The sequence below is a fragment of the Grampus griseus genome (genome assembly GCF_964374135.1).
Source record: "Grampus griseus genome assembly, chromosome: 13".
Classification (NCBI taxonomy): Eukaryota; Metazoa; Chordata; class Mammalia; order Artiodactyla; family Delphinidae; genus Grampus; species Grampus griseus.
Window position 1 is genome coordinate 75498657 of NC_139007.1, and position 72089 is coordinate 75570745.

At 37.2% G+C, this 72089-nt stretch overlaps 2 protein-coding genes across 4 annotated transcripts in view; both read right to left on the minus strand.

The window, feature by feature from the left end:
* MTRF1L (mitochondrial translation release factor 1 like) overlaps window positions 1-961 on the minus strand; it is a 13104-nt gene extending 12143 nt beyond the window's left edge. For 2 of the 3 annotated variants that reach the window (XM_082668755.1, XM_082668756.1), the window contains exon 1: window positions 679-961. In XM_082668755.1, coding sequence (XP_082524881.1) covers window positions 679-931 — 253 coding nt within the window. In that variant the 5' untranslated portion in view covers window positions 932-961. The remainder of the gene's footprint in view (window positions 1-678) is intronic. The other variant, XM_082668757.1, reaches the window with a different exon arrangement.
* An 8168-nt stretch (window positions 962-9129) lies between these two features.
* RGS17 (regulator of G protein signaling 17) lies at window positions 9130-37455 on the minus strand (the record flags this gene model as incomplete). The annotated part of the gene is made up of 4 exons (XM_082668600.1): window positions 37316-37455; window positions 19884-19973; window positions 18179-18413; window positions 9130-9318 (listed from the first exon to the last, which is right to left on the minus strand). The coding sequence occupies exons 1-4, from the start codon at window positions 37432-37434 to the stop codon at window positions 9130-9132; spliced, it is 633 nt and encodes a 210-aa protein (XP_082524726.1). The 5' UTR covers window positions 37435-37455.
* Window positions 37456-72089: the final 34634 nt, after the last annotated feature.

Below are 72089 nucleotides of genomic sequence, written 5' to 3' on the forward strand. Positions count from 1 at the left end.
AAGGGTGGGCCTTTATCCCTGTACAAGTCTTTCCCAACAAGTTCTCCTTGCTCTCCTAGGTCTTTATTGATAAATATTTTTACTTATAATCTGTATTATAATTAACTTTCTTGCCCCCAATAGATTGTGACCCTCTCTAGAGCCTTTCCAAAGTGTGGGCCACAGACCAGCAACTAAGCATCCCCAGAAGCTTGTGCAAATGCAGAAACATAGGCCCCATCCAGATTCGAATGGACATGAATCACTTGGGAAATCTGTTAAAACCGCATGTTTCTAGGTCTCAGATTCCGAGTCTGGGTTTACTTAGCACGAACCTTTCCTGTCACTTTTGCGGGTGGTCCCTGTACCACACTTAGAAACACTGCTCTCGAGCCCATAACAGGACTAGTGCCTTATTTTCTGGCGAGCTAATCTCCTGCTATTAAATACGCAACCAGTAAAGGTCAACTTAAGTTTTGTAAAAGGGCGCAGAGCACTGTCAAGGGAGCCCAAGGAGAGGATGGGACCAGAACTCACATACAGATGCCTTGACCTCTGATGCAATCAAAAAGGGTTGCAACCGAGCAAAGACTTCAGACTCGGAGAGAGTGTGGACATCTGAGCAGCGGCTTAGTGGCAAGGACAAATGAAGAGTCAAGAATCTGCTCTGAATTCCGCTCCCCTAGGCCCGGCCCTTACCATGTAGCAGGTGCCCGGTCTCCTGCAGTTCCTGTTCCTTCTCGTTCAGAAGCTTGGCCACCGCCACCAGCTCAGGCCGCCTGACCTGCAACTGGACTTCAGACCCTACCTGGCGCTCGAGGAAGGTCCGTAGGGGTCCGCCGCGGGCGAATAGCTCTTCCACTGGAAGGCTACCGCAGCTAACGTGTCGGCGGGCCGGGCCAGCAGCCTGCCGGGCCCACCGAAAAGCACTCCGAAGAAACCTTGACCGCATAGCTACAGCCGGACGTCCGAAGCGGACAAGAGCCGGAAGTTCCGGACGGAGCAAGTCTCGCGACACCGTGCAGCTTGGCAATAGGGGCGAGACCTAGCCAAGCCCCGTCTGGCGCACGCGCAGGTTTAAAAGGGCCTCCCGGAAGCCTGGTTGGGAACTTCCGGCCAATTATTATTAAACGCCGTATTATTTGCGGAGGCCGGAAGTTGAGGGGCAGAGCTGGAAGCGATAGGGGAGGGTCCGAGAGACCTCCTCTGAAGGCAAGGTCAGACACGCCTCCTTGAACGAGCTGGGGCGGAGTGTTAGACCGGAAGGAGAAAGCAATAGGTTGTCATTACGTTTTCTGACGTTGAATATTTGTCTGCCAGGCTCTCAATGAGGATTTAAAGTACAGCAACGGGGGGCAGCCTACTGTCCGCTACTGGGGCTGAGGTCACAGCACGGATGTCCGCTCTCTTGCCAGCCTGGACTGTCGTCTCCAAGAGCGAATTGTAGGATGGTTATCAGTGTGTACGTGTGTTTACTCTTCCAATTTTCCTGCTCATGTTTCTCTTTTCGACGGTGGTTAAGGTTCGTATTAACAAAGACGTGACAAGTAGACTCGTCGAAGGCAACCACGGAGTGATTTAGCAGTCTGCTTTCCTGCCCTTTATCTACCACTTAATTTACCTGCTTTAAAACGGCTTCCTTCCACACCGAGTCTCATGCCCATTCTCATTTATTCGTTGTTACCCAGCTACTTTTTAAGATGGTTGAGCCGTTCCGTGTTGCAACTAATCACAGCCCAGCAAAGCCTTCAGAGCCCCGCCTCCGCTAGCCCCGTCCCCACAAAACCACCAACCTCCACCCCCAAACTTGAGAGTGGATTAGTGCCAGGAATACTGAAGTTTACTGGTGTAATGCTTTTGCATTTTTCAAAAGACCTTTTCATAGCCCACCAGAGGAATGTATATGAGGGAATAATACAATCTAGACAGGCCTGAGAATGCAAGGGCTGAACATCCAATCTGGGAACTCCCACTACCTAACTGGTTTGAGCAGGATTTACTAAGTGGTGGTGTAACTGTACAGAGACCTAATATACCCTAAGTCTTCTTACTTATTCTTGTAAAAAAAATGGTAAAATACGGGAGCCCTTGACAAGGTTAAGTCATTCTTAAGTCATCTAATCAGAATTGTTGAGGTTAAGTATAAATTCTTATAAAATGAGCTTGCATCGTTTCTTTGCTCTCTATATACAAATGCAAAGTAGAATGAGCCGACTCTCCAAATAATATAGAACAAAAATAGGTTTTGCTACTTAGAAGCTTCAACTAACTCAAATCTTTTTTCACTTTGAATGTGTATTAAGCCACACTACTTTATAAAATTGTTTTGCTTTAAAAGTGATCCAAACCCAATTTAAAAAATGCTAATCCGAGTATAGAACAGGACTGATTAGGTTGTCTGCATCTCTTTTAGGAATAGTTTTTTTCCAAGTCTAAACTCAACTTTGAATATTAGTTTAAGCATAGAAATTGTGGGAGCTACTTGAACTCAACATAAATCTCTCAGCTGAATTCTCAAAACGAGTTATTTCAAGAGTATACTTTATTATTTATAAAAGGTGCAAAAATGTAACAAGTGATAACCTTATAGAACAATGTAAAGAATCCTGCCAGCAATTATTTCCCCTCAGATGTGTTAGCAATTTAAGCAACATAATTAAGTGCACCTTTACTCCTATAGTATTACACCAATGAGGAAACAGTAACTTTTCTAAGGATACATTGGTGAATTCTTTATTCAAAACATTTTTAAAAAGTCAGTGTAACGCATGTGCATTTTACAATAATATCCATAGGTTTCCACAATATAGTCAAATGAAAACAGATTTAGTTTTACTTTGTAAACTCAAAGAAATATACACTGTTCGAGATTTCTGCATTTTTTTCCATTATGGTCATGCTTAAATTCTATTACATGTTGAAAATTCTAGCATTTTCAGGAAGTCTGTTATTGTACATAGGTAAAATAATAAAATAGATTCAAGGAAGGGGGCATAAAAACCCAAAACAACTTAAGTTGGTGGAAAAATAATCTGGATTATCTATTCAATTTATAAGTACCTACAGTTATTCTGGCATTGCAAAATAACCAAACATGGCATCTCAAGTTATATTCATGCATTCAAAATTTCTTTATGGTCCACTAATAAATATTGGTGAAGTCCAAGATATGGATATAGATTATTAAGTACAATGAACATGGTAGAAAAAATTACACACGTTCAATATAAATTTTACAGAACCAAACACATTGAAATACTTTTTAATATTTAGCAAACACCCTAAAATCATATACAAGATACACTGTATTTATGACAAACAGTTTAAAGCAAGGGGGAAAAATCAAGCCTTTTACCTTATTCCAGTATTCAGTGTTCATTGTTCAGTGGAAGGCAATATAGAAAAGTACTCAGCAAAATCATCATCAATTTAGATTACCTTTTATGACAGTAAAACTAAAATCTTCACTATCCAAGGGATGCAGAGGATTAAGGTAATCATACAGGTAGTTCAAGGGAAAAAGTTAACTTTCACCTCCTTTAAGTGAATGTTCAAGCTAACACCATTTTGGAGTTTTACTTTCCCATATCAATTTCCAGTTCATTATATTTTCTTCATAGTATTGGTTAGCAGTCATTTAATGGAACCTAGTAGCAATGCTGAGGAATCTGCTCAGAATATTTTTATCTCAGTGTAAATGTCCAGTAAATTTACGTCCAGTATACCCTCTTAAAAAATGTATCACTTTACAGTGGAAAAACCTAACAGACACTACCTCAGCCAGGTGATGAAGTTCAGCATCGACAATAATAAGTCGTAATGATGGTATGTACCTTTGAATGGTGTGATATGAATGGCACTTCTGCCGTCTTTCTTCCAAAAACTGGTAACACCTGTCTAATCGTGGGAAAAAGATCAGACAAATTCCAGTTGAGGGCCATCTTACAAAATACTAGACCTGTACTCCTCAATACTACCAAGGTTACCAAAAACAAGAAGAGTTTGAGAAAATGTCACAGCTAAGAGGATACATGATGACTAAATGTAATGTGGCATCTTGAATCCTGGAACAGAAAAAAGACAGTTAAAAGCTAAGGGAATCTAAATAAAGTGTAGACTTAATAATGCATTGATATTGTTTCATTAATTGTGACAAATGTTTCATGGGTGTGTCATATATGGGTTCTATCTATACTATCCTTGGAATTTTTCTGTAAATCTAAAACTGTTCTAAAATAAAAGGTTTAATGAAAACTTTTATGAACATACAACTGCCTTTTATTCTTTTATTTTCATATTTTCATGATAAAATTATTTAAAAAATCATACTACCTTAATAGTAAAAAGAATGCTTTCTGTTCCGTGCCAGTCAATATTTTCTACAGGCCAATCTCTTTTAGTTTAGTTTTACGTCTAACCACCACATATTTATTTGGGAAATTAACTGATATTTATATTCTTCCTATCCTTGGGAATGTTTTATTTCCTGTGGAAATAAAATTTTCAAATGATTTCTCTTATTTAAACTTTGATTTAAACCTACAATATTATACACGCACTCACACATATGCATATGCACATCTAAATATATCTGTGTGTGTGTCATTGAAAGAAACATACTTCTTTGTAACTTCAGTGTGATATTGGTGAACTGAGAACAGTGATTTTTGAATCACATTATTGAACAAAGCAATAACATATTCATATATTCCTCTGTCTTAAAATAAGCTTGGTTGTATTTTTTAATGAATAATTAAATCAGATTTTTAAAGTATAGTTTGAAAAAAATCGGGGGAAAGTGCATTAAAATGGCATTTAATACATACATTCTTGAAAATGGGAATTATTATTGAGCTGGAGAACTTTGATAAAATAGTAATATTATATGTAACACTTCACTCTTTCCATGTTTATTTCATTCCCATGGCCATCCTGTAAATTATTATATTCCTCATTTGAAGATAAAGAAACAGGCTCAGAGAGGATAAGTGATTTGCCCAAAGTCACATGAGACAGAAACATAACTTGAAACCAAATTTATAATTAAAGGCTGGTATCTGGAAACAAAACTTATCACTCTGTGCACTGTTGTGTGTTGCAAGGATACTACTAAGAGTGTTGCAGAGAAGATCCGAAGCAAGTTTTTGGTATCAGTTTCATTGGTAAATATTTGAAGTTGCAGCAAGTAAGGAATAACTAAACTTTTTGCAGATTGAGTATTGTTTTCTCAGGAGAACAAACATATTGGTCAGAAATTTTTTAAAAACTGAAAAGGGCATGCAAATATAAGTGTCTGAAAACTATGAAAATTAAGGTCATAAACTGTCAACATAAATACACAGGCAAAAAAAAATTCTGGAAGTATCTTTACCACTTTTCAAAATAATTTGCCAATGTATCTAATGCAAAGTTTTCAAAACTCAAGTTTGACAGGGTTCTATCTATAGACATTTTGGACCTAAGAAATTGTAGGTGGCTTATTTTCCTATTTTCTGATTGTATGTTAAATTTCTTCCTTGTATATTTCTTCCTCAACACATCTGGTATATTACATTTTTTGCAAATGTAGTTTGTTACAATTACAATATGACATTTTTTTCAATGTAAGTTAAAAGTGTATAGAAAAAAATGGATAAATTCAAAAAATAAGAATCAGGTATTATTTTAAATCAGCTTAATGGGGTGAAAGTGTATTTTTTTGCCCCTAATAAATAAATACTATTTACTTATTTCTACAATCTTTTTGCAAAACCGAACTATCAGGTAAATATATGACACATTTCATTCCACAAGTAAGAATCTAGGCAGCATTAAAGGATACGAATAAACACCCCATGCACCATGACCAAATATCAGAACTGGTCATCCTATGTACATATTTTAAAATTGAAAAAAAATGACCACATTATATGGTCTTGATTTTTGCACTTCATAGTGTTGATATCAAAATTGTGTTTTGCTATTGTTCTCTTGCCAGTGCACCTGCTGTGCTTAGAGCTGCCCTATAACACTGTCGGGACATCTGTATTACCTTTAGGTAACATCATAAGAGTTATCCAGAGTAAAGAAGCATCATGCATTCATTATTAGTGTGATCTATGTTCAAGATCCATCTCTGAAGAAACCTCTCCAATTTATATAAATATATGTATACATATTCATATATAATCTATATCCTCTACTTTTCTTTCCATTATAGACACATCTGAAGTTAGGCATTATTTAAAGAGCATTAACCTCTTTCTGTGTGCATTAGGAGATCCTAACAGTATACAAAGATAACTTGGCAATGTAAAATATAAAGTGTACCTTCTAAAGTGCTAATTTTTCCCCAGGGAGGAATTTACTCACTAGGAAAAATCAAACTCTACCAAAACAAATATTGTGCTCTTGGAATGGTAGCATAGACACCAGTTGAGGGCTTTTTTTTGTTTATTATAGCTCTGTAATTAAAACTGAAGGAATTATACCATACTTTAAAAATTGGTAGAGTTGCAAGTACACAGACATACTCTTACATGGAAACTTTAAACATTTTGAAATTAAAAGAGAAACACTCCCCTCCCCTGAAAATAGGAATTTAGCAGGGAAATCTCACGTAACATCTGATGTGTAAATCTACTCTAGAATCATTCTCAACACAACTTCCTAATCAGATTTCAAAAGGATATACTAGCTTCAAAATCTGTATACTACAAATGCCCAGAGTTAGAGATTAGGACTCTTTATAAGGGCCCTTATCTTTTACATTTGGTAAAATATTAAAGGTATTGTCAAACAGACAATTCATCTAATAGTCCAAAGTATCTTATAAAGATAACTTATGACTAGCAAGTCACCATCATATATAGTAACAACAAGAATATAAAGTCTACATTTAAAAAGATTGATGCATGCAGTGTATCATAGCATATTACATATTTTCTAGTCATGTGCCTCAAACACAGCAACAAGTATGATATTACAACATATATGTGTATACAGCATAGTAGCATAACAATTCTAATCAAGAAAAAAATTAGATAATTTAGGAACAATAAACTTCACAATAGAAGTGATGATTATTCTTTTAGCTTTTTCTTCACTCGTTAGGAAAAAAATACGACATTTTGTAAACATCTTCATAGCTATCTTTTTCACCATATTACTGAAAACTATTGTTCAAATAGTAAATATCTAATTGACATGGATAAAGCATGTCTTAACACACTAACACTTTCAGACAGAAACACGCATTTGTTAAAAGAAATAATAATTATAAATATTTTCTATCTTGTATTTTAACTACATTTTCATAAATAATGTATTTAAAAGTGCTGAATATAGTAGGATAGTCAGCAACGCCAGTGTAAACAGAACGTTTTGTTTTCTACTCTGCAAACTTTTTTTTTTAAATCCCATTTTGTCAAACACTGCAACAGTTAAAATATTTGCATAGGGAATAGATAATAGCCCTTTTAATCATATCTCCTGAATTCTGTATAAGTTAGAAAATCAAATTCACTTAAAAAAGCAATTCTTGAAATGTTTTAAGTTTATGGCAAAAGAAAATTACGATGTCAACCTTTCAAGTAAAATAAATGTTAAAAAGAAAACCCCAAACTTGGTTTTTTTAAAAAAACTTTAATAAATTAAAAAAATGAGAGGTAGTTAAAAAAATGACAAAGGAAACTTATAATTTTAATATCCTTAATATAAGGCCAGTATTCTTAGTGGATATAAATATGTTTAAAACTTTCATTTTAGGTTACTCAATATTTATTAAGTTTAAGATTAAAAAAATAGCCTCCAGGGGATGTTAATATTCAAATGTAACACCTTGATATAAATATGACACTGACTTTTGTGTGTGTGTGCGAGATAGGATACTGTTTTCTTGAATGTCAAAAGTACGTGCCAATGTCAGGCAAGTATTTTTTGTCTTAAAGATTTAGTAGTACATATAAAAAATAATACGGCAGCTAAAAGATTTGAGCACTGTACTGCCTTTCAATTATGGATCAGAATGGTTTGGTTTTAACATTTTTTAAATAAGTCATTTTTAAGATACTATGTGAAAACAGTTAAGGTCTGAAGTAGAGAATTGTCTTCTAGAGAACCCCTGTAAAACTTTTCTTGCTTAAAAACTTAGCTTTTCTTGGATTTCACTTTCAAGGAAAATATGCCACAGCACAGATGCTATTCATCAAAAGTTTTATGATGCTACATATAGGCATTCCTTTATTAAATCCTTTCTTTATATTCCAAAACTAAGTTATCAAGCTTATTATTATTATTTTTTTGCTAAAGTACATACTTTACACAACCATTTTAGAACTGGAGAGCCAGTCTTTAATAAATTAATTACAGTATTGGACATCTGATACATAGATTCATTTTCCTCTATTACAGTTAAAAACAATATCACTCTTTGATTTGTCTTTGAGATAGAATATCTTCAAATTGTTTTGTGCTTTTTTTTCTCTTTTCTTCATATATATACATATATGAAGAAAACTCTTCCGTAATGAAAATGCCACAGTTTTGGCAGTGAACAACCAGAGGAATTCCCCATTAGGATTTTCCAACAAACAGAGATAAATAGCTCTTTTTTCATGTACAGAAATATTGGCTTCAAAATTAGTGTACTGAACACAGTATATAGCATGTTGAATATCATAGTTACAATTTAAAAATTGGCTTTTTCTGTCTTAGATTATATTTAAAAATGCAAACCACAGCCAACTTTTTGGCAATTATTTCTATAAGACCATATTGCACGAAAGTCCTTAAATACAGATATAAGTTATGCCATTGGCTTAAATATTAACAACAACTACATGGCAAATGAAGCAGTTTTACTTTGCACATGCAGTCTCTGGATACACTAGGAGACTGTTCATAGGACTACAAATACAGTTTGCTTGCAAGTAGAATGCGTGTTGAATGAAACAAACTTAATTTGGCAATTCATTGTTTCAGGTGGTATTTTCTCCAAACGTAACCATGGATAACCTTGATACAAAATGGAGACAAAGACCATATGGTTGTGTTTTCACAGTAGCCTGAGGAATGCTAAACTGTAGTTCTCCAGGAACTCAGTTTCAGGTGTTATTTAACTACTTTTATTTCTCATCCCAGCCCTCCAAAATGATTTTTTAAAAATAAAAATTAAGATTCAGAAGTAGAGCTGGCAGTACTTTCAACAAATGACTTATAAATCTGAGAGTTCAAAAACCTTGGGAAAGAATCTCTGTGCATTAAGGTATATATCTGAAGTTGGGCATCTTCATACATGTGAGCATTAGGATCCAACAGATTTCTGTTGATCACCTCTCTAACTCGAGAATCGAGGCTGACCTAAAAAGAAATAAGAGCAGATACATTAAATAATATTTTTTCAAAAGATCTCAAGTAAGTAAGTATAGATTCATGACATTTCAGAGGAACCTCACAGAATAACTCTAAAATCTTGAGGTTAGGGGCCTCCCTGGTGGCGCAGTGGTTGAGAGTCCGCCTGCCGATGCAGGGGACGCGGGTTCGTGCCCGGGTCCGGGAAGATCCCACATGCCGCGGAGCGGCTGGGCCCGTGAGCCATGGCCGCTGGGCCTGCGCGTCCGGCCTGCGCGTCCGGCCTCTCCCGTGCTCCGCCACGGGAGAGGCCACAACAGTGAGAGGCCCGCATACCGCAAAACAAAAAAAAAAACAAAAACAAAAAAACAACAAAAAACCGAAATCTTGAGGTTATGTTTTCAAAGGTTACATAATAACCCTGCATACTTTTCTCCTTCAAAAGTTGAATTAAACAAACAAAAACCAACTTTTAAACCAGAATTTTATTTCAGAGATCTTGGCTTACTTGGATGTATCTTTTCTACGCATTCACTCAGGAGTTTTTTTGACAATTTCTGTTCATTGTTGCGGTGCTAGAGAATTCCCTGGCCAGGATACAAATTGACGTCCTCCTATTATGAGACTGCTGGGGTAACTCTTGATGGAACAAGGTAGAAATCTGGCAGAGAGTAGTTCTCTGTCCAAACTTAACACATATATCAAGTGCTGATTCCCGATAGTTTCAAATCCCAGCAAGTCCTCCCGTGTCAGAAGGAGGACACCAGGAATGTGGAAGGGCTGAGTAGAGCAGAACGACAGCACACACTCTTCAGCTCTTCTATCTACCTGGCATGGCATAGGACACTCTGTAGCCCATACCTAGGAATACATCCAAAGGTCTCTGTACTAAAGATTAAGCAGAATATTTACTTGAAATTCAATCTCTGAAAGGAGAAATGTAAGTAGGAATTCAGAGTACCCATTAATCATACAGTGTTATTTGAAAAGTGTAAAGAAATTAAATTCTGCAAGTGATTCAGTTTTGTTTTTGTTTTGTTTTGGTTTTTTCCTCCCTAAATGCTAATCTGGTTGGAACTGGTAGAGCATGTTGAAATGGGAAGGGGGGGAAATTAAATACCAATAAATGCACACTCTGGGAAAAGAACTAAGGTCTGCTCTGAAATGACATGTTAGCAACACCCTCTAAGAGGCAAACCACCTCAGAGTCTTGATTGGTGTCCATAGTTCTCACTGTTGAACAAAGACTAGGGCATTGTGATCCACAGTTATTTGTCTCATGACGTACTCAAGTCTATACAAACCTTTCATATTTATAGCTGAACGTTTTGTCACAAGCATTTTGCAAAAGCCTTTTTGGTTTCGGCTTCTTTTCCCACCCACTGTTTGGACTAAGCCTGGGATCTGAAACAGTCCCAATGACGGAAGCCACTCATATTCCATTTGGTGTCCCCAGATGCCTGAGCTCAACAGCCCATGTGGTGTTGGGTTCCTTGATATACACCAGGGATGGCTGCTAGGGGAGGATGTGTCGGGAAATGGTGATCCAGATTCAATTTCTGTGGTTTAGCTAGACTAACTTATATAGAGAAAAAATTAAACGTTCCTTGGCTGAACTATATATTCTTCTCTCTAAATTCTAAAGAAAAAAGAAAAGATGTTCTGGAAATGGGTCGTTTACATTTTATTCTCTGTGTTGCTGCCATAAGAGGTCATCGTCAAGTGCCAAGTAATAAAAAGTACAGAATTTTTATCTAAGCTTTTTCTTTAAAAATATCATTTGTTTTTCTACTCAAAAGGAAAATATTGGCATTGGAGTTTAAACTGATAGATCTTATTCTGAAATGTGGTGTTATGGTCAAGCGAATCTTAACAAACATATTCTATTATTTTTGTAAATGGTGCTCTTACTTTCAAACTTGGGAAATTTTTCTTTCATTGGAGAGAGAAACATTAGATTAGTGATAAAGAGGTCATTTATTTCTTAAATAATAGCATAATGCAATATATGCTATTTAACATATATGTTCCCTAACACATATAATTAACATATTTAACATGTGATAAACTGATAACAGTTTATCAGTAGCTGGAATAATATTAGTTATCTGAAGACAGAGAAATAAAATAATTTGAATTAGTAAATGTGTTGAGTCTTCATTGAATAATTTAAAAATTTTTTTGGCTAATTAAGAACAGTAGTGAAATGCAGTACAGAAAGTAGTACCATTCAGCATTTAGTAATCTGTAACAAAAACACATTTGCTATTTCCTTTTGAAAAATAAAATATTTTCCTAAATATCTGGTTGTTTGTTTGAAAAGGTTGTCTGTCAAAAGAAGTGTAGAGAGGTCAAACAACAAGGATAAACCCCATGAGCATAACAGTCTATAGTTTCATCTTGTAGCATCTTTGTGCTTCGATTGTGGAACATCTATAATACAAGATAGTGTGGGTGGATCCCAGCATGGGCCTGAGCCATTGTCACCCTAGGATTCACCCATGATTGGATGGCTTGTGAGGCCAATGCGTAGGACTGAGGAGTTTCCTGTAAAGAACTCATGCTAGGCGAAGAGAAAGTTGAGTAGCACAAGACAAGAGCTATCCTTGGGCAATGGAAATTCTTTTCTTAGTCCTCACAGACTCCCATTTAGGTGGGGTGAAGGGAGGGACGCAGTGCAGCAATAACAGTTAAAAAACGATCTACTACTGTGGGACAGGGCACAAGAGGGCACTGAGAGACTTGGCAGCATTTAACTGGCAGTTTTAGCAGTGCTGGAAATGTTGGCAGTGTTGAGAGGTGGTAACTGAAGCTTTAAAAAGGCATAAGTGACTTTGTGACAGGACTCAATGAACTTGGAAGCATCCATTCCCACAGGGAGTAGGAGACAGAGAAGAAGAAAAGCACGTGGCTTGCAAACATAAAAATATGCACCAGCAACTCCACAAACTAACTGGGGGGAAAATGAAATGAAAGCTAAAGGTTCAACAACAGTATGGGGGGTAAAGTGGGGAGGATGAAAACAGAAATCTTTCTAGTGTGGTTGGGAAAACCTGGGTCAAATTGAATTAAATATTATGCTTGATAGATTTCCTAGCAATGGAGCCAATTCATGTAAAATAGGTCAGTATTGGCAAAAGGGAGCACACCAAGTTTTGACCCTGTCTTCCTCTTCTAGTCATCATGGAAATTTTGACTCTTTGGACATTTTTTCGGTGGAATTGTACTGAAGATGATGAATTACCACTAGAAGTCTTTTACTCTCATAAGGACCCTCCTAAGTCAATTAATTCCTTAAACAATTTTTTTACACATAATGATTTAATTTTTCTCCCATTTTTTCCACTTTATTTTTAATTTTACTGAAGCTGCTTTACTTAGGATTATTTTCTAAGTAAAATTCTGATTAATTTTTTTCTTTTTCCTTTATAAGTCCACGTTCAATTTTACCAATTATAGTCTTTGCCATTGGAAATGTTCTTTATAATTTTAACTAAATTCGGTCTTCTCATGTAAAATTTTACAGATCTGAAGGCTATCTGGTTTTCCTATCTGTTTTAATACACTTTTACCACGTGTGTTTTTAGTCATATTATTTTGTGTTGGTTATTTCTACTGAAAATAATTATAAATTACAAATAAGATTGATTATTGGAATGTGTTTCTTGGACCAAACATCACTGGTAGGATGAAGTGGAGTAACCGTATTTCTGATGGCGTACAAATGATGGGAAAGTTAATCTTGTTTCTGAAGGAGAGTTCAGACATGTGGTTAAGGTTACTAGTTCTTATCGTGTCTCAAGTTCAAGTTTGGGTTCATAGAAATCCATAGTAGTATCATGAATGGAATACAATGGAATAACTCATCAGCATATTGTAGCTGGAAGAGCATCACACTTGGAATCTGAAGATCTTAGGGTTGTGTTCTCTCTCTACCAGATATAATTCTAATATCCTTGTTTTACTTCTTTGAAAATCAATTTCCTTTCCTAGAAAATGGTGCCATGTGTCCTAGAGGCTAAAGGATTCTTGTGAGACTTATACTGTAATAATATACATAAGACCATTTTGTCAACAACAAAGTTTAAGCCCAGTGTAAAGTAATGATAGTAATGATAATAATAATTGAGCGTATGTATAATGACACCTCAAACCCAATGTCTTTAGACTTTGTATCAACTTGAATTTTACCTTCTCAGAGTGGCCTTACCTGACTAACCCTATTCTAACTACATCATTTGACCTCCACCCTCATCATAATGTTTATCACGATTTTTAGTTACTTGTTTTTGACATGATTTGTTTGTCTTCCTAAAATGAAAGCTCCATAAGGTATAGGCCAACGTTCACCATCATATCCCTAACATCTAGCCCAGTACCTGGCTCGTGGGAAGTACTCAATAAATATTTTTTGAATGATAATATGCGTGCACAAAGAAATGAATCTAGGAAAGTACAATCATGAGTCCTGTTTAGAAAAACTGATTTAAATTATTGAAAGTGCTAAATTCACATGATTTTGCACGAAGAAACATCTGTCTATGTGCACACATAGGACCCACATGTCTTTCACATATGCATTATGTTTAGATAATTCTGGTGTTTAAATAGGCTTTTTGCTTTTTTCTCCCTGATAGCAACTGGAAGTTTAGGGTGAAATCAGAAGAAGCAAACAGTTCCTACTACTATAAAAATTGTCATTCAGCAGAGCCTGAAAGTCATAGATTTAGTGGTTTTTTTAGCTTTTTCCATTCCCACATTCTACAGAACAAGGTATCTAAGGCTGCAGAGCACTGAAGTGAGTTTCTTAGTGTTAAACAGATGGTTAAGTGGTGGGGCTGGATTACAGCCCTGGTTAAGGACAGTGCTGTCACTGGATATCTGAACACACATAGTTTTCTTCAATTCCCATAAGTCTTACAGTTGTTTCAGCATTTATAGATATTTCTTTATTCAACAGCTCAATGCTGTTTAAGTTGGTCATAACTTTTAAGCAGACTTTTTATTAAAGTTCCTTATTTTGCTGGGTTTGTCTTTTCAATACTTAATATAAGTTGCCACTGGCATCTGTGATGTGCAAGCCTACTATTCATCTTAAATTCCTCTTTATTACGTCCATTTGTTTTCCCTTTGAGGACAAAAAAGAAAATTCACTTTTGAAAGAAATGTTATTTTTGTCTGTTTTTAGATTTTTTTTTTTTTAAATTTAAAATTTGGTCATTTCCCCTCTTGAAATGCATGCTATGCCGAGAGTGGAAGTTATATTGCCTCCTGGTTGTAAACATGTATTTTATAACATAACATCCAAATTATTAAAAATGCATATAACATGATCTTAAAACAACGAAATGTAACATTCAGCACTCTGGCTTCATGAAGGAAATATGCTATGTATATATAATTTTTTTTTTTTTTTTTTGTGGTACGCAGGCCGCTCACTGTTGTGGCCTCTCCTGTTGCGGAGCACAGGCTCCGGACGCGCAGGCTCAGCGGCCATGGCTCACGGGCCCAGCCGCTCCGCGGCATGTGGGATCCTCCCGGACCGGGGCAGGAACCCACGTCCCCTGCATCGGCAGGCAGACTCTCAACCACTGCGCCACCAGGGAAGCCCCAATGTATATATAATATTAAGAATGTAGACCTCCTTAACGTTTAACAAAGGGCAACATGATGACCCGATCTAATTAAAGTAAAATGAAAGTCTAGTGAAGAAAACTGAGGTTCTGGTTAAGAATACAGTCCTGACAATTTTCAGTTATTTAGTTATTACCATTTTACAAATGATTCAAATGTTCATATTCTTTAAAAATATTCTGAGTAGAAAAAGATTGTCTGGCTCCAAAGCGGGAAGTAGATTCCCAACTCCGATGGCCTTGCAGTGGTTGCTCAGAGCACCATGTTAAGACAGACTCTGAGGTTGAATCTGGGTACAGCAGTGAGGAAGACCGTGACTAATTGGCCATGACATTTGGAGGGGAGAATGCAGTAGCACCACAAGGGCCTTACAGCTGCCATTCTGGACTTGGTTTACTATCCTCTGTGCCCCTTTGAATTTTGATTTTTATAAACAAATCAACTGAATACCGAGGCCCAGAAAAAGTGAACTGATTTATCCCAGGCCACACAATTAAGTTGGAGCTAAGCATGGACTAGAATCTGTCCACCCGAGTGTTAGTTCAGTGTTCTTACTTCTATATAGTCAGGGCTCTCTGGATGGGACATGTGTTCTCTCCAGTGGTGGAAAACAAAACTTGAAGGGTGATAACACAGTATCACTAAACGGTTAGCAGTGTATTGTTGATTAGAAATGGACAAGTGTTTGCATAGAAGGTCAGTGAGATATAATATTTTGGAAAGGGCCCTGGGATAGCTAGAAAGTGAGTGCCATTTTGGGAGTATATAAGTGAGTCAAGTCACCTGACTGGGTTCAAAAGTAAATATATCTATACGTGGGCTTAAAATGTAACTTCTTAACAATTATCTTTTATAATTGCCTACTTTGGGTTTATTCAATTTTGCTGCTAAATAATAAGTGTAATTACTATGTTGACAGGAGAGCCATCAGTTGGCTAAACAGAGGTACTTCATACAGTCCAATCACTTAGATTCTATGTTGAGAATTATTTATATATCAGCAAACAAGTAGCCAGATGATAAAAATTGGAATTTTACCTCTGCCTCTGGTATTTAGAGAATATTAAAGGAGAGAGGCTATTACACTAAATATTAGTCTATTTAGTTTAGGAAAGGTCATGTTCTTATTCAAGAAATAATATTTTAATGACTTTTTGGTGAAACTCATGTTCAAAGTAAAGAAATTTGGTTAAAACAAAACTCCATTACTTTTGCAAAATAATGAAAATCCAATAATTTATATTTCAGTAATCAATAACTATGATATCTCTAAACTGTGGCCCAGAGAAGAAGTAATTTTGTGAAAACTAAGTATTTTTGAAAGCTCCATCAATGAGTGACATCTGAAACTCAAGAGCTGTGAGAACAGTGGGGAAGTGTTTCCCACAAAAACTTAAAATTAGAAAATGGAGACTGTAAAATAAAGGAATTGTATGTACTTAATATAGAGAGCACTTTTTCTACTAACATTGTTTTAAAATGGGACAGTCATTTTAAGAGGATACACAGTACAAAGGAATGGACTAGATAATTTAAACAATAATCATTTTCAAATGATACATGTTACATATTTGGGGGAGAGAGATGGGATAGATAATCTTCCCAAAGACTCTGTAATTATGTGTACTTATGGACAAGAGAAGCACATCTTGGGGCACATTTGGATTATTTGATATATTTGCCTTGTATTGCAATATTAAATAAAAATGAAGGTGAACTTAATATACTAATAAAATTCAAGTAGAACTGGTTAGATGCTGAGGTTCTAGAGAGACCAGAAACCTGAAGAATGTATTTTTAGGATGCAGAATTTTAATGGTGTTAGAAATACAAAGTGGCATCAGTAATAAATGTATTGAGGCTATAGAAAAATTTCTCCCCACCTTGTTTCTATGAATACTTTTTCTGTGTTAATGCAGGAAATAATAATTAAGACAATCTTTTGTGTATCCAATTCAAGGTTTCTCATTTTGCAGAGACAATGCTATTGGAGTACTCTGGAATACCAATGGCACGAACGGATACATCTTTAAAAAATTACTTAGGTATATCTGATTAGAAGTGAAATAGCTTATATAGCATCCCAAGCACAGAGCTGATAGACCAGACACAAACTCATGTTACAGATTTAAAGGTAAGGGCCGCACCAAACGCTAGAGGAGACAGATACCTGTCTCTAGGGGATGTAATAAACGTCCGCGTGCAGGAGAGGGGTGTGGAGGATAAAGTCCGGAGGCAGACAGCACCAGGTCAGAACACTTAAATGCACAGGTAAAGTCACAGTGGATTAAGAGAGACAGAAAAGAGAGCAAGAGGGTGGCGTGCAGAAGAGAAGGCATTCTAGGAAATTCTAAGTTCAAATTCTGAAAAGCCCTGCTGGAACTCAGTCACTCAGCACTTCAGAGGCCAGGCACGCTCTCAGCCCCTCCCTCACCAAATGCTTGTTAACTCTGGTAGCGGGACCGTTTCTCAGGAGCAAACTGATATTTAGAAAGCTAATGGAACGGTGTCAATCCGGTTGCTTGAAATGTTCCTTGTTTATCAGGTACATTCTGGCAATGGGAAAAATAGCTTGCACTTATAAATAACAGGAAAACCAGAACAAGTAAAATGATTGCCATTACACATCTCTCCCCCAAGAATATTAATGGGTCCTAAAGGGTCATACTTCAGTTCTGTAAAAATTCTATCATAAGCATCAACATGGCAGGGTTTCTTTTGTTTTCGTTTTTCTCCCCTATACCAGAGGTTTTCAAACTAGTACGTATGTGGAAAACTTGTTAAAGGTATGGACTCCTGGGCTCTATTTCCCAAAATTCAGATTCAGAAGTCCTGGGTCAGCCTCGAGAATTTGCTTTTCAAACAAATGCTCCAGGTGATTCCTATACAGGTGATCTGGGGATCACACTTTGAGAAACACTGCCCCAAAGTAAGTTCTTCTTTTCCACTTTAAGTCACGGCAACTTGTATTACCAGGCTTCCTAATGGTAGTTCTGAAAAGCAAGTAGACTATCACATGATTCAGCTAGAGATAAATGATCAAAGCATACTGGGGAGACCTAACCTTGAAACACGTGTTCAGGTAGATTCAGGTAGAATGGAATATAGATTATCTACCAAGACAAGCCTTCTAGCTTGTCCACACCCCGTGCATTCATTACTCAATTTGGACAGAAGTCCTTTTAGGTTCATCCTTGGTCTAAGAAGCTCACATCAATATTTTCCAGATTTTTACCTCTTTTGGTGAGAGTATAGAAATGTAATCTTCGTATATCATTCTGGCCTTTTCTTCAATTACTTTTTTATTCTGCTCTTTCTTTAAGTCTTCACAGGCAAGCCAGAAGAGTAGGTTCTCTTCACTGTATTCTGTTCGGAGGAACTCTCTGAAGAGGTTTCTTCCTGCCGGGGCCTTCATCATCTTGTCAAAATTTTGAGACCAGGACAAGACTTCATCTGAAGTGGGGTTTTGGCTGCAGAGACAGAATGGGGCCGTTATCAAAAGCAACTTTGGTGCGGGAATGGTGAGCTGCAGGTAGAAATGCCATGCAATTGCTGCCATCTAGTGGTCATTGAGACTCAGTCCAGCCTGACCTGGCAAACATCTGCCAGGACTGGGCTAGAGATTTCTGGATCTTGACAAAAATTCGTGTAGGTACAAGCTATGTGTTAGGGAGTCAAGCATTCAAGTAGCAAGGGGCTACACACACTCTGCACGTGGTCATCATAGATCCCTAATGAAGCCTGGGCATTTTTGAACCCAAACAATCGACTGCAAGCCTATGCATTACTTTGAAAGGCAAACTGAACTTTTTTGTTTGCATCTGATTTAGATTTTCATTTCCAAGCCATAAGATACAGTTTCTCTTTTCATCTCTGGTCGCTGTCTTTTCATTTTTCACTGAATCAAAATAAGAATACATTGTGTGCACTTGTCACATATTTTCCTAAACTTTAATAATTATTCTGGTAACTATTATGAGCGAATTGTTACCTATGAATGGAGTTATCACAGTTAAAAAGCACAGGACAATTATAATGACATCAGGGACTTTTTAGATACCTATATTCAGGTTTTCAGCGACTACTTTCCTGCAGAAACCACCAGTTATTACTTCCTTTGCTTATACATCAAAGAAGTAAAGGATAGAAGCTTGGAGATTCTTATGGTTAAATTGGTCCTGATTTTGCCTTGCCATTCATTCGTCTGTTTAATAATTTTCCAACCTAAAATACGCTTGGTCAAAAAATTCTTATATTTTATCTTACCTTTTTGACCAAATATTTTATATAGATTTGCTATTATTCCAAAATGTCTGAACTTCCTCATTTGTTTCAAAAAAAGTGTAAAAGACAGAAAAATTACTATGAAGCATCAAAATTAAAACCTTCTCATAAGAAGTAGAAAAAGAAAGCACATATCATTATACAAATAATCTGCTTGTATTTTAATTCTATTCTGTGGATACTGCATTTCAACTTCTCAGTTTGGCGAAAATACTTAATTAGAGTCCCTTCCAATGGAAATGGGACTGAGGAACAGCTGGGTGCCCTTTCTCACTGACTTAGGTAGTTCCATATCTTTTCTGTGTGTGTTTTAGACTCTTCTATAAAGATAACAACTTAAAAATATTCTCAGAAAAGGGAAGTAGAGAACTAGGGCAGTTTAGGGGGAGAGGTTAATTCATGTATCAATCATTGTTTTTTGAAAGGGAAGGATAAACTCAAGCAATGTTTTAGCTGATAGTTTAACAGAGCTAATAAAAAAAAAAGGGATAAAAAGCAGTTGCAATCACAAAATAAGATCTCCCAGACTAAGTATGCATTCATTTCACAAAACCATTTTGAGGAGTTACTGGGAAGCAAGAGATTATGTTTAAGCATTGGGTAGATGTACACAGCACGTACATGCAAGACACAATTACAACGTGAATCACACTCACCATTCCTCTAGGACCTGGATACTCTCCATTTTTGTGGTATGTGTGGGTCTTCCTGCGTTTTCCCCTCTTTCTTCATTCCTAACAGTGAGGCTGTAATGTAGTATAACACTTTATTTTGTCGAGGGAAAACCAATTATTTAAAGAAAAGAAAAAAATTCCAGGAAAATATTTCATGGAAGAATTTTATTTTCAACTATGTGAGAGTATTTAGAGTACAAAAAGAGCAATACCATTTTTAAATGTTGGGTAAGCCCATGTCAACTAAAGGAAAGAGAATCATTATTTAATAAAATAAAGTAAATCATAACCTCAGAAAATGGATACTGTTATACATTCGGACTTCATCCATGCATAGTTCAAATTACTTAAAATCTCCGAGATAACTTACATGATTATATGCTTTAATATTTGATATATATCATTACATTACTCCTTAGTGTAATGCCATTTCGATTTTTGGTTAGTTCTATTCATAGTTTGTTTTCCATTGATTTTTCCCCCTTGATTGCTAAAAAGATAAAGTGTATCAGAGTCTACAACAGAATTTGCTAAGTTCACATCACCCTTCTCTGCAGACCAGGTTTTCTGTCATCATTCCTCCATCCACTCAAGTTCGAGCGACAGGATTTATATTTGATTTTTTTCTTTGCCCTTTCATCCCTTTAAGTAAACCTCCAACATCTCAAGAGGGAAAAGCCAGTCACTCTGAGGCTTTGGGGTTTGGATATTAGAGCATTGAGTGGGAGGCGTCTCTGTGTCTCTGGGACATAAATTTGGGAATTCTACAGGACTACAGGAGCTAGGATAATCCTATGGGCTTTAGTAACCCAGAACAAGGATAAGAATTGTCTGATTCAGGTAAACGGTAGCTGAGCAGGGTTGTGGGGTTCTAGGTGCAGACAACGTGATGAGGGGGTTGAGGGCAGATATTAAGAAGCAGGGCGGGGAGGATAACTCAGTGGCCTTGGAAGAGCTAAGCTACTGAATTAGCAAATTGATCCCTCTGTCTAGAAGCCGAAAAGCTTCATGAGAGCCTGTCAGAGAGCAAAAGAAGTTAGATGATGTCTCTTTCAGTTGTTCATTCATTATCTGTTCAACAAAGGGAAATGGAAACTATTATTTCCTAGTACCTATTATGTGCCAGGCGCTGTTCTTTTACTTTAATTTACTTTAATTTTACTATCCCCATTTTACAGATGAGCAAAGTGAGGCACAGAGCTGTCTGGTAGGTTGGCCCAAAGGCAGGCACTAAATATGCGGTATGATTGGAATTTGAACCCAATTCTCTTGAGCCACCCTGTAATTGTTATTATGAACCATGCTGTCTGATAGGCACTGAGGCAATAGAGTACTTATGTGAATGCAGAAAAGCGGCACCAAACATGGCTGTGTCTTAGTGCGCGAAAGCTTCCAACAATTAGCTATTATTGACCTGGAACATCCGGTAAGGGAAGAGGAGAGATGTCTCATTCATTCATTCATTCTGAGGTGCAAGGGTGAGGATGGAGAGAATGTAGCAAAGACGGGAAGGCAAAGGGGTCAATCTACAGCTGAAAGTAGGACTAGATGGAAAACTTAGTTGCGAAATTGGACCACCTGGAGAAAAGAGAACTCAATAGGAAGTGGAAAGGATTCTTCAGTCAGAAACAGGACACGTCAATGAAAAAAAAAAATGTCAGAGGGAAGTAAATTAAGTCCTCCTCTACCAGTTTATAGGGAACGTGGCAGATCTACTGGTGTAGAAAAGGAGAAACCTCTCACAAAGGTGGTATGGCCCAAGGAATTCTGGGAAGCAGAAACTATAGTTTGATTGTTACTCAAATGTCCAGAAGACTGAGGATTGCTCTGCATGGTAGTCAGCAATTCCAGACCCCTCTCAGCCTTCAGCGTGGGGAGCCGCGAGGAAGCAGCGAGGGGGGATTCAGAGAGCGGCTGGTTGAGTCTCTGCCTGCCGAGCTGTGACTGTGTCTGCAGGTTAGGAATGTGTTGGAGGGCAGCATCATTAACTTCTCAAAGTGTCTTTGAGTAAGAGTGCCCCTCTGGAATTTGATGTATTTCCGGTAATTATGGGAAAGTGGGTGGGAGGAGATAGGAAGACACCATTGACAATATTCTGTGAAATTTCCTGGGAGAAACTAATGATGCCAAATGTATAAAATATGCAACTTGGGGGGTAAATCCTAGAAAGATCACATTTAAATAGGAAATTAGTACTCATTCTGCCAAGCTTCACCGAGCTCATATGTGTGTGTGCACACATACTGAGGGACTATATAAAGACTGGAAAATGAGCTTGCTTTGCTGATTAAATAATAAACTCCTTGAGAATTTGTTTCAGTTACGTTTCCACACAGTATCCTATGGAGCATGCCACACCAATGCAGGTATCCTTATTTGAAAAACTTTGAAACACAGCATCGTTGAAAAAATGTGTTCTCCATTGTGTCTTTGCTGTGGAGCAACAAATCTGGAATCTACATACATGACTCACAAGTTTCTGAAGATGAATTCTGGCTCTTGTATCTGTTTCTGTGATATTTACAAACATCCCAAATGCCACCATATTAGAGTGATCATTATGAAGTATTGGGTTGTGTTTATATCTTTGATTTCTACAGATGGTAAAATATGGACACACATCTGTACTAAAACTACTTAAAACAGACATTCAGTAAGTGCCTAACTGTTCACCGTTTCCTCCATTTCTTGATCTAATATTGGACACAACATTGCCCTGTAGAAAGAAACTGACCTTTAGCAATCGATGTGTCCTTTTTAATCAACTGTCCTTTAGGACTGTTCTTTAAAAATTGGTTTCAAAGTTTCCATTATCAAGAACCATTAAAATAATGCCATTTTAAGATGAAGAGAAATGGAGAAAATGATAGGAGACTTGGTGCTAGACTGTTTGCCATCTGTCTTAGGCATGACTAATGTCTGTCCCCAATTTTACTTGGTCCTGCTCTAAGTAATACAGTGGGTTCATTTAAGGTAATAAAATACAGGACATATTTGCTCTGGATCAACGTATATATATACATATGTGCTGGAGAAAAGCTCTAAAAGGAAAACATCAAGCTTAACGTGAGGGGTCATGTAGAGACGTGTTCTTTTTCACTTTTACAATGCTTGTAATATTTTGAACCAACAATTCCACTTTTTAAACAACTAAAGCCATGAAGAGAACAGAATGCATATACAATGCTCACTGTGGGAGTCTTGATCAAAGCTGAAATATTTTATGGGAGAAAATTCCAATAGCCTATGCTAAGAATACTAAAATAAGCATATAAAATCTTATTAGAGATTGTCTCAAATAGTGACGTTGAGAAGAGAGAAATACATTTGGTATACTTCAGAAAATAAGGAAATATGCCCTCTTTGTGTGCGGGTGGATTTTTTTGTTTGTTTACAGGGGAGTTTGGGCAGTGGGGTATGGAAAACATTACCTACTGCCCTTTAACGAGCTTACCTACTGGTTCATCATCATGGCTATGTGTGGGGACTCTTTTGGAAGACAGTCTACTTTCAGTAAACAATTGGTTCTTAGGGAGAATCCTTGAAATGGTTGCAAATAAGACGAAAACTTTGCAGTAGCTATGGTAACTCTGGGGCAGAGGCTGATCACAAAACCACATATCTTTACACAAACACTCAGCTGAGGAATTAATAAATTAATACATTTAATACATTTATGTTAAATTTATGCTTAAATTTAATACAGTGTAACTGTATTATACTGTATTAAAATATAGGCTCAAGAAAGAACCACTGTCATTGGTAAAGACAATTCATTATTCTAATATTCTCACATTGTACTATCAGCTTTTCCTTTATATTTAACAATTCTACCTCAAATTTCCCAGTGCAAAAATGGAATCAACTTCCTTCAGGTTCTGAAAAAAATTGGTAAGTTATTCTTTAAATGTGTCATTTTTCTCAGTCAAAATACCATGGTAAAATAATACTACAGCCTTACTTAGGCGTCAACAACGATTTACAAATATGTATGAGACACCTGATTTATGCAACGGTGTCTGGGTTGGAAAGTCAAGATGAACAAGACAGAGGCTCTGAAACTGAGGAGCTCTGACAGTTAAATAGGCCTCACAGAGCATTGCAATGAGAGTTGAAATAAATGTGTTTGCCAGATGGAGACGTAGACAAGGAGGATTCCAAGCAGAGGGGATAAAAGCGTGTAGAGTTGTGAAAATGCATGATATCAACGCAGAGCAAAATGGACGAATCAGACGTTTCAGGATGGAAGCAATAAATTAGAATAGTCAGTGAGGTGTGGTTATGTAATGGGCCAAGAAAACAATGAAGTGGACTCCAAATCTCAAAGATATCTCCTTGATGACGATTTTGGTTTTCCAAGCTTTATTTTCCCCATTCATAATGGGGACAAAGGTAGTGACCTACTACACAAGGTTGAAAGCAAAGACTAAACTAAACACTTGTGACAAAAAGGAAAATTATTACACATGCTTAATTCAGTGGAAGGGCAAATTGGTGGCATATTAAAATGACAATTCCAAGTTTACCGAAGAGTTTTTTATTTCAACTAGAGGGAATAAAAACTTACACCGTGCTGTTATTATAAAACACTTCCACATACAACACCTTACCATTTCTTCCTCACAACAGTCCTGTAACGTAAGCAGGGGCTTTGTTATTAATCATTCCCATCTGATTTAAGAAAAAGCAGTCACCGAGGTTGACTTACTTGATACCCACAACTAAAACATATCAGGCCTAGCAATGGAACTCACACCTTCCGACGTCTTATTTCATGCTCATTTTCGCTGTGCAATGCTTCTTCTCTTGATATAGAAGAATTAATTGTGGTATTTTACCTTTTCACGTATTTAGAGAAATGGATTGCTCTTAAATGTCTGGAAAGGGTAAACCTCTTATCACAAACCCATGTCTGGAGGGCACAGCCCCTTCTAACAACATTACCCCACAGCTGCCAGTCTGTAGGAGGTATTGCCCAGAGGACTGAATATACAGCAGATATTGGCAAGGAGCAACTTCTTGGTTGCCAGGAACTTGAGATTGCCAGGGAAAAAGGAGCTGTTACAGAAGGTTGACAACAAAACCTGACAAGGGGAAGAAGAGGTGGTGCCACTCATGACTCCAGAACAGATGTTGTTACTGCAAAGAGCATCCCTGGGACATACAACTCGCTCCCACTGGCAAAGACAACTTTGGGAAGAAGGGAAAGGAGAGGTGCACTGATGCATTGCTTAGAAAGGGCTATAAAAAGGAAGAAAAAAGGGAACAGAAGGGGGGACAGTAGCCATATACGATGTACAATTTCAGACATATAAAAACTCAGTTATAATCAAACCTATGTCTTGAACCTCATCTCTTTCATTTCTACATTTTGGTAGAACAGCTTGGTATGTAAGGATGGCAACGGTGGTTAGAAATGTGTGTCTGGAATGTTATACAACACTTGTCTCAAAAAACATTGCCCCTAGGGCTTCCGTGGTGGCGCAGTGGTTTAGAGTCCGCCTGCCGATGCAGGGGACACGGGTTCGTGCCCCGGTCCGGGAAGATCCCACATGCCACGGAGCGGCTGGGCCCCTGAGCCATGGCCGCTGAGCCTGCGCGTCCGGAGCCTGTGCTCCGCAACGGGAGAGGCCACAACAGTGAGAGGCCCGCGTACAGCAAAAAACCCCCAAAAATCATTGCCCCTAGAAGTACTCCTATTTTTCATAATCATGTATCATATATTATAAAACAAATGTTTCATTTCGTTTAAGCTTTTATTTCATAGATTTAAAGCCTATCAGAAGTAAAATAACCCGCTATTAAAAATCTGTCCACTAGAGGGCTATGTTGCCTTTATAAATATAATATTTTAATCAACTCAATAAAACTGAAAGTTTCTAAGTTTACCCTTATTTGGAAAAAAAAATCTATTCTTACATGTATGGGGTTTTGATAATTACATCTTTCTAAGGACTTTGAAAAGAGTCATCAAATTTTCTGTGAGTGAAATATACTCAAAAGGGATAAATTTAATCTTGACAGGTGTGCATAATTACACCCAGTTTTCCTTTTTGCTATTTAGGAAATGTTCTGGATACTTCCCGCCCTAGGTCATTTAATTTAGGGATACTTTAGTCTTAAAAAAGGGTCAGGCATAATCCTATTAACATCGTAGTTATCCTTTCCAATAATTAGCTGTTTGAACTCTAATTATGTCTCTTGCTGGGGTAATATAGATCTTGGGTGATACATTCTTAGAACAAATGAATTAGAAAAGGTTTTTAGCTACCAACAGGCAGGAAATTTTTTTGTTATTTAAAATGTTTTCAAAGAGCCACTGTGAAAGTGGATTCTCCAAACGATTTCAATCCCAGTTTGGGTTGTATGTAAATGCTAATTGCTTCTTTTGCTGCATGGAAACTGAAAACAAAATCACTTTGTCTTCTCATACTCACCCTCTGCGCTACCAATTTCCCTCTATACGTGCTTCAGTTGGAAAAGATGGGTTTCAAAAACTCCCTTTTTCTATTGGTATTAAATTTTTGTTTCAAACTCTAAGCCATGTATTTTAAGTTCATGGATATTCATTTGGTTTAAAATGCCAACTGCATTTAGCAAGTTATAACCTGGTTAAAATCTGGATCTACTATGTCAGCTGATGTTCAGTTAAATAACCAAAGCCTCCTATTTGGCATATGTAGAGTTTCTTTTTTTCCGCCTTAACATTAAGAGAATTATAGGATTGAATATTTAGATGTACTTCCTATAACATACACCAATCCATAGAATCCTCTACTTCAGTTCTCAGGTTGACTGAAATCCTATTTTAAGCTCTTCCTTCAACCCACTGTAATTTTCCCTGTAAGTCATAATTAAGTTAGTGGATGCTTTTGTGGGAAAGCAAATATCTTGGATGCGAAAAAGCCAAATGGACTTTTATTTAGTTAGTAGACACTGTTATTAAAATGGCATGTAATCATCCAGATCTTTAAATGCATCAGTTAAGTTGGAGCTCAAGCTTCTAGCTTTAGTTAACTTGTGTCTCTGTTATAAAAAGGACAATGAAAATGTTAAAACCCTAGCAGTTGACTCAGAAAAACATCTGCTTGCTGGCAGGGTCACTTACCCATCCACCCATTCATTCTTCCCGGGGGATTTTCCAGTTACTGTGTGTGTGAGTATGTTTGGGCTGAGGTGGGAGCATCCTTGAAAACAACTATGATTGAAGGCAACAGTCCTGATCTGTGGGGAGACTTTATCCCAGGATGTGATGAACTCACATCACTCTGTGTATCAATGAGCGTGTGGTCTGTGCTCCGGGAATGCCAAGTTATACCTGTGCTGGTTCATGTGAGAGCTGGGGAGAAAGGGCCAGGGATACCGAATGCAGAAAACAGGTTCTGTTACATTAACTGACAACATGGAAATAGAACATGCTAAGCATACAGTGGCCAAAGTCTGGTAATTTCCTTTCAGCCTGAGACTTGCAAATAATATCTATCAATAAAGGATGATTCAGGGGTTCCTGAAAGAAACTGCACCCTAAAGTAACTGTTGTGAATCCCATCTTACAGATGAAACTAAAGCTTGCCAGACATTTCACAGTTATATGTTATGAGACTGAGATGCATCCAGGTCTAATTCCAGTGTGGTTTTCTTCCCTCCCCAGTGCTGCCTCTTGAAAGTAGGCTTTATATGAGGAAGGCATGTTATTAGAATTTGTGTGTAATCTTTAAATATGGCAAGACCACATCTATTTACAATGAAACATATGAAGTTATTATTCAACTGTTATGTAATTGGTCAATTAAAAGGGTTTTGTGCTTTTAAATAATCTATGTTTCTGTTACAGAAAAGTAGCAATGGCAGAAATTTGCTTTCTACTTAGAAGCACATGCTCCCAGGCATGAAATGTACATTAATATATACATTATATATATAATGTTATTATATATATAATATATATTAATATATAGTATATCGATATCTGAAACAAAGATATGAATTTTATAGCATCGAAAATTATAATATTTATAAAACCCAATGAAGCAGAATTATTATACAATCAACTTCATATTTGCTAGAAGTGGATTTTATTGTCTTATCTGACAAGTAATTAGTAATTCTTGAGTGATGTCCTAAAACATCAGGCAGATTTTAATAGGTCTACCAGGCCTAGACCTAAATAAGTTAGGCTTAAAAGGACTAATAAAGAGTTCCACTACCAAATGTAAAATAGATAGCTAGTGGGAAGCAGCCACATAGCACAGCGAGATCAGCTCGGTGCTTTGTGACCACCTAGAGGGGTGGGATAGGGAGGGTGGGAGGGAGGGAGACGCAAGAGGGAAGAGATATGGGAACATATGTATATGTATAACTGATTCACTTTGTTATACAGCAGAAACTAACACACCATTGTAAAGCAATTATACTCCAATAAAGATGTTAAAAAAAAAAGAGTTCCAATGAGAGAGATGAAAATTATTAACTTCAATAAGATGTAGCACAACTATGACATTTTATAGATAGGTTAGGGGTAGCAAAATGTCATAACCTCAGTTTCTGTATTATTATTGATTTGCAGAGGCTGGGATGGGTGGGCAGTTCTTAACCTTTGTCCAGATCGCTCATGTAATTTGGCCAGGATTTAGAAGGGCTGGATTTCACATTGTTTTAGAAATGGAATAATTTGCTTTGATTAAATCAGAAAGGGAACACTGGCTTCCCTCAACTTGAATCTTCACCCCCCAAAGATCAGGGTATCTCAGTGCCTTTGAAAAGGGCTGCACTCAGCAGCTTTTCTCTCCGAATTCTTCTTCCTCGTGCACCCTAAGGAGATGCTTAATTCTCACAGAGTTCACTGATAACTTCCTGGTAGGCCAGATGACAAGAAGTTTTATGATTCTTATCGCATCAGACCTCCTTCGTGTGTTTGCAACATCCATCATTCCCTTCTGTGTGAAAGTCTTTACTGTCTGGGCTTCTGTGCCTGCGCAGTGGTGTGTTTTGTATGTTACCTCCCAGACTGTCTAGTCTCTGCATTCTCTGTTTGCAGAGCTGCACTGCTTTCTCTTTAAAGGCTTTTTACAAATTTTTATTTTTATTGGAGTATAATTGCTTTACAACACTGTGTTAGTTTCTACTGTACAGCAAAGTGAATCAGCTGTATGTATACATATATCCCCTCTTTTTTGGATTTCCTTCCCATTTAGGTCCCCACAGAGCACTGAGTTCCCTGTGCTATACAGTAGGTTCTCATTAGTTATCTATTTTATACTTAGTATCAATAGTGTATATATGTCAATCCCCATCTCCCAATTCATCCCACTCCCCGCTTCCCCCTTGGTATCCATCCATATGTTTGTTCTCTATGTCTGTGTCTCTACTTCTGCTTTGCAAATAAGATCATCTATACCATTTTTCTAGATTCCACATATATGTGTTAATATACGATATTTGTTTTTCCCTTTCTGACTTACTTCACTCTGTATGACAGTCTCTAGGTCCATCCACGTCTTTACAAATGACCCAATTTCATTCCTTTTTATGGCTGAGTAATATTCCATTGTATATATGTACGACATCTTCTCTAGCCATTCCTCTGTTGATGGACACTTAGATTGCTTCCATGTCCTGGCTATTGTAAATAGAGCTGCGATGAACATTGGGGTGCATGTGTCTTTTTGAATTATAGTTTTCCCTGGATATATGCCCAGTAGTGGGTTTAAGGATTTACATTTGAGGTTTCAGCCTGTAGCTCACTGCTCTTCATGCTGGGCCATCCTTTTTATCTCCTGTATATTGTATGCTGATGACTCCCTGATTGTTATATCTAATCAAGACATGCCCTGCAAGCTTCAAAATCATTTCCACAGCTAATCCTTGGGTACCACACATGGAGCGAGCCCAACCCACCATCCTATCCTGGCCTAAACCACCTCCTGTTCCAGCGTTCTCTCATCTGATGGGCTTACCATCAACCCGGCCCCTCAAGCAAAGCAATGGCGTTATCCTTCCCTTCTCCTTTACGTCTACTGCAAATTGTTGACAGTACTTCCTTTTTCTTGAAACTGGAATCTCTCCATTCCTTTTAATCACCTTTCATTTTGAGCCCCTTGCATCTTTCACCAAGACTATTACAGAAGTCTTCTAACATGCTTCCTGTTTCTGTCCTGTCCTTCCACACAGTTTCCATTGTCTCCACAGGGATATACTTCAAACATAAAATGGACTTTGTCCCCTTCTCACTTAAGCATGTTCAGTCACTTCCCATAACCAAAAAAGGTGTAAAGTCTTAACGTCTTAATATGCCATAAAAGGCATTTTACTACCTGTCATTGTGCCTCTAGTCTTCTATTTTGTCCTTCTTGACTTTATATCCCAGTAGTACTAACCAGATTTTAGCACTCCCTCCTGGAATCCTGGCCTTTCTCTACTGCTAACTGCTACTACTACTAGTACTAGTACTGCTACTAACACACACACACACACACACACACACACACACACACACGGGAATGAAGAACATGGTGCATAAGAAGAAATCTGGTGGTTCCCGCCACATCATTATGCTAATGATAGAAGAATATACCTGTAATTTTTGAGAAACAAAATCTGTGATACAAATTTCCATATTTTATAAAGTAGACTCAATTGGAAAATCCAAATTCCATCAACCATTCAACACCTTAGTATTAATTAAACACCTACTATGTGCCAAATGTTATGTTATAAGCCAAAATATACTTTTAGTTATTTTAAAACTTTAGTACACGTTTAGGAAAAGGCCCAGTGCCAACTGACTGATATGAATGGCTGTGAATTCCACTCTAAAATCCATATAGCATAATTTTACTGAAGGCCCTCACCTAGAAAACAAAAACGCATGTCAAAGAGAAGGAGAGTCACTAGTATGAAAACCAGCACAGTGAGCTGGGCGTCAGACCAGCCCCCCAAGTGTGCAGCCTTGTCCAGGGCAGAGGGAGGCGTGGCCATGGGGCTGACCAGCAGTAGCCCATTGCCAAGGTCATCGAGAAGCTCCACCACATCCTGCCCTTTGAGACCCAGATGGCCCTCACCCACCCCACCACGACATACAGTGCGTCAGCTGAGATGGAGAGATCCTCCCCGGATATGACCCTGAAATGACTCGAAGCCAACTGGGGTATGTGGGCCCGTGGACGGCACTCAAGTCTCAGTGCCAAGTGCTGTCCTTGGACGCGCTGCCCAGTCTCTTCGCCTACAGTCTGTTTCCTCCTGTCACTTTAGAATTCTGGGCTTCTTCACGGAGCGAGGCTCCTCTCACCATCCATCCTCTCCCCTCCTGAGGACCCATCTTTGTTTTCTTTGGAACGCCCTTTCCGTGTCAGAACTCTCCTACATCTCGACCTGGTAAGGCCCACGTCCTCTCCCCGCCCCACCTGGCGCTCCGTCTTTCCGGGGCGTCTCCTCTCCACTCACCACAGGGCCAGGCAGGGGCTGGCTCTTGCTTGCTTCTAGCTGGAATTAATTTAATCTTCTTTCTCCATTCTGTTTTGGTTCTTTCTACTCTCTTAAATGAAATTGGGTATAATATTTTCATCTAGTATTTTGTTTTCTTCACATCCATTTTTCCATTGATGGTCTAAGCACTGCAATGTGACACTCAGAAAATATGTACATTTACAGTAAATAGAGTCAAAAAGGAAGGGATAAAGAAGATGTGGTTCATATCTACAATGGAATATTACTCAGCCATAAAAAGAACGAAATAATGCCATTTGCGGCAACATGAATGGACCTAGAGATTATCATACTAAGTGAAGTAAGTCAGAGAAAGACAAGTATTATATGATATTACTCATTTGTGGAAACTAATTTTAAAATAAATGATATAAGTGAACTTATTTACAACACAGAAACATACAGATTTTGAAAACAAACTTATGGTTACCAAAGGGGGAACATAGGGGGGAGGGATAAATTAGGAGCTTGGGATGAACATACAAACACTACTATATATAAAACAGATAACCAACAAAGACTTACTGTAGAGCACAGAGAACTCTACTCAGTATTCTGTAATAACCGAAATGGGAAAAGAATCTGAAAAAGAATGAATATATGTATATGTATAACTGAATCACTATGCTGTACACCTGAAACTAACACAACATTGTAAATCAACTCTACTCCAATAAAATTAAAAAAAAGAAGAACGGTGTGCCTTCCTTGGAAAAGGGTAGAGGCATTCTGTTGGCAGAGGCAGTTTGAATCTTAAACTTTTCTGGAGGGTGACCTAGGGAGTAAAGCAAATGTTCATGTCCACGTTCAGTTGCTTATTGAGCATTTGTTGCCTGTCAATGTAGAGGCAGGGAGAATCTGGTGAAAGCTAATGACATCAACAGTACCAGGCAATAATTAGCATTCAATCAGCTGTAAAGGAGTGAATAAACAAGTGCATGACACAGAGATGGTCCATTGTGCCAACGTCCACTTTTTGGTTTTGTGTATATGGCCTGGGAAACCTGGGTTCATTTTGGTACATGTCTTCTGATTGTGTGCCTTTAAAAGATGGTGTAAGTTATAGAAACTACTGACAAATTTTACCTATGACATGGTGAGATAGAGTTTTCAAAACTAGAATTCTTTGTAAGTGATATTTTTGATGGTCTGGTTACACGTCCTTTGGAAATCCTATGCAGATAAGTTGTGCTCCCATGTGAGATGAATCAGGTCTCTGAGGGTGACAGCTAGAGAAAAGACTGCTTCTTCACTGGTGCCTTAGATGAAATGATTCAACTTGCATGTGTGAGCAGATTTATTTCCAGGGGGTGGTTTCTTTACCATGGAGCAGACGCAGATTTTGTTCTTCCTTTGAAAAAATATCCTTTGGCTTTTAAAGCATGCGTTTTAGTGTTTCCACTAGCAAAGAGCTAAAGTGTGACAGTGTCAGAGGATAAAATAGGACATTATTTTTGCACTGTTTTGAATTATAGAGGCTGTGGTACTTGTTAAAAATGGAAGGAGGGGCAACCAAAAGTATGTTTATGAAGGGCTTAAAGTTTACTTAGATCTGTTCCGTGGTCTGGAAACTAATGTGTCAAAAGGGAGATAATTTTAGCTTTCACAGGACTATTTAATGTAGTAACGTTCTGGCCAATTTCTCCTGAGAAGAATGGAGACCATCCGATGCAGTGGATGAAATACATAGGCAATACATAGTGGCGCATGAGATTGTGAATTTCATTTGAAAAGTGTTACTTAATGTAATTCTTGAAGAGTTTGCAAAGTAAAAAGCTTTGGAATCAGTTCATATCCAGCCTGGAAATGAAAAGTTTGGAAGTGTTCTCTTAAAATGGACAAAACAGTGGACTGGGATGTTAAGAGACTTGCATTTTAGTCCCACTTATGTCGTTAATGAGCTTAGTGACAGTAGGCAAGTCTTCAGTTGCCTTATCTGTAAAATGAGACACAGAGTTTTCTGAACATTAGTTTTTAAGTGAGGACGTTTTTTTCTTCCAAACAAAAGCTTATACACTAATCTAGTAAGTAAAGTAGCGAAAGAGAGAACCCATTCCCTCGGAAACTGCAGGTGGCGAGCCTAAGGCTGCCCCACCCGAGTGATGCCCTCACCACCATGCAGCAGCATGAGAAGCCAATGGAACGTTTTGGAGGCATGGTATCTGAAGTCTGTTGAGTTCTCATTTTTTATAAGTAAACAAAGCAATCTGTTTTTCTTGCTAGGACACCCCCGGGAGCAATGAGGAATTAAAGCAGAAGTGGATTAGCACCTAGAGATTTCCTTGAAAAAAATACTCTGAGTTATTTTAGTTTAACCTCTGATGTTAGGAGAGGAGGGTTCAAGGGACAAGTTGGAAATTACGTTTAAGCTTTTGGAAGCTCTCCCTTTCTACCTCCTTTTTGTGGCACCTTGTTTTGTGAGCACAACGCAATTTCTGGTTTCCGACACACTTTCACAGGTGTCTGAACTACCTCATGGATTCACGCTGTCGGCAGTTTTGCAAGGATCCCGCATCTTCGAAGGGTTTCTTTCTCATAAAGAAAAGGGAAGAGGGTTAACAACCTGAAAAGGCAGGTCATTCTCTTTGAATCCTGATATAAGGGGAACATTGTTTTGACAATTCTGAATCTCTAGACACGTGATCTTGACAAAGCTCTCCTGGCTGGGAACAGCTTTGCCCCATGTGTAGAAGGGCTTGCAAGCTTACAGACTGTCTGCTTGATGGCCAAGACTCGGGCATCCATGACTTATTTGTGTAACACAGGTTAAACGGTCTCAACCTCATTCCTTTGCTTTCTCTTCTTGAAATGGAGGGCTCTGGGGAGAAAAGGGAGATAGATGGATTTGGGGAAGGAAGTGGTTCCTTGACAGGGACAGAGGACATTGTGAAGTAATCCTAACTTTTGAGATTTTTGAAGGAAACTGTGGAACTATTCAGCAGTTATGTATTTATGATCTGTATCACCACCCAAAATAAAGCATAGTGGTAATTTTATAAAGGCAGGAATAAATTTAAACATGAGAGAGGAGCTGATGATGAAATATGAATGAGAAATGCAAATTTGAGGAAAATACTAAGTTGTTTTAAAAACCCATCATGTGAGGCTTGAGTGAGGTATTTATATTTATTACTAGATATAGAAATTTATTTTCTTAGCACTCTATTTCCTTAAAAGGAGGTAAAATCAGCTACATGGCAACTATTCCTATTTACGAATGACAGTTACTTCATACTTTTATTTCTAACTTTTTGTCCCTAAATTACATTTTTTTTAGTGTTTCTTTTTGTTATACTCCTTTTCCCTAGCCTGGAAAATTTGAAGAACATTGCTTTCTTTCTTTTTTTTTTTCCCACTCTAATAAGACTTTACAATTTTTTTTCCCTAAACTCAAAATGCAAAAATTATGATGCTCTAAAAATGCATGTGTAAAGGACATCTCCATTTATACTGAGATAACAGAGTTACAATTAAAATGCAATTTAACCTTCCTTCTTGTTTTTTAAAATAGTTGCTTACGTTAGAAATGACCTTACCTATCATTTATCATGTAAAGAAGGCATACGTTTACAGACTCTGCGTTTTATGGCCTGGACTTGAGTGTCCATGACTCATTATTAGCAAACATAGTTCTTAACAATACTCTCTCGTCTAAAACTAATAGAACATGCATCCAAGGCACCACGTGTTTAGGGTCCAAATACCTGTTGCCCTAGACATGTGGAGAGTTAATGCAGCTTCCAAAAGCTGTTTTGTTCTCCATCCATAGTCTGTGTTCTGTGACAACCTGATGCTCACGAGCTCACGTTGACTATTTTGTTATTTAATGTGCACTTTAAGAATTAATAAAAGCAAGTCTTGCTAAATATCTGTAGGACAGATAAAAGCAAATCTCACTACACATCTGTTTGACAGCAAATATTGCACAAAAGACCTTCAGCGTTTGGTGTGTTAATCCTGAAGCAATTCAGAAATAAGTTTCTGCAGGCAAACAAAATTATATACTAATTACTGGAACATGGCGCAGAGCAAGTGAGAAATAGAAATATAATCGTCAGCACGATGTAACAATATATTTGTGACCTTTCATATGAACTTCAAAATAAAATAGTTTTCCTTTCCAAGATAATTTTTTGTATTGTATTTACAAGCTGATCTTTAAAAAAATATATACATGGTTTGGAGCCAGGTCTTCTTTAAAGAGATTTTATTTTCCCGATATGAAGTGTTCCATAGCCCAGTAACTAACTCTTATTAAATGCACACTGTGGGTCAGGCACTGTTCTCAGCTTGTATGGGTTTTACTTCATTTAATGTTTAAAGCAATCTTATGAGGTAGGGATTCTTATTACTGTCATTTGATAGATGAGGAATCTGCAGACACTAAGCAACTTGCTGAAAGTCAAACAAATAGTGAAAGATGAAGAGTTGGAACCCAGGCAGTTCGACTCCAGAACCACCATATTAAGTCACTACCCCGTATTTCACAGATTAAGACCAGAGCTAGCTGATCTTTTGAGGAATGAGAGAGAAAAATATGACACAGTTGCACTGAAATAGTTCTCTCCTCTAGGACTCTGTTGCCTCCATCTGAAATGCTGAATTTGAGGCTTAAGAATGAAAGAAAAAGGAATCGTACATGACTTTACCCAAAAAAGAATCATCATCTGGGAAGCAATTTTGATATCTATAAAAACTACTTTAAACGTTCCAGATTGCTACAATATCGGATGGTTTTTCTGGAAATGAAGTTTCCTAGAGAGCTCAGAGCTTGTTCAACACCAAGGCTGCCACTGGAGCATTACATATTTCATCTTCTCTTTTGGCCACTGTGATAGAACATTATGCCACTATATCATAACACCAACCATCATAATATGGACATTGAGAAACTGTAGAGATCATGTGTGAGAAGATGACTCAAGCATCTGGGCCTTTCTTTAGGGTTTTGAAACAGGTCATGGAGATCCAACAGACCACTGCTAACCCAAAATATCCACCTGTGAATTGGATCTTACAGTACCCGGAAATGTGTGGTTCTATGGAAATTCCATTAAGTCTAGCATCCCCCCGCTCCCGCCCCGACGAATCTCATCTTTGTAAATCTCAGGACTCTGGGTCTCACTGATTTTCTTATTTGAAGACTTTGGGAATTTGGAACTAAAGCAGGTTTTCTAAGGTGCCTGAACCATGGACATTTAGTACGAGACAGGACCTTGAAAACCAACTTGTCTGACTCTTTATCACTTTGCCGGTGAGAAAACCAAAAAGCAGAGATTACAACTTTGTCTGATGTCCCAGAGCCTGTCAGGGACAAAACCGCAATGGAAAGCAGGTTCTCTGGCTCTAAGTTCAGAGTTTTTAATGAACTGACTTGGCCTTCATACCCATCATAGCCCCTGGCCTTTTAGATCTGTGGACATGAGTCTGTGGCGCTTCTTCTTCTGTCCTTTTCAGGAGTCTGTGGCTGAAGTTGCCACCCAACTCTGTGACAGAACAATCAACACCACGTGGAATAGCAGAGAACTAAAACACTACCCTGAATACTACATACAATACTACTAGAGATTATATTAGTGTTCTTGCACCTTCTGTAACATGGGAGAATGTTGTTTACTGTTCAGTAAATATATAGCCATAATCTTATCTTTACCCATACCTTTAAGAAGCATGGGTGGAGAAAACCATGATATAAAACAATTTTTCACTCTTTACCTTACTACCAATTATATTGTAGATTTTGAGGAAATATGATATTTTGCTTATGGAAATATGTGCATTAAACCAACGATCGTTTCCAGTAATTCCTACTTGTAAAGGAAGAAAAAAAGACAGATTGAGAAGTTTCTATGGTCCCGAGAGCTGACGTGCAGGTTCACGCCAGTTATGACCCAGCTCAGGTGTGGTATCACACAGATAAGAAGACATACCAGGAGCAGCTGCAACAACAGCACCAACAAAAGCAACACGTATTGTTGGGCCTCTGGTTTCCAGGTGCTTGAGACACAGCAGGTGTTTCTTCATTCTGTGACTGTTGCCTTTTTCGCATTTCAGCTACTGCAGTGCCCAGTTGGCTGAAAGAAGAGAGAAAACATAAGGTCTGAAAAAATTATGATAAGGGTAAGTCGCCTGTGCTGAAGGAAGCATAATTTAATTGAGGGGTCAGGAAAAGATAGTTTGAGAAAAGGTAAAAATGAATAAGCGTTAGCAGTCAAGTTGAAAATTCCCCAGAAATTTTTTAAGGCGAACATTCTAAAAACTTTGGGAACAAACTTCTACCATTATCTGCTACATACAATCTTGGTAAGTGTTGCCACGTAATCAGAATCAGTTGGCAAGGTAAATGTGATAAGGTTTGAAAATTTATTTTTAACTTCCTTCTGTACTCAAGGATGATTACACCTGCTTGCCTTTATGAACGCCTTTAAATGGTTATGGGGGTATGAATAACTTGTTTCTCTGTTCTTATTTACAATACAGTTATTTGAGCTTTACAAATCATTGCTGCAAGGTTTCTAACTCTATAACATGGTGAAGAACAGTTTGTTTTTGGTCCTCTCTCGTCTCCTTTTAAAACATACAGTCTCCTTTTTGGTACTCTGGCTCACCGTCCAGGGGCCTTCTCTTGATAGTATGGGCAAAATGCCTTACTCTGTGTTAGGTGTCCCTGTAGCAAAGGCATCACCACCCTGTCCTGCACTGCTCAAAATTTATTTTCATTTAGTAGATAACCGTGGAAAGACTAAACATTTATCAAATCCAGGAGAATCACTTTGGTGGAATTTATATATCATGGCAGGTAAGAAGAATACTGAGGTGCAGGCTGCCCTACCTGTGACTTTACAGATGCAGCCAAGTGAGCTGCTACAAACTTAGAAGACCAACACTGATCTAGGAGTTAGTTGGTGATAAAAAAAATCAAGTTTTATTTAGTAGACTAATATAAAATTTAGCATGAACTTTTAGAAAAAGGAATGAATTCTACTGAGTAATATTTTCACAAATACACAGTGTATGTAAATCACACATATATATTGTCATACGTGTGACTGAGAACAATACTTGTTAAAAACATAAAGTACTTTGAGCTTTTTTGGCATTGTGAGCTCATGCTTTAAAAAATACACTTTCAGTTCTGAATACAATGATAGATACTTTAAAAAATACTGTATTCTTAAAAATAAGATAAACATCTCTTTAGACCAGAAGCAGATGAGAAAACCACAATGGTAGATAAATGGGGGTAAAGTCACAGTCATTTTGTAATTCAGGTATGGGAACAGAAAGGTGCAAAGGTTCCAAACTCTAGTGGGGTAAAAAATGCTCCACTGTGAGTAGTGGGAGACCAGAGTTCAGACCGGAGTTTTACCTGAATAAAATCAGCAGCTGGGTTTCTGCCACTCATAAAAAGATGCTAAAAAAACTATCTGTACCATCAATGGTACCTAGCTGCAGGAGAGAGGGGATGCATAGAGAGCCAATGAAACCTGACCTAAGCCAAACAGCCCACAGGTTCTGTGACTGGGCCAAGGATGTCTCCAAAGCCATTCCTGGATGGGAGGAAATCCTGAGATGCCAGTGAAAGAGCTACTTTGGGACTGAAGGTCTTGGGGGACTAGTGGAGACAACTGAGAAGCATTATAAAGAGTGAGAGTGAGAAATACACCGCTTACTCAGTGTGTTGCCTGAAAGCAAAAAATCCAATTAACACTAAAAACAGAAAACCAACTCAACAATCATGAAATGAATATTCCTGAGCAAATGCAAATAACAGAATCATCCAAAATTAGTGTAATAAACATATGTTTAATATAAACAATGTGATAAAGGAAAAAACTGTTCGTATAAGAGAACAAGAAATTATAAGAACAAATGTAGGCAAAAATGAAACAAGAATAGACAGAATGAAAAATGGAAAATATAGAAACAAAACACATCGCCATTAAAAAGATTCAGATGGAATAATAATTTCCCAAAGCCACCCCCAAGAGAATAAGTGTCAAGGACTGTACCCAGAATCCAGTGAAAAGAGATAAAAAGATGAAACATAAAAAAGGGAATTGAGACAAGCATAGCAGTAACATTGAGAGACTCCCCTATGTGTCCAACAAGATTTTCATCATCAGTAGAGTATTAACAGAGAATATTAATGGGAAGTATTTTCAAGGATCCTGGCTGGAAACTTTCCAGAATTGGAAGGAAAAAACAAACAAAAGCCTTACATTGAAAGAGCATACCACATGCTCAGCAGGATTTATAAAATAAAAGTAAATCCACACATATATGCTTAAAAATAGAACCACAGAACTCCAAAATAAAGATATAAGCTGAATTACCCACAGAGGAGAAACAAGCACTGACAGCAAAATAGTGCAGCAGTCAGACAAGAAAAAGAAATAAAAGTTATCCAGACTGGAAGGGAAGAGGTAAAATTATCATTATATGCAGATGACATGATACTGTATGTAGAAAACCCTAAAGACGCCACACAAAAACTACTAGAACTAATAAATGAATTCAGCAAGGTATCAGGATACAAGATTAACACACAGAAATCTGTTGCATTTCTTTACACTAACAATGAAATATCAGAAAGGGAAAGTAAAAAACAATCCCTTTTAAAATCACATCAAAAAAATAAAATAAAATACTTAGGAATAAATCTGACCAAGTAGGTGAAAGACTTATATGCTGAGAACTATAAAACATTGATAAAGGAAACTGAATATGATTTAAAGAAATGGAAAACTATCCCATGATCTTGGATTGGAAGAATTAATATTCTTAAAATGGTCATACTACCCAAAGCAATCTACAGATTTAATGTGATCCCTATCAAATTGCCCATGACATTTTTCACAGAACTAAAACAAATAATCCTAAAATTTATATGGAATCCCAAAAGACCTAGAATTGCCAAAGTGGTCCTGAGGAAAAAGAACAAAGCTGGAGGCATAACCCTCCCAGACTTCAGACAATACTACAAAGCTACAGTAATCAAAACAGTATGGCACTGGCACAAAAACAGACATATGGATCAATGGAACAGAATAGAGAGCCCAGAAATAAAGCCACACACCTAAGGTCAATTAATCTTCAACAAAGAAGGCAATAATATATAATGGAGAAAAGACAGTCTCTTCACCAAGTGGTGGTGGGAAAGCTGGACAGCTGCATGTAAATCAATGAAGTTAGAACACTCTCACACTATACACAAAAATAAACTCGAAATGGCTTAAAGACTTAAATAGAAGACAGGACACCATAAAACTCCTGGAAGAGAACATAGGCAAAACATTCTCTGACATAAATCATAGCAATGTTTTCTTAGGTCGTTCTCCCAAGGCAATAGAAATAAACACAAAAATGAACAAATGGGACCTAATCAAACTTATAAGCTTTTGCACAGCAAAGGAAACCATAAACAAAACGAAAAGACAACCTACAGAATGGGAGAAAATATTTGCAAACAATGTGACCAACAAGAGCTTAACTTCCAAAATATACAAACAGCTCATACAACTAAACAACAAAAAAACAAACAACCCAGTCGAAAAATGGGCAGAAGACCTAAATAAGCAGTTCTCCAAAGAAGACATACAGATGGCCAATAGGCACATGAAATGATGTTCAATATTGCTAATTATCAGAAAAATGCAAATCAAAGCTACAGTGAGGTATCACCTCACACCAATCAGAATGACCATCATTAAAAAGTCCACAAACAATATATGCTGGAGAGGGTGTGTAGAGAAGGGACCCCTTCTACACTCCTGGTAGGAATGTAATTGATACAGCCACTATGGAGAACAGTATGGAGGTTCCTTAAAAAACTAAAAATAGAGTTACCATATAATCCAGCAATCCCACTCCTGGGAATATATCTGGAAAAAACTCTAATTTGAAAAGATACATGCACCCCAATATTCATAGCAGCACTATTTACAATAGCTAAGACATGGAATCAACCTAAATGTCCATCAACAGATGAATGGATAAAGATGTGGTATATATGTACAACAGAATACTACTCAGCCATGAAAAAGAATGTAACAATGCCATTTTCAGCAACATGGATGAACCTAGAGATTATCATACTAAGTGAAGTAAGTCAGACAGAGAAAGACAAAAATCATATGATATCACTTATATGTGGTATTTAAAATATGATACAAATGGACTTGTTTACAAAACAGAAAGAGACTCACAGACATAGACGACAAACTTAGTTACCAAAGGGGAAAAGGGGCGTGATAAATTAGGAGTTTGGAATTAGCAGATACAAACTATATATAAAATAGATAAACAACTAGGTCCTACTGTATAGCACAGGGAACTATATTCAATATCTTGTAATAACCTATAATGAAAAAGAGTATGAAAAAGAATATATGTACATGTATAACAGAATCACTGTATAACTGTATGTATAGCTGAATCACTGTATAACTGAATCATTCTGTACACCAGAATCTAATAGACCACTGTAAATCAACTATACTTCAATTTTAAAATGTTTTTAAAAATAAATGTAATCTAATTATTGGGGAAAAAAATACATAGAAGAAAGCACTAATAGCTTCAGAGCAGGAAAAGGATTTCTTACAAAACCAAGCCAAAAGGGAAAAGATGATTTTTGATACAGCTAATTTATCAAAAACCTTTGAACAAATAAAAGAACATAAAGTAAAAAACTGAGAACCAGACTGGAAAATACAGAGGACTAATATCTATAGCATATACGTAACACATCACAGTTTAAAAATACAAATAACCTAATAGAAAAATACGCAAAGGAAATGTGCAGACTGTTTACAGAAGAGGAAAATACAAACACCCCAGATTAGATGAATAGATGGTCAAAACTAGTGACTAGGGAAATTTAAATAAAAAAAATTATTTCATATCCAAATTTCTGACAGGTAAAAAGTCACACAATACCAATCTGGGGAGAGAACTTGGGTAATGAAAAGCTCTCATACAATCATTTTGAAGAGTAACATTGACTATGTAACAATGTAGTTAACAATATACATAACTTATAACAAATTCCACTTTCATGTTTATACTTTGAAACTGTATAAGGTAATAAAAATACTGTAATTAGTGTCTTCATATGCATATGAAGACACTAATTACAGTATTTTTATTACCTTAAATTAGAAACAATCTATATTTTCATCTTTTCAGGAATGAATACAAAATGGTGAAGTCACTGTATGGTGATACATAAAACAGCACTTAAAATGAATAATTTAAATCTATATGAAACAATTTGAGAAGACTATAAAACAATGTTGAATGGAAAAAATAGCTGCAAAATATTAGATACAGGGCTTCCCTGGTGGCGCAGTGGTTGAGAGTCCGCCTGCCGATGCAGGGGACGCGGGTTCGTGTCCCGGTTCCGGGAAGATCCCACATGCCGCAGAGCGGCTGGGACCGTGAGCCATGGCCGCTGAGCCTGCGCGTCCGGAGCCTGTGCTCCGCAACGGGAGAGGCCGCAACAGTGACAGGCCCGCGTACCGCAAAAAAAAAAAGTAATAAAAAGAATTAAAAACAAAAATTAGATACAGCCTGTATCATTAACAAAATTTTCATAAGTATACAAAATATAAATCGTATTTTTTTTCTGCGTAATATATACAGCAAAGTGATAAAAACTCATGAACAAGATCGATGACTTTGGTTGATACTGGAGAATTATGATGGGAATGTGATTGGAGGAGACAGGATTTTAACTTTATCTGATAATCTTTTTAAAAATCTGAGGCAAAACAAAATACTAATATTTGTTAAATTGGGGTATTGGATGCAGGAGTATTTTTTTATTGTCTTTTGTACTTATATATTTTTTTCTACACACACACACACATGCACACACACACACATACAATATAGCTTTATATGAGACAGTGATCAGAGAGGGCTTTCCTTCTGTTGTGAAGTAATTGTATCTTCCAAGAAATGAAGAGAAATTCTGATCTCACTTCCGGTTGTGCACCATTTTACCCCACGTTGCTTCTTCCCTTTTTTCAGGATTGGATGCAATGATCAAAACCATCTTTATGCAATAAAAGCAAGAATCAACACGCAGAACTACATCAAACTAAAAAGCTTCTGCACATCAAAAGAAAAAAATAGACAAAATGAAAAGTCAATCTACAGAATGGGGGAAATATTTGCAAACCATATATGGATAAGAGGTTAATTTCCAAAATACACAAAGAGCTCATACCACTGAATAACAAAAAGACAAACAATCTGGCTAAAAAATGAGCAGATGAACTGAAGAGACATTTTTCCAAAGAAGACACATAAATGTCCACCAAACAGATGGAAAGATGCTCAACATCACTGATCATCAGGGAAATGCAAATCTAAACCATAATGAGATATCACCTCACACTTGTTAGAATGGCTGTCATCAAAAAAAGATGAGAGATAACGTGTTGTCCAAAAATGTGGAGAAAAGGGAACGACTGTGCAGTATTGGTAGGAATGTAAATTGGCTCAGCCACTATAGAAAACAGTATGGAGGTTCTTCAAAAAATTAAAAATATAACTACCATATGATCCAGCAATCTCACCTCTAAGTATATGTCCAAAGGAAATGAAAACATGATATCAAAAAGATATTTGGTAGTGTACATATGTCAATACCACTCCCTCACTTCGTCGCTTTGTGACCACTTAGAGGGGTGGGATAGGGAGGGTGGGAGGGAGACACAACAGGGAGGGCATATAGGGATACATGTATATGTATATCTAATTCACTTTGTTATACAGCAGAAACTAACACCACATTGTAAAGCAATTATACTCCAATAAAGATGTTAAAAAAAAGAAAAAGATATTTGTACTCCTATGTTTATTGCAGCATTATTCACAAAAGCCAGGATATGGAAACAACCTAGATGTCCATCAATGGATGTATGGATAAAGAAGGTGTCTCACATACACACACACACACACACACACACACACTGGAATATTATTCAGCCATGAGAAAGAAGGACTTCTTGCCATTTTCGACAACATGGGTGAACCTTGAGGGCATTATGTCAAATGTGATAAGGCAGACAGAGAAAGACAAATACTGTATGATATCACTTATATGTAGAATCCAAAAAAGCTGAATTCATAAAAACAGAGAGTAGAATCATAGTTACCAGAAAATGGGGGGTGGGTGAATTGGGGGGATGTTGGTCAAAGGGTACAAACTTGAAGTAAGAGGATGAATAAGTTCTGGAGAGCTAATGCATGGCATTGTGATTATAGTTAACACTACTGTATTGTATATCTTGAAGTTGCTAAGAGACTTGATCTTAAATTTTCTCACCACAAAAAAAGAAATGATAATTATGTGATGGGACAGAGGTGTCAGCTAACACTACGGAGGTAATCATATTGCAACATATAAATGTATCCGATCAACACACTGTACACCTTAAATTTACAATGTTATATGTCAATTATATCTCAATTAAAAAAAATCTTTACAGTTTGAGCAATGAGCCAAATAAAACAAGATGAAATTCAAAAGGATAAATATAAGGATATGAACTTAGATTTTAAAAAACTGCAGAAGACTAAGATGGGAGAAACATGGCTTAATAGGAGCATATCTAGGTGATTTACTGGACAATAAATTCAGTATTAATCAACAGTATGATGTAAACAAAATAGTTAATGGAAATTTAGAATGCATTAATAAAAACATGTTTTCTAAAACAAACTGGTGATAAGTCTTCTCTGGGCTGGTTAAATTATTATGTTCAATTTTGGCCCCCATAATTTAAGAATGAAAATGAAATTTGCTTAGAAAACTAGAAGGAGAGTTAAAAAAAAACAAAACTAAAAAGAAAATCTCATAAGAATACTACTCTTAGAACAAAAGTGTTTAAAGGAGATTCATATAATCAGAATCATAATTATCTAGCATTTGAAGTGATACCAAGTAGAAGACAATGTCAGTCTGCTTTGTAAGATCCCAAATGTTAGAAGATGGATTTATAAACAGAAGCAACTGAGAGAGTTTTGCTTTCACAAATAGAAAGTCTGTCTGATACTCAGGTAAGATCTTAATTTACCTGTGAGGTTAGTATCAAGTCAAGCTTTCTTGAACATTCAAGCCAAGGCTGGACATTCGGAAAGAGGTTGATCTACAGGGGTCTTAAATTTACATGAATGGTTAGACTGAGAGAACTGTTCTTAGTTCTGAAGTTACTGTTCTTAAAATGGGCTGCCCAAGCTGAGAACTCTCTTCAAAATACAGTTGGGAGGGAGATGAGGAACCCCTGTTATTTTTTCAATTTGTACTCTTGTCGATCGTCTTGTCAATCCTTGAGTATTTCCTGGTATTTCTTCATCTTTTTTGTTTACGTATTGTTTCCCAAGTGGGTTGTAAAACTCTAATGGGGAAGGAGAGAAAAAATATATTTCTCATATATTGGTTTTCCTGGAATTTAGCAATGTTTTCTGTCAATAGATGCTCATGATATTGTACATCAACTATACCTCGATACAAAATATTAGATGCACAATAAATTTTGAGTATTGATGATGGTGAGTACGAATGATTTCTCTGATTATTAAAAATATCTATTTTCCCAAGGCAGAAATTTGGGAAGTTTTGGAAGTTACCTAAGGCAGAAATATGGAAGATTTGCATACAAATTCTTATAGCTCTAAGACACATTATTAAGTTTCAACAGGACTCCATGTCCTCTCCCAAATCATCCTTCACAGAGGATGGGAGTAAACTCATATTCAGGAAGTCTAGAGAATTGAAGCCTGAATGGCCCACTGTAATGTGAACATTTACATTTTATCTTAGATGAAACATTCATACTTTATCTTAAGAGACCCACAGAAAATTTGCTTGGTATTTTGATATATTAATGCATAAACATAAGACTAATTATTTTACATATCCTAACTTTAGAAGAAAAAGGATATTCCTACATCTTTCTTAATGGTCAAGATGCTGCTGCTGTGAGATTACCAATTTTGGAAAATTAGGCTGAATTGGAAAAGAACTGACTCTGCACTCAATATTAGTGATTTATCATCTCACTCTTGGTGTAACAATATTTCTAGACCTCAAACTTAGAAATACACCGATGACAATATCCTCCATCCCCACCGCCAAGCTGCACTACAATACAGTGATTAAACAACTTCTGGAGTTGGGCTGTGTCCAGATCTTGCCTCTATCATCAACTGGATGCCCTTTGGTTAGTTATTTAATCTCTTTGTGTCCCAGTGTCCTTATCTGCAGATAATTATTGATTGTAATAGGACACATCAGTACACCATTACTACTATAAGGGTTAAGTGGATTGAACATGTAAAATACTTGGAAAAAATCCTTGTACCTACAGTAAGTACTTAATAGTGACAGCTCTCTCAAGGTAATGCTGGAGAGCATTGTTCATGATGTCGCCCAAAAGTTGGTGTGGTACAATGTTTTCAGGCTACAGATGTTGAAGATTTCCACACTTTCTTCCTGCTGAGAGCTCATTTCACTTCTTATAGGGTGGCTTGTACATTTTTGTGTCCATTGGTTAGACTCTTCCTAGCTCAGGGATCTACACAAAGGCTTATTCAGTGAAGAAAAATGGTTGGATTTCCATTTCACCACTAACACTGTCATTTTTATCACATGTAAATGAACTGAGTCTCCAGTGACTCACGGTATCCACAATCAACTCCTACCCCACAATCACACTTCATGATAATTGTAGCCATTTTGTCATGTTTAATGAAAGCATTCAGTGTTGTCATATAGTTGTTGATTCAGTGTTTAGCCCCCAAAAGGTATTTGCTAAATAAGCCAAATTTGTGAGGCCCCTTTAGCACTGGGATGGACAAGGAAGCAATCCACCACGTACTGATATTTATTCTTAGTTGTGATGTATTTTCCCTGTGAAGGAAAACAACCCACTCCTCAATTTAAAATGTCTGATAGCTACCCTGCTGCAGCTAAGCCAGCATATATCTATGTCACGGAGCAAGCTTTCAGCATCACTTCCTGTCCCATGACTTGTTCATCTAAAAAGAGTGGCATCCAAACCAGTTTTCCTTTTTTTTTGCCGGGGGGCGGGGCGCGGAGAGGGATAATTTTTAGTGTGCTGTTTTCAAAAATCACCATTTTATGATTGCATTAAACTCTGAAAAATTCAAGAAGTAAACTCTTCGTGCATGAAGAGAAAAGAATTACTAAAAATAGGACTTGGTCTGCTCTTTTGGCGGTTAGAATCTGGTTCCATCAGTGAATACATCCATGCAGTTCCTTTCCCTTGGTTATCCATGAAGCTTGCTAAAAATGCCACGTTATGTTGAGTCAGCAATTCTCCATGTTCATGATCCTTTCATACATATTTATAAACACATAAATATGTATCATAACATATAAATATATAAAAAGACTAAAAATTCGTTCCTCCTGTGCTTTCCTCTGTCATTAAAGTACAGAATCAGAGCCACGTCAGTCCTCTTCCTGTTTTGGCTCCTGAGCGTCTATCGGACATGCTGAAAAGCATTGTTTGACAGGGCTGTTTGCAAAGAGCACCTTGTGCAGCTCAGCTGCTAAGTTTTGTCCCCAGAAGATTCAGCCATTTCCATACCACAGAACATCACAATTTCTACTCTTGTGATTCTGCACTTCTATCAACTTCCTATTTTCTTCTTTTAACCATGCTTTTTAGAGTGTTGCCGTAAGAGACATCTGGACTGGAGTCACAAAGGGCTGCCTTGTACTGGCCACAAAGCATTAAGTTACCTAACGTCTGCCTCAGTTTGTAAAATGGGGAGTGATACTTACTTCACTCAGTAGTTGTAAGGATAGAAAACATATATATTGCTATTATAACTACTAACTTTAGCAGTGTGCCAGGGAAACAGCACTCAATAATCTGTAATCACAATCATTGTTCCTATTATTATTACCTCTAGACCTGTCTTCATATATATATATATATATATTTTTTTTTTTTTTTGTGGTACGCGGGCCTCTCACTGTTGTGGCCTCTCCTGTTGCGGAGCACGGCCTCCGGACGCGCAGGCTCAGCGGCCATGGCTCACAGGCCCAGCCGCTCCACGGCACGTGGGATCTTCCCGGACCGGGGCACGAACCCGTGTCCCCTACATCGGCAGGCGGACTCTCAACCACTGCGCCACCAGGGAAGCCCCTGTCTTCATATTTATTTACCAAAAAATACCTGATGATTTTCTTCAAACTTGTATGATGCGTTTTTAAATATAACAGCAAAGATGATAGATTTACTTGGCAGTTGCCAAGGTTCTCATATGAAGAGTTAAAACTTGGGCCCTTGCCATTCAAAGTGTGGGCTGTGGGCCAGAAGCATCACATTCCCTGGGAGCTTCATAGGAATGAGGATGTCAAGTCCCACCTCAGATGTACTGGATCTGATTTTGCATTTTAACAATACAGAACAATACGGACTTACAAGTGATGTACATACATTAAAGCCAGTTCAGGCCACGCTAAGTTGTGAACTTGAGGCATCGTGATCAGTGTGTAGAGGAGGTATATTCATGAGAGTTGGAAAGACATCGTGTATTCTAGGGAAGCACCTGGTGGAAGGAAAGACCACAGAAGGCTTGCTGAACTGCTCCCCCGTCAGGTTCATTCACTTGCCGTCCTCCCTCTGTTTCCTTTCTCCCCACTCACTGTCACACAGTACTGTGTGCCTTCCACTTTGAGCTGTGATTGTGTACAAGCCTGTTTATATTAGAACCGGACTCTGACATCGTAAAGAGTCTCGCCTGTTTTGGTGTCCCCAGCAGCTACCGTGAGATGCTACCTCACGGCAATCTTTCCAGACCCTTCCAGCCTGTGGGAAGGTGCCCAGCACTGCTTGACCTTCTCTGACCTGTAATTCCATATTGTTTTATAGCTTTGCCATTTGTGAGTTTTTCCTACAAGACTGTGAGCTCTTTGAGGGCAGAGTCTGGGCCATTTACCTTCATATTTTTGATACACATGAAATAATACTTATGTGTTTCAGTTAAGATTCCACTAAGAACTGATACTTTGCGAGCTGGAGCAGGTCATAGAAACAACCCTCTATTTTGCTCCGAGGGAAAGTGTTAATTTAATGAGGAGAAATTTCTCTCATAAAGTTTATCCCCCTTTTGTTTCTTCTTAAAATGTTGGTACCTACTCATGTTTGTGTATTTTGGAATCTAATATAAGCCAGTACTTAATTCCATACATAAATGTAAAATTTAGCTATTTTGATGCTAATATCATCAAAATGATAGGTGGTAAAAAGCACCATATTTTCCAGGAATTTCACCACATACATAACCTTGAGAACCAGTGAGGTCAGTCAACGCTTGTTAAATGAGTGAAACAGAGAAAGAGAAGGCTTTTCTAGCATGAGAGAGTAGATAGATTCTCTGACAGAGGCCAGAGTTGCACAGTTAAAATGAAGGGGAAGGTTATTCAATTACTTGGTAATTTCAGAAAGTCTAGAAGACCAATACAGATAAAGTAGCACTTTTAAAAATCCAATCTTGGGCTTCCCTGGTGGCGCAGTGGTTAAGAGTCCGCCTGCTGACGCAGGGGACACGGGTTCGTGTCCCGGTCCGGGAAGAGTCCACGTGCCGCGCGTGCACAGAGAGGCTGGGTCCCGTGAGCCATGGCCACTGAGCCTGCGCGTCCGGAGCCTGTGCTCCGCAACAGGAGACGCCACAACAGTGAGAGGCCCGCGTACCAGAAAAAAAAAAATCCAATCTTTGCCTCATTCATTCAGGCTTTGCTTTAGTTTAGAACAGTAGCATTAGCTTAAGGTAAATGTTTCAGAAATGGGACCAAAACTACATTACAGTAAGGGCAATTTTGTCATAAACACTGCCTGGTGACAATGAGACTCTTTAGCATGGTCTATTACTGTCATTGTGCCATTCTAGAATATACCAGTGATTAATATGCAGTCATAATGTGTTTACTTAGGAAAGTACTGATAGCATTTTCTTCTCTGTGACATACTCATTTTGAGATTCATCAAACTGGTTTGCAGAGAGCAGACATGCTCATTATTTCAATTCACATAAAGAAGATAAGCAAGTTAACATAAGGAAAGAAAAAAAAAAGACTTAAAATGTGAAAAGAAAAAGAATTCAGTAGAGAAACCAAAATCACAACATTTGGAAAAAGGGTATGCCAGAGACTGTTTCTCCTAATAGTAATTATTCATGTAATTATTTAAGATAGTTACACGAGCAGGGATAATTGCTATGGAAATTCAACATAGAGCACTGTTTATATAAACACGTTAAATGGGAATAAAGAGAATAATGCCATGTGGAAGCATCCCCAAAAGGATCTAAAACATACAAAATATATCCCATTTATGTTTGTGTTTAATGTCGTATCCCTGTGTGTTATTCAAATCTTTTTCTACAACTAAGCCAGTGTGGGTTATCTCTGATTCTCTGTTGCATTTCATAACACGTCTATATGGATCTACAGCTCTGCTTTGCCAACTCCTCAGACATATTCAGCATATGAGGTAGTATATTACCTATTCTTTCCAAAGCTGCGTTCTGTATATTTTGTCTTATACTCATAGACATCTTTAAAAGAACATTTAAAGAGACAATCAGGGAACCAGTAAACCGTTCAAAAGCCCTTGTTCTACTCAAGGTGAAAATTTGTCAGAGAGGGTTATGGTCATCTTTCCCTTCAGCACATTATATCTATTTAATCAAAATAATTACTTCCCTTCACTCAGCAAACTGGTGCCTGTTATAAAGTTCATACCAGTTCAGCCTTTTTTTTTTTTTTTTTAAATAAACACACCAATCTCCAGGAAGTGCACCAGTGATGGAATCAATTCAATCAGCTCTCTTCATTCACACAGGAAAACATTTTTACTCATTCCAGGAAGAGTGGGCAGCAGCTATTAGAAAGGCTGAGTACAATGATGAAGGAATAAAGGCTCTCCCCAGGAGCCACTGACACAGCTATTCCCAGCTGCCCACCAAGTACCCTCCGAAATACAGAAAAGAGATAGGAAATAACAGGTTTTATTTTTTTGGGGGGGTGAGGGGGTGGGGAACCATAATTATTCTCCATCCTCATAAATTCGTGGAAGAATGTTGGTAATGAAAGAAACTCTTGGTTTAATTTTTAACAAAGAATAACTCTAGGGGGAGAAGTGGACATTGGCAGTAATATCCAGGGCATAATCAGGTCAAATGGGCACGATATATATTGACTTCAAAGTTCAGGGTTATTGTGAAGATATTAAATACTCTATACACAGATATATACATATATGTGTATATATATGGTTCTGTGTATATATATATATATATATATATATACTTGTATACCACATATGTACATTATATGGTATATGTATACGTATGTAAAATGTATTCACATATGTACATTGATACATATATATATATAGGGGGAGAGAGAGAGAGAAAGAAACTAAGCACAATGATAGACACAATAGTAGGTAGTCAAGTATCATTAGCTAGCCAGATTGCCATCATAATTCCTACTTCATCTATGACACTTTCCCAGCTCACTAATCCTCTGGTTTAGAATAGTGACTCTCACACTTGATGGTAAAGGACCAGGGTGTTTTTTTGTTTGTTCTTCATTTTTAAATTTCCAATCAGCCTTGGAGCAATACTTTGGTCAAATATAATAAAAATAAATAATAAATTTTAAAAAAGCAATGTACAAGCCCCAATTAGTTTTTACTATTAGATTTAATAGACATAAAATTACTCTTTCAAATTGCTGTGAACATTTCTAGATGCTTCCTCTCCATTTCATTACTTACTTTGTTGTGAACCAGTAAGAAATGTTTTGCAAATCAGCACGTGGATTGCATGTGGCCACACATTGGGTAGTGATGTTCTGTCACTTACTGTCTGTACCAAATGTCAAAACTAGCTTTGTTGGGAGATGATATTGGGCAAATGATGGCTACCAGCGGTGAGGATTGCTCTGTTGGCCCATTTTCATGTGTATTCTGTGTACTGATTGACTGATGACAGAATGTACTGAAAGGAGTTCTTATCTTTACTTATTGTTGCTAAGTATGATACCCTGACCTAATATAAGATGGGAACGAAACTTGGATATACCTTAAGAGGTGTGCTAGAATTCAGATGTATTTTGCTACTATTAAGATAAGTGTTTCATGTCATTCTTGAAATATACAAAGAAGGCATTTTTTTCAGCATTAAAAAAACTTTTGAGGAGGAAATGAACTTTGCTATCCTCAAGAAAAGAGCTGCCCCTATGTATAAGACAAATTTACACAATTCCTTACATTTCCAAAACTGATAGTATTTTCTGTGGTTTATTGTGTAACAATTTACTCCTGGCTGTTCATTCACACACAGCCAGCACAGCCAAAATCAGCAGTGTTCTGTTGCTCCCAAGTCAGTGTTTCTGAGTTTTAACACATAGACAAAATTAATTCAACATGAATAGCATTTCTCCTAATAATACATCCCTTTCATTGTGTTCGGCTCTGTGCCTTTTTTTTCAACTAGTAACATAAAATATGTTAAGAACACTGTTCATTTTCAACAGCTTCCTCACAATAAAACTCCCCGTTAAAGCAGAACGGATATCAGAAATATTTGAAGTTCTCTAGTAACAATACTGAAATGACTGTGGAGTAGAATGAAAAAAAAAAAGTCTCCTTAATTCTGTAATTGTCAGGAAAAAGTCTGCCTTCCTAGTTGCCAGGTATATAGATGTTATAAACATGATGCAGTTTATTAGAAATTCCCCCTTAGGCTTAGTTAATTGGATATCGTCAGCAATCTTTAGTCTCATCATTAATTGTATTGGTAGTATTTTAAAAAGGATTTTTGTACATACAGCCATCCATTGTTTGTATCAAAGATAGATTGTTCATTGACTGATTGACTGCCTTTTGTATGGAAACCTCAGGTTGGGAAAGGAACTAAAATCTATTCTTTGAGGCTTACTTTTGAAATACACTATTAAGAAAAAAAGCTTCCTGAGGCAGAGACCATCATCTGCTTCCCTGTTAGTGCAATTCAGCATGAAACCATGAGCAGCCCTCCCTGGATGCTGATCAGAATAGAGAGCAAAACTGGGCTGATTATTTCAACTAGATGAATTTACAAAATGATGAGTAAGTAGCAATATAAATAAATTCACACATTTTATACTGTGCTGTATTTACAAAGGTTTACATAAATCAAATTAGGTAACTTAGCTTTAAATAAACTGAAAATAATTAGACTTGTTATTTTGTAAAAGTTCATTCTTATTTGGCATTCACAGGTAAAGCAAGTCAACATTGATCCCATTTACAGAGAAAAAAATTGAAATTTAATATAGAATAAAAATGAAAAGGATTCTTTTAAATAGTATTAGAAGAAATGAATCACCATTTGGAAAGAGATAAAATGAATTAAATCTTCAAACTACGTATCAGAATCTACTCTAAATATATTCCAGACATAAATGCAAAAATTGAAAATATACAAGTATTACAAGAAAACATAGGTGAATTCCTTTATGACATGGGAGAAGGGAAAGTCTTACAAACCATGATCAAATTTAAGAAAAAATAAGAGACTTTGCGAAGCCAAAAAACAAAACAAAACAAAAAGACCACCATCATAAGCATAATCAATGGACAAATGACAAAGTGGGAGAAAATATTTTAATTTATAGCTTAAAGGATTAGTTTCCAGATAAATAAAAAGCTCTTTTAAAAAGAAGAAAATGAGGGAGTGGCAGGACATATTTAAAGTGATGAAAGGGAAAAACCTACAACCAAGTTTACTCTACCCAGCAAGGATCTCATTCAGATTCCATGGAGAAATTAAAACCTTTACAGACAAGCAAAAGCTAAGAGAATTCAGCACCACCAAACCAGCTTTACAGCAAATGCTAAAGGAACTTCTCTAGGCAGGAAACACAAGAGAAGGAAAAGACCTACAATAACAAACCCAAAACAATTACAAAAATGGTAATAGGAATATATATATTGATAATTACCTTAAATGTGAATGGATTAAATGCTCCAACCACAGACACAGAGTGGATTAATGGATACAAAACCAAGATCTGTATATATGCTATCTACAAGAGACCCACTTCAGACCTAGGGACACATACAGACTGAAAGAGAGGGGATGGAAAAAGATATTCCATGCAAATGGAAATCAAAAGAAAGCTGGAGTACCAATTCTCATATCAGACAAATTAGACTTTAAAAATAAAGACTATTACAAGAGACAAAGAAGGACACTACATAATGATCAAGGGATCAGTCCAAGAAGAAGATATAACAACTGTAAATATTTATGCACCCAACATAGGAGCACCTCAATACATAAGGCAAATGCTAACAGCCATAAAAGGGGAAATCAACAGTAACACAATCATAGTAGGGGACTTTAACACCCCACTTTCACCAATGGACAGATCATCCAAAATGAAATTAATAAGGAAACACAAGCTTTAAATGATGCATTAAACAAGATGGACTGAATTGATATTTATAGGATATTCCATCCAAAAAAAAAAAGAATACACTATCTTCTCAAGTGCTCATGGAACATTCTCCAGGATAGATCATACCTTGGGTCACAAATCAAGCCTTGGTAAATTTAAGAAAATTGAAATCATATCAAGTGTCTTTTCCAACCACAATGCTATGAGCCTAAATATCAATTACAAGAAAAAATCTGTAAAAACTACAAACACATGGAGGCTAAACAATACACTACTAAATAACCAAGAGCTCACTGAAGAAATCAAAGAGGAAATTTAAAAATACCTAGAAACAAATGACAATGAAAACACAATGGCCCAAAACCTATGGGATGCAGCAAAAGCAGTTCTAAGAGGGAAGTTTATAGCAACACAATCCTACCTCACAAAACAAGAAACAGCTCAGATAAACAACCTAACCTTACACTTAAAGCAATTAGAGAAAGAAGAACAAAAAAACGCCAAAGTTAGCAGAAGGAAAGAAATCATAAAGATCAGATCAGAAATTAATGAAAAAGAAACAAAGGAAACAATAGCAAAGATCAATAAAACTAAAAGCTGGTTCTTGGAGAAGTAAACAAAATTGATAAACCATTAGCTAGACTCATCAAGAAAAAAAGGGAGAAGACTCAAATCAATAGAATCAGAAATGAAAAAGGAGAAGTAACAACTGACACTGCAGAAATACAAAGGATCATGAGAGATTACTACAAGCAACTATATGCCAATAAAATGGACAACCTGGAAGAAATGGACACATTCTTAGAAAAGCACAAACTTCTGAGACTTAACCAGGAAGAAATAGAAAATATAAACAGACCAGTCACAAGCACTGAAATTGAGACTCTGATTAAAACTCTTCCAACAAACAAAAGCCCAGGACCAGATGGCTTCACAGGGGAATTCTATCAAACATTTACAGAGGAGCTAACACTTATTCTTCTCAAACTCCTCCAAAGTATAGCAGAGGGAGGAACACTCCCAAACTCACTCTATGAGGCCACCATCACCCTGATACCAAAACCAGAAAAAGATGTCACAAAGAAAGAAAACTACAGGCCAATATCACTGATGAACATAGATGCAAAAATCCTCAACAAAATACTAGCAAACAGAATCCATCAGCACATTAAAAGGATCATGCACCACGATCAAGTGGGGTTTACCCCAGGAATGAAAGGATTCTTCAATATACACAAATCAATCAACGTGATACACCATATTAACAAATTGAAGGAGAAAAACCATATGATCATCTCAATAGATGCAGGAAAAGCTTTTGACAAAATTCAACACCTATTCATGATAAAAACCTTGCAGAAAGTAGGCATAGAGGGAACTTACCTCAACATAATAAAGGTCATATATGACAAGCCAACAGCCAACATCATTCACAATGGTGAAAAACTGAAACCATTTCCTCTAAGATCAGGAACAAGACAAGATTGTCCACTCTCACCACTATTATTCAACATAGTTTTGGAAGTTTTAGCCACAGAAATCAGAGAAGAAAAAGAAATAAAAGGAATCCAAATCAGAAAAGAAGAAGTAAAGCTGTCACTGTTTGCAGATGACATGATACTATACATAGAGAATCCTAAAGATGCTACCAGAAAACTACTAGAGCTAATGAATGAATTTGGTAAAGTAGCAGGATACAAAATTAATGCACAGAAATCTCTTGCATTCCTACATACTAATGATGAAAAATCTGAAAGAGAAATTAAGGAAACACTCCCATTTACCATTGCAACAAAAAACCTAGGAATAAACCTACCTCAGGAGACAAAAGACCTGTATGCAGAAAACTATAAGACACTGATGAAAAAAATTAAAGATAATACAAACAGATGGAGAGATATACCATGTTCTTGGATTGGAAGAATCAACATTGTGAAAATGACTATACTACCCAAAGCAATCTACAGATTCAGTGCAATCCCTATCAAACTACTAATGGCATTTTTGACAGAATGAGAACAAAAAATTTCACAGTTTATATGGAAACACAAAAGACCCCGGATAGCCAAAGCAATCTTCAGAAAGAGAAACAGCTGGAGGAATCAGGCTCCCAGACTTCAGACTATACTACAAAGCTACAGTAATCAAGATAGTATGGTACTGGCACAAAAACACAAATATAGATCAATGGAACAGGATTGAAAGCCCAGAGATAAACCCACGCACCTATGGTCACCTTATTTTTGATAAAGGTGGCAAGAATATACAATGGAGAAAAGACAGCCTCTTCAGTAAGTGGTGCTGGGAAAACTGGACTGCTACATGTAAAAGAATGAAATTAGAACACTCCCTAACATCATACACAAAAATAAACTCAAAATGGATTACATACCTAAATGTAAGGCCAGAGTCTATAAAACTCTTAGAGGAAAACACAGGCAGAACACTCTATGACATAAATAACAGCAAGATCCTTTTTGACCCACTTCCTAGAGAAATGGAAATAAAAACAAAAATAAACAAATGGGACCTAATGAAACTTAAAAGCTTTTGCACAGCAAAGGAAACTATAAACAAGATAAAAAGACAACCCTCAGAATGGGAGAAAATATTGGCAAATGAAGCAACTGACAAAGGATTAATCTCCAAAATTTACAAGCACCTCATGCAGCTCAATATCAGAAAACAAACAACCCAATCCAAAACTGGGCAGAAGATCTAAATAGACATTTCTCCAAAGAAGATATACAGGTTGCCAACAAACACATGAAAGGATGCTCAACATCAGTAATCATTAGAGAAATGCAAATCAAAACTAGAATGAGATATCATCTCATACCGGTCAGAATGGCCATCATCAAAAAATCTAGAAACAATAAATGCTGGAGAGCGTGTGGAGAAAAGGGAACCCTCTTGCACTGTTGGTGGGAATGTAAATTGTTACAGCCACTATGGAGAACAGTATGGAGGTTCCTTAAAATACTAAAAATACAACTACCATACGACCCAGCAATCCCACTACTGGGCATATACCCTGAGAAAACCATAATTCAAAAAGAGTCATGTACCACAGTGTTCATTGCAGCACTATTTACAATAGCCAGGACATGGAAGCAACCTAAATGCCCATCAACAGACGAATGGATAAAGATATGGAATATTATTCAGCCATAAGAAGAAACAAAATTAGGTCATTTGTAGAGACGTGGATGGACCTAGATACTGTCATACAGAGTGAAGTAAGTCAGAAAGAGAAAAACAAATATCGTATATTAATGCATATATGTGGAATCTAAAAAATTGGTATAGATGATCTTATTTGCAGAGCAGAAATAGAGACACAGATGTAGAGAACAAACGTATGGACACCAACGGGGAGAAGGAGAGGTAGGATCAATTGGGAGATTGGGATTGACATATATACACTATTGATACTATGTATAAAATAGATAACAAATGAGAACCTACTCTATAGCTCAGAGAACTCTACTCAGTGATCTGTGGTGACCTCAATGGGAAGGAAATCCAAAAAAGAGGAGATAGATGTATACGTATGGCTGATTCACTTTGCTGTACAGTAGAAACTAACACAGCATTGTAAAGCAACTATACTCCAATAAAAGTTAATTTTAAAAAAGTGGCACAGGAAACTTTTGGAGGTTATGGACATGCTTGATAACCTTGATTGAGGTGATGATATCACAAGTATATGCATATATCCAAACTCATCCAATTGTATGCATGAAATGTACTTTTTTGATATATCAGTTACACTGCAATAAAGCTGGAGAACTGTCTTATATGATTTTATCCAGTGTAAATCTATGAATATTTTCAGAGAAAAATATCTTTATTAATAGTTGTTGAGTGAATATCCCCATAATTACATATTATGCAAAGACACAACACTTAAAATCAACACATTAAGTATAATGATTCTAATGCAAATATTTGAGTTCAAAATGCTGTTTCCATGGAATAATAATATTCTGTAAATTTGGGGCAATTAAAATAATGAAAATCAATTTTCAATCAGTATTTGATGAGACACTCTTTTAGATCAGGCTATGAGAGTTTTAGACGAAAAAGAAAGAGTGTGTCAGAGAAACTGGTCGAAATATAATGTCCAATTCAGCTGGAAATATCCTAAGACTGACATTTACTAGTACCGTACAGAAAGTCTTAATTTAAGCCAATCATTAAAAAATTTTCAAAAATTTACTGGATTTACTTTTTGTATATTTTTCTTTTAAAAAGTCCACACACAATTCATCTTCTTTTAACCCATGGTATATGATTATTCACTTTGGAGAATTCTTCTTTGTTTGAAGAAAATGCTGCCTTGTTGTTACAGCTAAACATTAAAGTGCAATTTTTAACTTTATGATTTTCATGGCACTAGTTGAAGAGTTAGGTAACATTTCTATAGGACGGCTAAAAGGGGTCTTGCTGTTTGGTTTTTGACAATGAGGCTTTTATCAATTTCTGTTTTATTAAGATCTCGCCAAGAAATTACAGTATTTTGGTGTCAGTATTCTAAAGTAATGCCCCATTAGTTTGGTTGTTTTGTCATAAAGTGTTCCTTGTCTTCACTCACCTTCAACCCCATCTTTACTCATTCTGCCTTTTGAATAAAAAATGTACAATTATACAAGACTTGGAGCAGAATGAGCTTGGGATATCACAAAATTAAAGTGACGCAGTCCTCTTAAAAAAAAATACTGCTAAGCTACAAAGTCAAGTGAGACTTGGAAATGCTAGAGGTCAGAACATTGCTCACAAATTATCCCAGTACAATTTAGCTCCTGAATGTTTTGGAATTATACAAACTGCATCTGATGACTCACATAACTTGTACCTTAAATGTGTTTTGCTGGTGTGCATTCCTTTTAGTCCAAGTACCCCCTGAGGAACAGAGTGTTACAGAAGCAGTTATGGTTTCAATTTCCCCTGTATGATTTGCTTTCATCTGAAAACCAGTAAAAGGGGGGGGGAATGGACTGGCTAACTCCTGACATTATCAGGGCTTCAGAGTACTAAATTTCCTCTCTCCTTTTATCAGGGGAGAGAGCCCTACAGATGACAACAGATAACACGGGGGAATGAAGAAATGTGAAGATGTTACTTAGGAAATGTTATTATCAACAGTCATTAATTAGTCTTACCAGGTTCTATGTTCTTGAGACCTTTTTTTTCTTTTTAGTTTTAAAACTATTGCACATGTAGTGTCTCATTTGGTTCCAGATTTGAGGTTGGTGTCCTTCAACACTGGATATTTTTATGGTATGCTCACGCTATCTACAGGCAGATGAACTGCATTTTAGATTACCAGGGTAATCTGACCTGATTCCTTCTGTATCTCTGAAACTCACTGTTCTCCAGGGATGTCTTCTCACTGATACACAGTATGGTGATTCTTTTTCTAAGTTAATAAAGCATGCGTGATTCAAGTATTTGTTTTGCTCATCTTTCTTTCTCTCTCAGGAGAAAGCTCACTTTATCTTCCACAAACTCCTTAACTACCAACTCCTGATTATGACCATTCCTCAGCTTTTTCCAAGGATGAGGGGTAAACAAGCGGACAAGTGGTGGGGACACTGGCACACATTGTGAGAAGGTCATCAAAGGGTAGGGTACATGGTGCATATACTTTACAGAGACTATAGAGATGCGGAGAACAGAGAGGTACCCAGAAGGGCACCTACCCAATGCAGTCTTGACTTAGTAGATAAGGGGAAAAATATACAACAGATTTCAATTTATAGCTTTCTGGGGACTCACAGTGGTCTAGAAAAAGATCATTGGTCTTGGAACCAGAAGCCTTGAGCTTCAGCCCTACCTATACTAAATCACTGGGTAACATTTGACAAGTCACTTAATGTGGCTAAGCCTTAGTTTCTCCGTCTGTAAAACAAGAACAAAATCTTCTAGTACCTGAAGGGTTGTTCTCAGGCCCAGATGTCACAATGTGTATGAAAATGCATTATATAAATATGATTGTTATATCTGGTTTCATCAAGGGGTGAGGTTCTCTGTATGTGCTCTTCCACAATCTTATACACACTCATGAATTAAGGTAGGTATGTTGAACTATCTATGTGATACCCATTTAAAGTTGATGACTAGAGGGGAAAATCCCCATTGTATTAGGAACAACTCTGAGTTCTCTGCGTTTCTGTATCTTAATTTCCATGTTTTCATCATGATACTCATTCTTTGAAAATGAAATATAGAAAATTCAGAGCACTGAACACAGTTAGGAAGCCTGGCTCTGTGTTACTAGAATACAGATGAGCTTCAAATTAATTACTTTAATTCTTTGTCATATTTTTTGTAGCTCTTTGAGGTGTTTTCAGTATATTGGTAACTTAAAAATTGTATAAGCAATCTATGAGAGAAGGGCAGAAGTCTCAAAATAATCTTCTGGCTTCTTTTTTTCTTTTCCCATTCTTTATCTACTCACAGTCATATATTTTTAGTGGAGGACTTTTATACCTTCTCCCAAATAGAATATCCAGTTGTGTTATCAGTTAAAGCTCTGTTAAATATTTTTGAATTAGGATGTTCAATTAAAAAAAATTCTAACCTTTTTAATAATTACCACATTCACAGATGAATATAATTTTGTGGTTAACATAATCTATATAAATAAAAGAAATACAATAAATATCTCCAAAAATAACAATTTTAATAATAATGCAGTATCTCAGATGTGTTCATGAATAGTTTGATACTTGTTAGGTATGTTTTTGTGGGAATTTCTTAGAGTCATTGTATTTTTTAAAATATGCATATCATTTTTATTAATCCATCATGGATACGCTACTTATTTTTGTTTATGCTTTCCTATGTCCTTAGTAATATGTCTGTCACGGAATGTGAAGTCAATGAGGTAATTAACATGTTTTTTGATTAAACTATAATCTAAGCAGAAAGCGGGACATATGGTGGGCATTCAATAAATAAACTGAGTTAATGATGACAGGGTTGAAAGTAGAGCACCATAATCTTGAATTGTTTTCAATGAAGTTCTGACAAAATTTTGGGGAAATATCATTGAGCAACTCTTATTTCATGTTAACACTTTTTCCAAAGTGAACAAACTTTCAGGTGACTATTACAACTTTATCTTTTTCCCCAATTTTTTAAATTGTGGTAAAATATACAAACATAAAATTTACCATCTTAACCATTTTCAAGTGTACAGTTCAGTGGTATTAAATATATTCATAATGTGCTGCCCTCACCACCATTCTCCTTCAGAACTCTTTCATCTTGAAAACCTGCAACTCTGTGCCTAAATAATTATTCTCCATTGTCTCATTCCCCCATCCCCTGGCAAATACCATTTTACTTTCTGCCTCTATAATTTTGACTACTAGTAATTATTGTATTTTTTGAGAAAAAAAATTAAAATAATTTGGGGAAAATAGAAATTTAATTGACTTATTCTCTGAGGGAAAACAATATTTATGAAATTCGGTTTTGTTCAATTACTGGCAAATTATTTAGAGATCCTGAGTAGCAGAGAGAGAAAATCATCATGTTTGATAATGAAATATATTTTGATATTAAAGAGTCTATTAAAAGGAATTTAAGGGGGTATATCTTGGCCACCATGTGATACTTACAAAACAACAACAACAAGAGAGAAGCAGCAAAAAAAGACATGAATAAAACAGGAGAAATAGTTCACATTTCTGAAATGGTATCGTGATAGTAATAATTTTAAATATTTCTACTTTGTGTTCTGGAAAAATGCTGCCATTTAATAAATGATTTTGAAATTGAATATAAGATGTATTTACTCTAGGAAAATCTATCTACTTAATAACTGAATCTGTAGTACAGCAGGCTTTTGAGTTATACACACTATTCTACAGATATGCAGAATTGAATTTCTAAAACTACTCCAAGTGATTCTTTGAAATAAGTATTTTAAGAGAAAGAATCTCAAATTGGTTTTACCAGAATGCCATTTCTCCAATTTTATTGGAAGATTATGAAAAATGATCTAATTATATATTAGTCATATTTGCTGAGTCATAAAAGGAAATGCATGACTCTCCATATGGGAAGGCACTTGATTATTTAGTCTATGAGAAATATTTGTAGCTTGGTTTGCAAATAACTACAAACAATACTTAAAATCCAAACTGCTTTCAGCCCTGAAAATTTTAATATATCAGTTCAGGTCTCTAAAACACATAGTTTGTCGTAGAATTTAGTCATCCAACCAACGCTTGTTAGACATTTTCTATGTCTTAGATAACTGTTAAGTCCAAGAAATCTAAGAGAAAAATAAGACAGGGTCTTTAAGGAGCTAATAGTCTTGTGAGAAGAAAGACGCATGAATAGATCATTCATAATGCTACAAAATAAGGGCTTTGATAGAGGTGTGAACAAAGTGTTACTGGAACCCAGAGGAGAGGGCTGGAGTGGATTGTGAAAGTAGAGACATCTCAGTTGGGTGATAAGGATGGAGGAAATAGAGCTAACCCAACAGGACTGCCAGGCAGAAGAAACATCATATGCAAAGGCACAGGGTTACGAAAGACATAAAGTGTTAGGGAAACAAGAGTTCAGTGAGGCTGAATCTCACTTGCTGTGTAATATCGAAATGTTATTTAGCCTCTCTGGGCTGTCTCCTCCTTTGAAAAACAGAGTTGACGATAATAAGACTTACCTCACTACCTTATTGTGAGGATCTTGTGATGCATGTAAAATGCTGGCAAAGTGTTTGCTCCCCACTTACACGCTCAATAAGCTTTGGCAGCTGCGAACAGGAGATCCTGGCTGTCAACCTGGGTTCATTTCCTTATCACAGTAAGTCGGCCATTTAATCTCATTGGGTTTCCCCTTCCTTTTCTTTAACAGGAGAAGGATCAAACTGGATGATAGACATTGACCTCTAGTCTCTCCCACGTCACAGGTTACCATAGCTCTATGGCCACTGCCATGTAAATAATAGTTCATTTAACACCTAAAACTTAAAACATTGTTTCTATAAGGAAAATTTCCTTTATAAAATTTTGACATTCAAATTTGACAGATTAAAAAACTGGCCTTCATGTCTTCAGTCTGAATGACTAAAACTGACAACCTGATTTTCATGTTTAGTTCAGATAAATTCACTTTTCTGGAAGGATTTCAGAAAGATGATAGAAAACATCTGAAAAACATGGCCAAATGTATAGACTGTCCCTTTATGAGAGTCTCCTTAGATATAACAGTGGTGATAGGAGAACCATCTAGAATCTGTTTGTTTTGTGGCTGTTTCAACTCAGTATCTTGTCAGATTGTAACTTAAGAATGAAATGTAATAGCTTAACGGGCACTTAGACTTATTTTTTCCTTTGGCAAATCATGGAAAAAGCAGTGAACAAGTCAGCTGTAATTTGTGGATTTTGATAAAATATGCATTGTAACTGCATGAGAGAATGGTCAAACGTTTCTTAAGAACAGAAGCAAAGGAAAATGATCTGCGGGTTTAAATGTTCATTACACACATTTCTTCTTCTTTAATTCAACAGATGTTTATCGAACAACTATTATGCATTTAGTAGGGCTTAGACAATAGTGATCCAGAGATGAATTTTTAATAAGCTTCAGCAGCCAGGAGTGAGAGACATCAAGGGGATGAAGGATGATGAATTAACCAAGTTTTGGTCAAGAGATTGCTGAAATCTGGGAGAAGGATGAGCGAGTAATGTAGGCGGGGGGTCAGAGAAGTTGATCCCCAATATTAAGAGGATGGGGGAGTTGCAGAAAGTTGCCATGCGTCAGTTTAAGGAGGCATGACAAGGGAGTGAGTGTCTAGCACAGGATGGAGAACAGGATCACCAGGAAAAAAGGAGGGCAAGGAACCCTAGGACGAATCTCTAAAATTATTAAGATTAGAAGTAAGGCTGTGAGAGTGACAGTACGCCAAGAGTGAAAATTGGTGAGAAATGAGGGGGAGTGACACAGGAATTAGGTGGATGACAGCAATAATGAGTGGTATAGGGTGATATTATCTGATTACATGAGGTTCAAATTTGGAGATTTTTAGGGAGGAGGACGGGGAGAGACTGGTCTGGAAGGGGCAATGGTGAGCAAGAAGGATGACCTAGGCATAATGTTCCTAGGAAGAGTTATAAGGAGGTGCACCAAGGGGGTGAGACAAAGAAAGGCCAAAAATACCACAGTGGAAGATTCTTAGGGTCACTGTTAGGGGACCTATTCATTCTGATTTGTGTGGAACTGTCCATATTCACATGTCTTAGCTCAAGGTGACAGCCTTTCTAGAGTGAAACTGAGTTGGATGATAAATTTTATGATATGATCGAGACATAGTAGATTGCAGAATGAAGATGAACACACACACACATCCACATGGCATTTAACTGAAATAACTTGAGTCCACCCTTTCCCTTGTACACACTTTTTAAATGAAGCCATGGCTTTTATACCTTTCATTCTCCTTTTCTTCTAGCAGAGTTTAGTGAAAAGTGACTTTGTCTTTATATTTAATATTTATTGATTTACATTTAGGTACTTTCAGAACTTTTAATTAATTTTTTTAAACAGTTAGTGGAGAAGATTTGGACTAAATTTTAAGTACCTGTGGGGAGGGATGAAGTTAAAATAAGTATAATCCTGACTTAATTTGAATTATGGTTCTACCCTATTATTAGAGAAGCATAATTATGAGAAAAACTCTTCTAAAATTTATTTATAAATAAAAAAGAATAGCTGTATCTGTCCTTAGAGGAAATATGCATTCTGCCCACATCTAGTTTCTCTCTTGCTGGAATCCAAGTGATTTTGTATTTTATGAGTAGCTTTATAAAGAAAAGTAAAGAATGGATTGGGTGGAAAAAAAGAGATGAGGCTTTTGAACCAGAAGTCCTGGATTCAAATTCTGCTTACACCACTCATTACTTCAATAACTGTAAGCATATTACCTAAATTCTCTACACTTCAGTTTCCTCATCTGTCCAGTTATTACTCCACAAGGAGAATAATACTCTCAGAGTATTATTATGAGGATTCAAGGAGAAAATATTCACGAAAGGACTTGTCATAGCACTTGGCCCTTCATTCCTCAAATGTTACTTGACTACTCCACCTTCAGCTTCTTCTCTTTAAATCTATAACCCTTTAAACAAGAACTAGTTTTAATAATGGTATTTTCGAGATGCTACCAGCCCCCAACTCAGTCTACATTCAGGACAGTCTCCTTGAGGGGGCAGAAAAGTGAACGAACACATTTTCAATTTGACAGGACTTTTCCCCGTGAAATTAAAGGAAACTTGTTGAGCCTTAATTAACCTGGCAGATCATTTACCTAGAGGCTCCTGTCTCCTGAGTGTTCTAATTAATCAAAATTTTATGTGAAAGTAGTATCAGACAATTTATGTATTTAAAGACAGTATTTTTATTTGTGTGTCATACACTGCCACATTGTATTTTATTTTTTTTCTCTAAGAGGAAATAATAAGCTCCTATTTGTCACAGTTTATCTGTCCTTTCTTGTTTATATTCTAATGTAATTCTCCATATCAATGTTTGTCTAGAAACAATAGTTTAAGTACTAATACATATGGGACGTTATTGCTCAATGTTTTAATTTACCTAATTTATTCCTTATAATTCTATCAGGTACATATTCTCTCCACTTTACAAATGAAAATTTGAGCTTCAAAAAATCTAAGCAAATTTGCCCATGCTCTAAACACTGGAATTCATATTTGAACCTAGTCTTATAGATTTCAAAGTTCATGCTTATTCTACTCTATTCGTGACTATATTGTATGCTATTGATTTAAAAGTAATGGCAGGGCTTCCCTGGTGGCCCAGTGGTTGAGAGTCCGCCTGCCAATGCAGGGGACGCGGGTTCGTGCCCCGGTCCGGGAGGATCCCACATGCCGCGGAGCGGCTGGGCCCGTGAGCCATGGCCGCTGAGCCTGCGCGTCCGGAGCCTGTGCTCCGCAGCGGGAGAGGCCACAGCGGTAAGAGGCCCGCGTATCGCAAAAAAAAAAAAAGGAATGGCAGATGTCATTGCTGTATACAGCAGAATCCCTTCATAAAATGGAAATGGGAACGGGTAGGATTGACCTTAGCAGTTAATAGTATATGCCTCCCTTGGTGATTATTTATGTTGGGTGGTTGTGAAGTGGTAACTACCAGTGAAAGATCAAATTCGTTGTCTGGCTCTCCATCAACGCAGTGACCTGTCTTTGTACTTTGAAGACATTTTGCTCCTTTGCAGCCTTCTATTACGGGAAGTGATAAGACTTATCACCTAAGTCCTTCATTAAGTCCTAACAGTAGACACGAGATGACGCTGTGAAAGGTCCGATGGGACACCGGTAGGGAGGATAGGAAATGCAATACACCAGAGACACACTCCGTCATTTTCTCTAGGGGTAAAACTGGCAAAACTCAGACATCTCTCAAGTTGAGTAGAATTACAAATACAATGTGTGTGTGTACAAACATGTGAACACACAGAAAGACCAGTTCTAGAGTTGTTACATTCCTAGAAATATGATTTGGGCTCTGAAGGAGTAGGATAATGAGCTGTACTGGAACTTTTTATTGGATATTATTGGATAAATCTTTAGTCTTTCCTAATCAAAGAAAAAAAATGTCTTTAGTTTCCGTACTGAAGTCATATCCCAATCACTCTGTAACCTATTTCTGTTTTTATTTTGGATGGAAGCATACCCAAATGGAAGCTAATGCTCTCATTTTTTAATGTTCGGATCAAAGGGAAAAAAAGAATCAAAGAATCAGTTGGCGTCGGCTCATGAGTTAGAAGGGTTTCCTATATGTTGATCTGGTTAACAAATTCTTCAGAGAAAGGAAAAATGAAAGTAGCTGAATTATAAAGGCCGTGCAGATAGATGAACAGAATCAGATGTTCCTGAGTCTCAAAAATGTAGATATAGAATCTAATAGATGTACACTTGAGTCTGGACTTTGTCCAGAGCCCATTAAGCACATAATGAACACATTACGATGGACAACTATCCAAGTTTCCTTGAAATGATTCAGGGATAGTTCATTGGCTTTCTTTAGCCCATCTCACTCCTGTGGCTGTGACCCAATGTCACAGACAGCAGTGCCCCTTAGAGTCCCTCCAGGGCCTCTGTGCATGTGAAGGAATCTAATCACAGTTGCCACCTGTGGGCTGGCTTAATGGATTGTTCCCAAAATATTTATTTTTCTGAATATTAACTTTCTTTCAAATGCTAATGAGGGATAAGCCCAAAACATTTTGGTGCCCTCCTCACATAAAGGAAAAGTACAATGCAAACATTAGGCATTCTAGTTTCTTCATGTATGTGTCTTGTTTTATGTGTTCTATCCTAAAATATTTAATGTTAGCCGCAGCCCTGACACTTACTGGCTGGTACTTGGTAGAATTTCAACCATAATTGCTGAATGAGTAAAATGAATTGTGCAATGAGCTTTCTCGATTGAAAGTCATTATGGAAATTTACTACATCCATCTCAGAATTTATATAGTTTAGTGAACAAAAATATGGCTAATGTGTGCAGAATTTCTTACAATAACCCATATAGCACCCTTCATTCTTTTCTAATTCTGTTAACTGAAAACCAGGACACTACACAAGCCACAAGTTATATAGGATGATATAACATTGAGTAATGACCTACTGCTAGACTAGAAAACTGGATTAGTCATTTCAGTTTAAGAGAAGAGTGTATAAGGAATAATGGGCTGAAATGTTACATATCTTTATGATGACATCGTTAGTAGTAACTTTTTTATTCCCTTCTTGTTTATACTTGATTTAAAATGGGGTATAAAATATTCCTGCCGTTTATGTAGGGCATGATAGGAGAGTTATATTTCCATGCCCTTCTGCAGAAGGCGGGGTGGAGAACGCTGCCTCGATCTGTGGGTCTCAGCCACAGCCCACAGGCTCCTCTGGGATGAGAGAGCCACGTGTTCTTTTCAAGTGCAGCTGCTACTCTCTTCTCCTAGCAACCGTATTATGTTACAGTGTGGCGCTGGGTTGCCAGGATATTCTTCTATTCTTGCCCTTCATGACCAAACTGAAGGGGAGAGAAAGCGTAAACCAAACTAGAGGTGAAGACACAGGGAGAGGGACACGGAAGGCACGGAAAAAAAGTGCCTTCCTCTTATTAAGAGGAAATAAACTGAGCAAATTACTTAGTGGTTAATGCTTTAAGTTAATTTATAATTTCTTTTCTTTTGGCTAAAATCAGAAAAACAAAGTTTAAAGACAACCTGTCAAAATAATGGTTATTAAATATTTTAAGACAAAATTGACCATTTTATCATTATTCATTGAAGGCCACTTTTTCCCAATAAAGGAAGAGAGGAAAATATCTTAAAATTGTCAGTGACCTGAAAGATTCTGAGCTATAATTACCATCATGCTTCACATATGAAAGTTTTGAAGTACATACCACACATCACTGAACTGAAGACAGCATCAGTTGTAAAGTGCATACTGATTTCTGAAATGTTAAAATGTGAAAAAATGTGCATCTTAGAACTGTTGAAACATGGTATACTATGTTACTTCATTTGGTATTTCAATCCGTTCTGAAATGAATAAAATATCTTCCCTATTTATAGAAAAGGAGGCAAATTTTCTCAGAGTCATACAGTTAATAAGTGCTGGAGACAGAATTCAAATCCATATCTGTTTGATTATTATGTTCAAACTCTTCATTATGCCATGTTGCCTCTTCAGCTCCTCCCACAGATAATAAATAAAAATAGTTACCAACTAACGTGCTTACAGAAGTTTATAGTTTGTCCTATTCCTAGTCATTCATTAGGTATTATTAGCCCTGTTTTAAAAATGAGACAAACCGTACCCAGGAAGATGGAATGACTTGTTCAACGTCACATAATTAGAAAGTGACAGAGCCAGGAGTGAAACCCAAGATAAATGACTCTTAATCCAAACCATGTTTGACTAAAGTCAGACATTAACTAACTACCAGGCCTGAAATTGGATCATGGACATAAAGTTTATTCAAAGAGAAATATATCCGTTGGATATATAGGAAGAGCTGTTGCAAATGTCACATGGATTCATTGATTTATTAAACCAATATTTATTGAATGGCTACTTTGAGCTAGACTCTGTTTGGTACCTGGGATACAGTAGTGAATAAAAGACATAACAATCACACAGAACTTCTGAGTACTATTGAGAGAAACAAGGTAAAAGAGAGGAGCAGCTTGCAATTGTAAACAGTGGTCAAGGAAGGTGTCCCTGAAAGGTGACATTTGAACAAAGAAAGATAAAGGAGGTAAGGGAGTGAGCCACATGGATGTCTGTGGGAAGAACATTCCAGGCAGGAGGAACAAAAGGTCTGAGTTGGGAATACTCTGGCCCACTGCATGAACGGATAAGAAACTGTATGTCTGGGCCAAGTAGCAAGTGGGGAGAATGGAAAGTGATGGATCCAGAGAGGTATGGGGTAGGCGTAGAAGGTTGGAGAGGGAGGTGTGGACAGATCACACGGGGCCTTGCAGGCCAGCGTGAGGATTTGGGGATTCATTCAAAGCAAGATCATAACCTTAGGCAGAGTAGCCTCATGGAATTTGGAACCTGGTCAATTTCAGTGACTCCGTCCTAGGCATCCCAGGTATGCCTACTGCGTCAGGCTGATTTACTTTTGGGCTACCTGGCAAACAGATGTTACTTTGTGTCTCCTTTGTTGCTGGGTTATAAAGCATGACATTTCAAAGAGTGCTGACAGGTCAGCTTCCAGCTTCACAGAGAACTAACACATAAATACTTATTAGAGACCTATTATTTGTGTGGGGCTTTTTAAGAAAAGCTTCTGCAACCCTCCAAAAAAATGATCCCTACTCTCGATAAGCTTATGACTTGGCTGTGAGATCATAAAAGTCTGTATCAAGTTTTCACTTGTGGAGGACTAAGCACAGATTTATGCCTGCAGTAGCCAGAGGTAGTTCTATTGAAAGCAATATGTAAGGTGAGATTTTCCAAGTACATAAAGGCAGGTAAAACATTCCATCTAGACGTAACAACATGAGCAAAAACCAGGAGACTTACAATAGCTTGGCCTACCTTTTAAAGACAGATTCATTTATTCATTCAATGTGACTGGGGTATTGGGTGCCTGAGAATAAAAGAGCAATGGGGGGGCTTCCCTGGTGGCTCAGTGGTTGAGAGTCTGCCTGCCGATGCAGGGGACACAAATTCGTGCCCCAGTCCAGGAAGATCCCCCATGCCGCGGAGCAGCTGGGCCCGTGAGCCATGGCCGCTGAGCCTGCGCGTCCGGAGCCTGTGCTCTGCAACGGGAGAGGCCACAACAGTGAGAGGCCTGCGTACCGCAAAAAAAAAAAAAAAAAAAAAAAAAAAAAAAGAGCAATGGGGCAGACAGGGAGGGAGGAATCAGGAACAGAGCCATGCAAAGTATTCGAATTTTATCTACAGATGATGGGGAGACAGTGCATGCTTCCTAAGTATGAGGCAGCATCAGGAGTGACATGTTTGGTCATTCTGGTGCCAGTGTGAAGGACAGGTGGAGAGAAGTGAGAATGTTGGCAAGGAGGTTGTTGCAGTAGTCCAGGCAAGATGCTGATGGTGAACTGGAAGAGCAAAAGTGGAGAATGGGACAGAGGTAAGAAGTAACCAAGAGGTAGACTAAGCCTAGGTTAGGGATAGGTTAGATATGAGCAGGGTGTGGGGGGGGGCAGTCAAGGTTGACTGTTGGTGTTCCAGCGTGGGTGACTGTGTAGGTGCCACCTTTTGATAAGAATATGGGAAGGGAAAGGGTTTGCTCATGGAGAAGATAAGAATACAGGTGTCATTGTTATGATGTAGAAAGTTTCCATAGAGGGAGAGGCCACTTGGAGGTGGCCAGACAAGGATTTATGAAGGTCTCAGGACTTGAGCTTAGACCTTTAAAGATGGTCGGATTTAGAAAAGTGAAGGGACACATGTACAGCATCCTAGGCAAAAAATGTCTGAGCAAAGGCACAGAAGTGGCATAGTAGAACCATTTTCTGGAGGTAAGTATGTATATTAGTCTTTGCAAGTAGGACAGTGGTGGAAGAAAGGGAATGGAGAGGTTCATCCTCAAACAATATAGAGTCTGCATCTGAAATCTTCCTTTAGGAGAGAGAATTCACTACTTCGTGAAGCATCAGGGTCCACTGTTGATCAGCAATCCCA